Source organism: Medicago sativa, chromosome 7 (genome assembly GCF_051527215.1).
Source record: "Medicago sativa cultivar Bolivia chromosome 7, Bolivia_mono, whole genome shotgun sequence".
Classification (NCBI taxonomy): domain Eukaryota; kingdom Viridiplantae; phylum Streptophyta; class Magnoliopsida; order Fabales; family Fabaceae; genus Medicago; species Medicago sativa.
The window spans coordinates 8,097,107-8,169,195 of record NC_140755.1 but is presented as its reverse complement, the minus strand read 5'-3'; the positions used below and the strand labels follow the sequence as shown (position 1 = coordinate 8,169,195).

At 34.2% G+C, this 72,089-nt stretch overlaps 2 protein-coding genes and 1 pseudogene across 5 annotated transcripts; 1 reads left to right on the top strand and 2 right to left on the bottom strand.

Annotated features, from left to right (window-relative positions):
- Positions 1-23,715: 23,715 nt before the first annotated feature.
- Positions 23,716-27,144, bottom strand: LOC146903957 (uncharacterized; annotated as a pseudogene).
- A 1,603-nt stretch (positions 27,145-28,747) lies between these two features.
- TRX2 (thioredoxin 2) lies at positions 28,748-30,116 on the top strand. Its single transcript, XM_085726728.1, has 3 exons — positions 28,748-28,928; positions 29,030-29,152; positions 29,739-30,116. Exons 1-3 carry the CDS (start codon positions 28,788-28,790, stop codon positions 29,868-29,870), a joined length of 396 nt encoding a protein of 131 aa, XP_085582854.1. The 5' UTR covers positions 28,748-28,787; the 3' UTR covers positions 29,871-30,116.
- Positions 30,117-31,325: 1,209 nt separating this feature from the next.
- Positions 31,326-51,231, bottom strand: LOC146903955 (inositol hexakisphosphate and diphosphoinositol-pentakisphosphate kinase VIP2-like). Of its 4 annotated transcripts, none has more exons than XM_085726726.1 (31): positions 51,041-51,231; positions 50,463-50,522; positions 49,731-49,777; positions 49,428-49,496; positions 48,752-48,835; positions 47,428-47,491; positions 46,709-46,862; positions 45,282-45,352; positions 44,755-44,859; positions 44,521-44,613; positions 43,873-43,947; positions 41,798-41,883; positions 40,795-41,001; positions 40,623-40,722; positions 40,482-40,552; positions 39,825-39,903; positions 39,270-39,428; positions 39,089-39,131; positions 38,715-38,797; positions 38,475-38,537; positions 38,315-38,389; positions 38,110-38,235; positions 36,587-36,828; positions 36,041-36,085; positions 35,245-35,311; positions 34,969-35,040; positions 34,060-34,313; positions 33,907-33,964; positions 33,432-33,599; positions 32,392-32,466; positions 31,326-31,705 (listed from the first exon to the last, which is right to left on the bottom strand). In XM_085726726.1, exons 7-31 carry the CDS (start codon positions 46,851-46,853, stop codon positions 31,448-31,450), a joined length of 2,820 nt encoding a protein of 939 aa, XP_085582852.1. In that variant the 5' UTR covers positions 46,854-46,862; positions 47,428-47,491; positions 48,752-48,835; positions 49,428-49,496; positions 49,731-49,777; positions 50,463-50,522; positions 51,041-51,231; the 3' UTR covers positions 31,326-31,447. The 4 variants fall into 4 exon arrangements, with proteins under 4 accessions (XP_085582852.1, XP_085582851.1, XP_085582849.1 ...); XM_085726725.1 differs by having other exon boundaries at positions 51,059-51,231; XM_085726723.1 differs by lacking the exon at positions 49,428-49,496.
- Between the last annotated feature and the right edge of the window lie 20,858 nt (positions 51,232-72,089).

The following is a 72,089-nucleotide window of genomic DNA, read 5'->3' as shown; positions in this document are numbered from 1 at the left end:
TAATAAACCCATAAACCTGCGTCTCTTTACTAATTGCAGATCCTTAAAGTTTTGTCTTTTGCAGTTTTACTTTTACCTCACTTCCATTTGCAATTTATATACTATTGAAACAAAAATTAAAGATTCAATCTACCCCCTTTTGAAAATCTAAACCTTGAAGCATTCATTACAATTATTGAAAATCTAAACCTTGAAGCATTCATTACAATTAGTACCAACACAAACATAAGATTATATTTTCAGAAAAGAGATCAATGTGTTGGACAGTAAGCAACCAACTCATCTACTGTTTCTTGTTCAAGATTGTTATGCCTACTGTTGTTGGTAATAGAAAGAGAAGACAAAAATATTGCTTGAAATGACAAAAAAACATTGTCAATATGTTTTAAATTGTTAAGATCTATCTGTGATTTACAAATAGCTATTTGGGTAGCTAGAAAACTTATATATGCCAGTTGAGATTCCTAAGGATGGGTTTTAAACTTCTGTAAAATAAAAAAATTCATGGGTGTCAAGTGTTTACCGTTCAAAAAAACAAATTGTGTTCAAACATGGGTGTAATGGGTTGTTTGTGGAGGAGTTTTAGAACCTGAGAGAGAGAGAGTATTGTACCAGAAGGACTACACAGCCAGCAGGCCCCACAAAGTTATAATGGTAAGGGTGACACTTTGGTGACATAATGTCACCATGACATTAAATCTGGGCCACACAACACACACATTTATGTGGCCCAGATTTAATGTCACCCATACAACACATCTGCGCCACACAACACAACCCTTTGTGTGGCCCAGATTTAATGTCACGGTGACATTATGTCACCAAAGTATTATCCTAATGGTAATCGGGTATAACAAGTAATTGATTGAGGTCCATGGGTGGTCCTTTTAAAATGAGGTCCATATTAATTGTCTCCATAAGTAAATAGTTCCTATAAATATTTGCTAATTTTTTTTCCATTTTTTTAAAACTTTCTAATCCTTGGAGGCATATAGGAAAACTTAAAAAACAATGTAGAACCTGAAATTTGTCAACATTCAACGTCCAATATATAACAAAATTAGCAAATATATTTTTCAACATTCAACCCATGTTGCATGGTCTATTAAGGCCGTTATTATGAAATTGGAGGTTCCGTTCACATTGTAAAATAGGCCTCAGTAAAATAAAAATGCAATTTTTTTAAAACTTTCTAACCCTTTGCCTTCTGTGGTAAATATTGCTAAAGACAATAGAGTGCTGAGAAATGGGTGTGTCATCCCTGTAGTGTTCCCAAGAAAGGTTAGCACTCTGGTAACTGAAGAGATTCAAACTAAAGATTCCGGTACAGTCAAAGATGTGGGTCAGTCTAGCGGGACCAATGCAAGTTCTGATTTTGATGAGATTCTCAAGCTGATAAAGAAGAGTGAGTACAAGGTGGTTGATCAACTAATGCAAACTCCGTAAAAAATATCCATAATGTCTTTATTGTTTAATTCTGAGGCTCATAAGGGAGCTTTGATGAAGGTCTTGGAACAGGCTTTTGTAGACTATGATGTAACTGTTGGTCAGTTCGAAGGAATAGTGGGGACTATTACTACATGCAACTAATGCAAACTCCGTAAAAAATATCCATAATGTCTTTATTGTTTAATTCTGAGGCTCATAAGGGAGCTTTGATGAAGGTCTTGGAACAGGCTTTTGTAGACTATGATGTAACTGTTGGTCAGTTCGAAGGAATAGTGGGGACTATTACTACATGCAACAATTTGAGTTTCAGTGATGAAGAGCTCCCAAAAGAAGGAAGGAACCACAATTTGGCATTACATATATCTGTGAATTGCAAGACCGGTGCTTTGTCGAATGTGTTGATAGATACCGGTTCATCCCTAAATGTGATGGCCAAGACAACTCACGACCAGCTTTCCTACCAGGGTACACCTTTAAGACGAAGTGAAGTGATGGTGAAGGCTTTTGATGGTTCAAGGAAGACTGTTCATGGGGAGGTGGATCTGCCTATTACAATTGGGCCGCATGTTTTCCATTTCAAGTGATGGACATCCAAGCATCATACAGTTGTCTACTGGGCCAACCTTGAATTCATGAAGCTGGGGCAGTAACATCTACATTGCATCAGAAGCTAAAGTTTTTGAAGAATGGGAAGCTGGTAACCGTGAATGGAGAAGAAACTTTGTTAGTGAGCCAATTATCATCCTTTTCTTTCATCGGGGCTGACAGTGTTGAGGGGACATCGTTTCAAGGACTTGCCACGGAAGAAGAAAATACCAAGAAGAATGGGGCATCTATTTCTTCTCTGAAAGATGCTCAGAAAATAATACAAGCCGGAGGGTCTACAAGCTGGTGAAAATTGATAGAACTACCATATAACAAGCTTCGAGAAGGGCTGGGTTTCTTCCCATCAGCTGATTTGCCCAAGGCCAAGACCGTCGTCGAGCCTATGAAAGATACTTTCCACAATTCTGGGTTCATTCATGCCCCATTAGAAACCAATGCTATCATCGAAGACGATCTTGAAGCAGTGCCACAAAGTTTCTTGACACAAGGAGGGTTTAGCCACAATTGGGTTGCTATAAATGTTCCTTTTGTTGCTCACTTGTCCAAGTAATGCATTTGTTTGTTTTTTATACTTTTTCAAAAAATATCCTTTCGCCCCGCCCCAAGCGAAAGTGAATCTATCTAGGGCTTTTTGCTTCAAGAAATTTTCATCAATCAAATAAAAATGTCATTTTGTTCTTGACTTTTGCTTTATTTTCCTCTTGTGCATTTTTCTGAAAAAATGGTAATACAAAAAAAACCAAAAAAATATAATCACCTTCGAAAAATCTGCATTTTACTTATTTTCTAAAAAATCATCATATGTGCAGATTAAACATTTATGAACCCTTTGAACAACATAACCCTATGATCTCTCCCAACTTTGAATCCCTGTGTATGAGGCAGAAGAAGAAGAGAATGAAGAGATTCCCGACGAGATCTCTCGGCTGCTTGAACGAGAAAGAAAGACCATTCAGCCTTATGGGGAATCCACAGAGGTAATCAACTTAGGTACTGAAGAGGACAAGAAAGAGATCAAGATTGGGGTAGCACTTGAAGCAAGTGTCAAAAAGCGAGTGATAGAACTTCTCAAAGAATATGTTGATGTGTTTGCTTGGTCGTACCGAGATATGCTGGGTCTAGATACTGATATTGTGGTGCATCGCTTGCCTTTGAAGCCGGAATGCCCGTCGGTCAAGCAGAAGTTAAGAAAATCCCGCCCTGATATGGCCCTCAAGATTAAAGAAGAAGTACAGAAACGGATTGATGCAAGTTTTCTTGTCACATCAGAATACCCTCAATGGCTTGCCAACATAGTGCATGTTCCAAAGAAGGAGGGTAAAGTCAGAATGTGTGTTGATTACCGTGACTTGAACAAATCTAGTCCCAAAGACTATTTTCCGCTACCTCATATTGATGTGTTGGTTGACAGTACTGCCAAATCAAAAGTTTTCTCCTTCACGGATGGCTTCTCCGATTACAATCAGATCAAGATGGCACCTGAAGATAGATAAAAGACGTCTTTCATCACACCTTGGGGCACTTTCTGTTACAGAGTAATGCCATTTGGGTTAATAAATGCAGGTGCTACTTATCAGAGAGGTATCACTACTCTATTCCACGACATGATACACAAAGAAATAGAGGTTTATGTGGATGATATGATCGTCAAATCAGTTACTGAAGAGGAGCATGTCGAGTATTTGCTAAAGATGCTCCAACGACTGAGGAAGTATCTACTCCGTCTGAATCCTAACAGGTGCACCTTTGGTGTCAGATTCGGAAAGCTTTTGGGTTTCATTGTCAGTCAGAAAGGTATTGAAGTGGATCCCGACAAAGTCAGAGCTATCAGAGAGATGCCCTCTCCACAAACAGAAAAACAAGTAAGAGGGATTCTCGGACGACTGAACTACATCTCCAGGTTCATTTCTCAGATGGCTGCAACATGTGGGCCAATATTCAAGCTACTCCACAAAGAAAAAAGTATTGTATGGACAGAAGATTGCCAAAAAGCCTTTGACAGCATCAAAGAGCACTTGCTAGAACCTCTGATCCTCATCCCCCCAGTTGAAGGAAGACCACTGATCATGTACCTAACTGTGCTAGAAGATTCCATGGGTTGTGTGTTGGAACAACAAGATGAAACCGAAAGAAAGGAGCACACACCATCTATTATTTGAGCAAGAAGTTCACTGATTGCGAGTCTCGATATTCCATGCTTGAGAAGACTTGTTGTGCTCTAGCCTGGGCTGCCAAACGCCTCCGTCACTATATGATTAGTCTTACTACTTGGTTGATATCTAATCATATAGTGACGAATCATATAGTGATGGAATCATATATGATTAGTTCATTGATGTTTAATCTCGTCGGGAATCTCTTCATTCTCTTCTTCTTCCGCCTCATACACAGGGATTCAAAGTTGGGAGAGATCATAGGGTTATGTTGTTCAAAGGGTTCACTGTTGTTTAGTCTGCACATATGATGATTTTTTTAGAAAATAAGTAAAATGCAGATTTTTCGAAGGTGATTATATTTTTTTGGTTTTTTTTTCTATTACCATTTTATCATAAAAATGTACAAGAGGAAAATAAAGCAAAAGTCGGGAACAAAACGACATTTTTATTTGATTGATGATAATTTCTTGAAGCAAAAAGCCCTAGATAGATTCACTTTCGCTTGGGGCGGGGCGAAAGGATATTTTTTGAAAAAGTATAAAAAACAAACAAATGCATTACTTGGACAAGTGAGCAACAAAATGAACATATATAGCAACCCAATTGTGGCTAAACCCTCCTTGTGTCAAGAAACTTTGTGGCACTGCTTCAAGATCGTCTTCGATGATAGCATTGGTTTCTGATGGGGCATGAATGAACCCATAATTGTGGAAAGTATCTTTCATAGGCTCGACGACGGTCTTGGCCTTGGGCAAATCAGCTGATGGGAAGAAACCCAGCCCTTCTCGAAGCTTGTTATCTGGCAGTTCTATCAGTTTTCCCCAGCTTGTAGACCTTCCGGCTTGTATTATTTTCTGAGCATCTTTCAGAGAAGAAATAGATGCCCCATTCTTCTTGGTATTTTCTTCTTCCATGGCAAGACCTTGAAACGATGTCCCCTCAACACTGTCAGCCCCGATGAAAGAAAAAGATGATAAATGGCTCACTAACAAAGCCTCTTCACCATTCACGGTTACCAGCTTCCCATTCTTCACAAACTTTAGCTTCTGATGCAATGTAGATGTTAATGCCCCAACTTCATGAATCCAAGGTCGGCCCAGTAGGCAACTGTATGATGCTTGGATGTCCATCACTTGAAAGGTAATCTGGAAAACCAGCGGCCCAATTGTAATGGGCAGATCCACCTCCTCATGAACAGTCTTCCTTGAACCATCAAAAGCATTCACCATCACTTCAATTCGTCTTAAAGGTGTACCCTGGTAGGAAAGCTGGTCGTGAGTTGTTTTGGCCATCGCATTTAGGGATGAACTAGTATCTATCAACACATTCGACAAAGCATCGGTCTTGCAATTCACAGATATATGTAATGCCAAATTGTGCTCTTCATCACTGAAACTCAAAGTGTTGCATGCAGTAATATTCCCCAATATTCCTCCGAACTGACCAACAACTACATCATAGTCTACAAAAGCTTGTTCCAAGACCTTCATCAAAGCTTCCTTATGAGCCTCAGAATTCAACAATAAAGACATTATGGATATTTTTGACGGAGTTTGCATTAGTTGATCAACCACCTTGTACTCACTATTCTTTATCAGCTTGAGAATCTCATCAAAATCCGAACTTGCATTGGTCCCGCTAGACTAACCCACATCTTTGACTGTACCGGAATCTTTAGTTTGAGTCTCTTCAGTTACCAGAGTGCTAACCTTTCTTGGGAACACTACAGGGATGACACGCCTATTTCTCAGCACTCTACTGTCTTCAGCAATATTTCCCACAGAAGGCAAGGGCGGTATTGGAACTTCGCAACCATCTTCTATCATAATGGCATTGTACTTGTAAGGAATGACCTTCTCGGAAGCATAAGGTATTGGACCAGGCAAACATATCACTTAAGGAGCAGCAACAGACTTCTGACTGTCGTAAAATATCTCCAAAGGCTCTTCAGGAGTTATAACACATACATCATCATATTTTTTTTCAACAACAAGTTCTCATTGGTCCAAAAGTCCTTGAATGTCATCTTTTACCTTCGGACAACCCCAGGGATTTAGGAGGCACACTTTGCAGTCATTATCATGTTCAAAGAGGTTCACTTCGCATAACTTGGCATGTAGTGGGACCAAAGGTGTTCGGATGTGTTGAACGTCAAGAATGAGGTAAGTCTTCTGGTAATCTTCAACCATGTTGACCGCTGCAGCACCATGATTTAGCAATGGATTGGTTTGAACATTTGGAGCTGAGTCTGTAAAAGTTATTTTCTTGTCATTGATCAGCCTCTGGACTGCATTCTTAAAGCCATAACAGTATTCAATATCATGACCTCGGCCCCCCTGATGAAAGGCACAAGTCTGGTCAAGTCTATACCATGTTGGCAGTTTTTCTGGTACTGGAGAAGGTGCTCTGGTTTGGACCAAATTCTTTCTCGGTAACCGTGAAAGTAACTCTGCATAGGTGACAGGGATCGGGTCAATTTGCATTCTTTGTTGTCGAGGTTGTTGTTGTTGTTGGTAGGGTTGTGGGGGATTTTGTCGATATGGTTGTTGGTATGGTTGTTGGAGATATTGTTGAGGGTATTGTTGTTGAGGATATTGTTGCTGGGGATATTGTGGGAATTGAGGCTGGTTATTTGGTGGTTGAATAGTATTGGTAGTAGGTGTGATGGCAACAACGTGTTGATAGGTTGGATAAGTTTGCTGAGGTCTCCCATGGGCCACCATACTGATTTCTTGTTCTTCTTTCCTCGGGAAGTGGTTCCCAAATTTCTTGGTCCCACTGGCAGATGCTCCATCTTTTACTAAACGTCATTCTCAGACTCCTTCTTCCAATTGTACACCAATACCAACCATCTCAGCAAAGTTCTTAGGCGTACTTCCGACCATCTTCTCGTAGTAGAACTAATTGAGAGTTTTTAAGAAGAGCTTGGTCATCTCCTTCTATTCTATACGTGGGCTGACTTGGGCATCAGTCTCCCTCCATCACTGGGCATACTCTTTGAATGTTTCCTATTTCTCTTGAGTGTAGCATGAAGATCACTTCGGTCTGGAGCCATATCCACATTATAACTGTGTTGTTCCACGAAAGCTTTACACATATCATTGAAAGTTCGGATCTTCGTTTTGTCTAGATTCATGTACCACTTCGAGACAGGGCTAGCCAAACTTTCTTGAAAGTAATATATAAGGACCTGATAGTCCTCGGCATATGCGGACATCCTTCTTACATACATTGTTAGATGTTCCTCAGGGCAGGAGTTCCCTTTATACTTCTCGAAATCTGGGACTTTGAACTTGCGGGGTATCTGGACATTCGGTACCAAACAGAGATCGTAAGTAGTCTTTCCAAATTTTTCTTTGCCACGGGTAGTTCTCATTTCTCGTTGCATTTCATCATATTTTTCCTGCAAGTCATTCATTCTATCATAGGCCTCCATATTCCCTGAATGGAAGTTCTTCATTTTGCGGAATAGTATGCATCACAGGTGGTGAGTAGGTCATAGCGACTAGAGGAGCTCTTACAAAAGGTGGAAAAACATGAGTTGCATACTGATGAGTAGGCATCTGAGCTTCACAAGCAACATGACGGAGTATTTCGCCGGCAGTAAGAGGCGGGAACCAGGGCACTGAGCGCTGAGGAGCAGAGTGCTTCAGAGTGTCGGCACAAAACGTCCACTCAGGGACAGAAGAGGTAGATGTTTCAGCTCGAGTTTTGGCAGGAGGAGGAGGTGTTTGTGCTTGAGCATGTGCGGCTTCCATTGTCTTCATTGCTTCAGTCATTTCGTCCATCTTAGTTTGCATGGTTGTCATTGTCTTCATCGCTTCAGCCATTTCGTCCATCTTAGTTTGCATGGCTGCCACTTCTTCACGAAGCACTTGGTTTTCTTGTTCGAGATATTCCATCTTCTTCTTTACGACTGCCCAAGTGTAGTGAGTACGAGTAGACTGGTGGAGAATACGTCGGACCACTTTTGTAACGAGCTGACCTTTTATGGAAAAGAAAAATTTGTGTGAGACTTTGGATTTGAGACTATGAAATGCAAAATGATGTATGATGTTATGCAAAAATATACACTTTTTTTTATCGAAGGACTTATAAAAGCAGTTTTGTAAACATTATAACCGAAAGCTACATTGAATAATTAAAGTTCTACAAGATAATTCCCTTTCTAAGAGCAAAGCCAAGGGATAGACTCCAAAGTACATGACAGAGAGCTAGAAAGTAACATAAAAGATAGAACAAATGGGAAACTCTTAAGCCCCTGAAGTAAGCTAATCCTCGAAATCTGAATGCGGACCGTCAAACAAATCCATGGAATCCATGCGCTGCTTCTAGTGGTATGCTTTTTAAGCAGCCTGTCCTTCTCCTGGAGTAGATCATCTCTCTCGATCATTTGTTATCCTAATTTAAGAATCTCACTTTTCTGCTTTTTTATTTCTTTATCTCTATCTTCCACCATAAGCATAGCCTCATCATATTTCTTTTTCTAAGTGGCAACTGCTCGGTCTTTATCAGCCAATCGTTCCTTGTGCTCTCCCATAGTCTTATAGGGTAAGGATAAAGATGATGATGGTGGAGTTGTTGCGGATACAAGCCTCGGTACAGTGTAAGGCATCTGATTCTGGATAGCTTTACTGATGACCCACTGAATATAAAATCCATGCAGAAGATCATCCCTTTTTCCCAGTTGGTTCATGTTAAGTCTGTGAATACTACGCCAAGCTTGCACAAATTTCCCTCTTTTGCCCAGGTGATCATTATCATTGTAGTAAAACTCATTGATTAAAGCAAGGTTACTTGGTTTGGTTTTCATTGGGTATCCCAATTGATGTCAGGCGAGGACAGAGTTGTAGCTAATTACTCCCTCCATACCAATGAGAGGCACGTTGGGGTATTCACCACACATGATAATGGCCGTCCCGTCATCCCATATTGGATGGTACCAAACTATATCAGATGGTGTTAGGACCATGATTTTTTTAGACCAGGGGATACCTTCAAGGTTGGCTATGAAAGAACGGGGTTGAGGTATATGAGAAACGAACCATTTATAGAGTAAAGGTGCACAACAAAGGATAGCTCCACGACCCGCAAGCGTTCGATCATGGATGAGGAATGGTAAGTGTTAGCTAAAAGAGGTAGGGTTTGTGGTAAGAAAAACTTGGATGGAACGTATGTAGATAAAGTCAGGAATGTTCGGGAAAAGAATAAGACCATAGATGATCAGGGCTACGACAGAGTAAAAGGCATAATTGGCGTCTGCTTCCTCAAAAATGGAGGCTTGATCGTAAAGGAAATCGGTAGAGAAGCCTGAGAGACTCCCTTTGACTTTGACAATAAGATTATCTTTAACGATGGAGGCTCTAAGATGGAGGGCTTCAGCAATAGTTGAGTATTTAGGAGTAGGCTTAAGGCCACTAAAGGGTACTTCGTCAAACACGGGTAGACCAACCAAATAAGAGTACTCTTCCAAAGTATGGACAAGCTGATAGTCTGGAAAAGTAAAACAGTAACAATGACGATCATAAAATTGAACCAAAGTCTCCAAGACTCCTTTTGTAGCGCCTATGTTGAGGATATCAAGCAATTTCCCATAACGTTCGTGAAAATCGTCCTGACTAGCTACCTTTCTTCTAGCTCCCTTAATTTGGACACATCTAGTCTCTGGAAAGTATAACTCCTAGTGTTTCTCATAGGAATTTCCATCTACGATGTTTACAAAAAAAATTCTACAAGTCCTTTAACATTTAATGATGAAAAGAAAGTTTTATGAATGAATGCATGTATGCATGATTATGCTAAAATACAGAGAATACATGGTGAGGTTAGGTCCATAATGTTGGAGTCAATGGTAACGACGCCATTTGGTAAGGACTATGGTTTCATATGTACCTATATTTCGGGTTCTTCAAAGTCCTCAAAGTCTTTAACCGCTTCCGAATGTCATCGGGTTGCGGAAATACTTCCGGTCTAACAACGTTCGTAAGAAAGTCTCGTCTGAGTGTAGTATCGCGTATCAACTAAACCAAGATTACTCATGATTAGCCACCGCACTACGTCCTAAAAGGTCAAGAGGGGTTAAAGGTAACTAAAGTTTCTCAACTTTTAGCGGTCACTTGAAAATAACATGCCAAGTATATTTCGGGTTCTTCAAAGTCCTCAAAGTCTTTAACCGCTTCCGAATGTCATCGGGTTGCGGAAATACTTCCGGTCTAACAACGTTCGTAAGAAAGTCTCGTCTGAGTGTAGTATCGCGTATCAACTAAACCAAGATTACTCATGATTAGCCACCGCACTACGTCCTAAAAAGGTCAAGAGGGGTTAAAGGTAACTAAAGTTTCTCAACTTTTAGCGGTCACTTGAAAATAACATGCCAAACATGAATACTCATGCCAACATAGTATGTTTCCAAGATCCCTGAGTTGAGTGGGGTTATCACATGTGCCACAACCAAAATTCACTCTTGGCAAGGCACTATGATTATGCCACCGTCCTATCCTATTGTTTCTCTTAAGTTTGGGTAATGGACTTATCTCACCACTCACGTTAGAAAGAAGAAAGAAAGAAGGAAGAACATATATACACGTATTTCCATCTTTTATTCTTGATTTTATTTTTAAGTAAGTTATAGCACAAAATTTAAATAAAGCCAAGTTAGGCTCAACCCTCTTAGGGGGATGTCCCCAGTGAAGTCGCCATTTCTGTCGCGTCTTTTTTCGGAGGTCCAGGCTATTTGATTAGCGTTGACTCATTAATTTATTTCACGACTGAACTTTTATAATTTGTTCAAAAGAAAGTGGAAAAAGGTTCAAATACCACATTTTTAGAGATTAAGGGTTCAGGGGTTGGTTATATTTAGGGAAGGTGTTAGCACCTTAAATATTCGTAGTACTCTACGAAGAACCTCTTGATTTTATTTAACTTTGTGCTTAAACTTGCTTGTTTTTTAAAAGAAGGAATTAAAGTGATAAAAATAAAAGGAACATTTTTTATTTACATTTTTTATTGATTTGGAAGGACAAAGTTCTTTGCCTACATACCCGTGAGGGATCAAAACCTCGTAGTTCGGGGTAGAAATTGACGTTTGATTGGTTTTGTATTTTTTATTAGTTTTGAAAAAAAGTTTAAAATAAAAAACCCAAGTGGCAAATAAGAATTGGTTTGTATTTTTTATATTGAAAGAAAATAGATTCAAGGTAGAATTGAAATTGATTTGAAATTTGATTAAGAAAATAAAATGAACGATCACTCGATTGAAAATCAAGGTTTATTATGAAAATATTTTTGTGATTTTTGTTATTATTTGCATGTTTTTGTTGTTTTGAGAATAGTAAATTAAAACGTAAAATAAACTAAACGTGACAATAAAAATAAACTCTCGTGGATTTGTAGTGACGTTGGACCACCACATAATCCCTATCCTATTTTATTTTGTATTTTTATGATATATATATATATATATATATATATATATATATATATATATATATATATATAAAGTGGCAAGAAATAAAAGACACACACTCTCTCTCACACGCACACACACGTTTTCATTTATATTGTACATTGGCCCTAAATACATTCTATGCAATAAAAATAAATGACGGAAAATAAATATTCATGAATAAATAATATAAGTGTAGAATAACAAATCTAAACTAATAAAAATGCATGAGGAAAGAAAAAAATAAAAAAAATGAAAGAGAGCACGAGAAAGAAATAAAATTAGATAATGGGGGTGCAATAATGAAAAAAAAAAAAGCAAACTGGGCCACAGAGAGAGCAAGGGCGCGTTGGGCCTTGATGGAGTTTAGGGTGTAACGGGCTCAGACCGGTTCGGTTCAAGAGAACCAAACCGGTTCAGTGAGTATATAAAGAGTGTGAGGCCGGTTTTTTTTTCATTTGTTCATTTCCCTTCTCTCTCTTCCCTATTTTATCTCAAAACTGCTCTCTCCTCTCTCTTAGTTTCTTTGTCTTTTTCGATGGGAGAGACGGTGGCCGGAGGAAGTCCGGCGCAGTGGTCGGGTAGTTATCGCGGCGGCGCCACCGAGTCGGAGTTAAAAAACTACTTTTTTAAAAAAAAAAATTTACTAAAAGATTACTCTTTGCCTTCTCCTTTCTTTTTTCTCGTGACTGACTTCTTCACCCTCAACCTCTTCTTTATTTGATTTTTTTTTAAATATATAAAAAAAACTTAGATCTTGAAAGAACCATACCCTTGGATCCGGTTGTGAAAAGGTTTGTGAAGGGTCTAATATTGATTTCAGATTGGTTTTTGTGGGTACGGTGGCTGGATTTGTGTATTGTGGGATCGGTCTTGGTTTGGGTCTGTAACGAGACCGGTTTGGGTTTTGTGTCTGACAGTTAAATGATATTCGGGCTGCGGTTTGGTGTATGGTGATGATGTTGGAGGCCGATTGGGATTTATGGGTGTGTTGGATTGATTTGTGATTGTTGTTGTGATAAATCGATGGTGAATCGGTTTGATTTATTGCTGGGTTTAAGTGTGTGTTATAGGTTACGGCTGTGGTTGTTTTGACAGTGATATGAGTTGCTGGTTCTGGATGTTTGAAAAATTTGTGTGCTTTCTGACTTGAATTGAGACTGTTTGTTTTTTGTGTGTGAAATTTTGTTACTGGATTTGTGATTGAATTGAGTTTTTTTTGTGTGTTTTTGTGATGAATTTCGGCTCCCTTTTGTGCCTTTTGCTGCCTGGTTTTTATAGTACTAGGTTATGTTGGAATTATGAACAATGCCTTGCTTGAATTGGGGAGGAAAAAACCGATTTTGAGTAACTTGTTCCTGAGTCCGCGACACAGCTTGCATTTTCGGATTGCGACCATTTGGGATATGGATAAATTTTGGATATGAACAAATTTTGGACTTATCATAGTCATTTACACGTTTTGGACAATAACACAAAAAAAGTAATCAAAATAAAAATAAAAAGAGATAATAACCAAATAGAATAAAATTAAAAATAATGATTAAAAAACAAAGTTAAAAATTAATTAAAACATTTAAATAAAAGATGGAAATAAATATTAAAAATAAAAATTAAAAATAAAGAGAGAAGAGGGCCTGACTCGGAACCAAATAATGAGGTATTTTAAAATACCTCTCTGCCGCATTTTTCACTGAATAGTCAGAGACTGATCAGGATTGCTTTATGTTAAATCTATTTATTGTTTTGAATTGTATGAAAGCATGGAAAGGATCAATGCACTTTTTGAAATTGAGTTAACCAACTTGACCACATAAAGCCTACCCGTGAGAAGAGCGAGTATTTGATACCCCAATCTAAGCCAAATGAATCAAGTCCTCAAATATGAATTGTCAATATTCATAAGCACAATGCTCATTGAAATTGCCTGAAATTTTTCAAAAATCCAGTTCATGTTTGATTCACTTTAGGACTTTGATATTTTTACTTTGTTGAACCCTTAACCTTTTTGTACTTTCTCCCTTGCCTTAGGATTGGGGAACATTCAATTAGAGTTGTTGTGTTTAAGTTGGGGAGAAAGGGAGTTTTATTATGTCAAGTATCACGGTGAATCTTAAAGTAACCCGACAACATTGAAGTGTACATAAGGTAGAAAGTTACAAAATCTTGTACCTTTGAAAAAGAAAAATAAAAACAAAAAGAACAAAAAGAAGAAAAATAAAAAATAGAATAAGTTGTCAAGGCTATTGGTTAGTTTTTTTATCACCAAAGGTTTGTAATGATTGGTAGGGAAGTTTGTGGTAGGTTTGTAATGATTGGTAGGGAAGTTTGTGGTTTGATTGTTGATATAAAGAAAATTCCTCTATGCTCAGTCTCTTGATTTCAATTACCCCACATATGACATTTCTTTTGTAGCCCGGACAAGTTATAACCCTAGAAAGACCTTTTAATCAAGAACAGACGGGACCACTTTGACTTGAGCTTGCCCGGAAATAACCTCAATCTTGAGTTAAATAGTAACACCATTTGACCGGGCACAAAGTTCCTTTTCACAATCCGCTTGTCGTGATAGCTCTTCACCTTTTCCTTGTACAACTTTGAGGACTCATAGGCTTGATTCATCATTTCCTCTAGTTCATGCATTTGAATTTTCCACTTCTCTCCCGCTTGCTCTTGGTCAAAATTCAAAATCTTTAGCGCCCAAGACGCTTTATGCTCCAATTAAACCGGAAGGTGGCATGCCTTCCCATACACCAATTGGAATGGTGTGAAACCCGTAGGTGCTTTAAAAGCGGTCCTATAAGCCCACAACACTTCATAAAGCTTTAATGCCCAATCCTTCCATGATGATGACACGGTCTTCTCTAAGATTCTTTTGATTTCACGATTGGACACCTCGGCTTGACCATTGGTTTGTGGTAAGGTGAGGCAACCTTATGCTTGACTCCAAAGTGCTCAAGAGCTTTGGCTAATTGCGAATTGCAAAAGTGAGATCTGCCATCACTAATAAGCACCATAGGAGTTCCAAAGCGGGTGAAGATGTTCTTCTTATGAAATTTAATCACAGTCTTGCTATTGGCCTTTGGAGATGTGATAGCTTCAACCCACTTGGATACATAATCAACGGCCACTAAGATGTACTCATTGGCAAAAGAGGATGGAAGCGGGCCAACAAAGTCAATTCCCCAACAATCAAACACTTCCACCTCAAGAAGGCATTGTAACGGCATCTCATTCTTTCTTGAAATTGCACCGGTTCTTTGGCAATTATCACATTGTTGACAATGTGCATAAGCATCTTTGAAGAGTGTAGGCCAATAAAACCTGGATTGAAGAACTTTTGCCGCCATTCTTTGTCTATTGAAGTGTCCACCATTGGGTGAATTATGACAATGCCAGAAAATTTTCCTTGCTTCATCTTAAGCAACACATCTTCTCAAAAGATTATCCGCTCCGATTTTGAACAAATAAGGATCATCATAAACATAGTGAGTGGAATCATGGAGGAACTTCTTCTTTTGTTGCTAAGTGAAATCTTCCGGAATGATACCCGTCTCTTTATGGTTCGCCATGTCAGCAAACCATGGCCTTTCTTGCACCATTAGCAACTTTTCATCTAGGAACTCTTCTAGCACCTCATTCTCCTTCTTTGTCACCTCATTATTCACCAACCTTGAAGATGATCCGCTACCAAGTTCTCGGTCCATTTTTTGTCTTTAATCTCCAAATCAAACTCTTGGAGTAAGAGCATCCATCTAATGAGCCTTGGCTTGGAGTCAGACTTGGTGAGCAAGTACTTTATGATTGCATGGTCAGTGTATATAACAATTTTGAAACCAACAAGGTAAGAACAAAATTTTTCTAATGCGTATACAATTGCAAGCAACTCTTTTTTCGTTGTTGCATAATTGATTTGAGCATCATTTAAGACCTTCCTCGCATAATGTATAGCATGAAATATTTTGTCCTTCCTTTGACCTTAAACAATCATTGTCAAATTCAAAGGACTTATCTTTGTTGAGAAAATTGCTTAATGGCTTTGCAACTTTGGAGAAGTCCTTGATGAAATGCCGATAGAATCCGGCATGACCAAGAAAATTTCTAACACCTTTTACATTGACGGGTGGTGGAAGCTTTCCAATAACATTAACCTTAGCTTGGTCTACCTCGATACCCCTTGAAGAAATCTTATAACCAAGGACAATACCCTTGGTAACCATGAAGTGACATTTCTCCCAATTGAGCACCAAGTTAGTCTCTTTACACTGCTTCAGTACGATGTCCAAGCTCTTCAAACACAAGTCATACGATGATCCAAAAACCGAGAAATCATCCATGAACACCTCCATGAATTTACCAATCAAATCGGAGAAGATGGCTTGAACACACCTTTGGAAAGTTGCGGGTGCATTACACAAGCCAAAAGGCATTCTTCTATAAGAAAAAATACCAAAGGGGCAAGTGAAAGCCGTCTTCTCGTGATCATCCTAGTTCATGGTGATTTGATTATAACCGGAGTAACCATCAAGAAAGCAATAAAAGGATTAATCGAAGAGTTTCTCAAGAATTTTATCCATACAGGGCAACGAGAAGTGTTCCTTCCTTGTAGGTTGATTGAGTCTTCTATAGTCAATGCATATTCTCCATTCGGTGACGGTCCTAGTTGGGATCAACTCATTCTTCTCATTTGTGATCACTGTCATCACTCCTTTCTTGGGAACCACTTGAACTGGGCTAACCCAAGCATTATCCGAGATTGGATAAATTATGCCGGCTTCAAGTAACTTCACTACTTCCTTGCGCAACACTTCTTTCATAGTTGGGTTCAAGCGGCGTTGCGGTTGTGCTACCGGATTAAGGTTCTCTTCCATCCTTATCTTGTTCATGCAATAAGAGGGACTTATCCCTTTAAAATCGGATAATTTCCACCCATCGCTTCTTTGTTGGACTTGAGGATTTCCACCAACTTTGCTTCTTCATTGACGGACAAGAAGCTGCTAATGATCACCGGTTTGGTACCATCATTTTCAAGGAATATATATTTCAAATGTGATGGCAAGACTTTTAGTTCAACCTTGGCATCATCTTCTTTGGGTTCTTCCTTGGATTCCTCTCTTAGCTCCTCTAGTTCAGTTTCATGAGGAGGAATCTCCTTCAAGGAATCTAACTCCTTTAAGCACTCTTCAATCACTCTTGTTTCTTTGTCACCTATGGTATTGAGTGCATCCGTCAAAGCACTTTCAAGGGGTGTTCGGTTATGAAATTGCTTCTGAGTGGTCATGATGAATTCTTCGGTTGCATCCATTTTAAAGCATACGCCCTTGTCTTTTGAGTGCTTTATGGATTCACGAATGTTGAAAGCAACCTCTTCATCATCAACTTTAACCTTCATGATATTATCATCGAGGTCAACCATCATCCGGGCCGTTTGCATGAAGTTCCTTCCCATAAGTAGAGGCACATCCTCATCCTCCTCGATATCCATCACCACAAAGTCCGTCGGAAATACAAATTTATCAACTTTAACTCGCACATCTTTGGGCATTCCCAATGGTTTTGGGAAGGATTTATCGGCCAATTGCAAGGTCATCCTAGTCTGCTTGATACATAAGTCACCAACTCTTTTGGCAACGGACAAAGGCATGAGATTAATGCTTGAACCAAGATCAAGTAGTGTTTTACCAACATTGGTAGTGCCTATAGCTACCGGTAGAGTGACTCTTCCCGGATCTTGTTCTTTCTTTGGCAACCTCCGTTGAATGATAGCACTACAATTAGCATCGAGTTGGATGGTTTCTTCAACATTAATTCTCCTCTTCTAGGAAAGAATATCTTTCATGAATTTTGCATAAGCCAGCATTTGCTCCAAGGCTTCCGAGAATGGAATGTCAATTTGCAACTTCTTGAAGAGTTCAAGAAACCTTGAGTATTGCCGCTCTTTGTCTTTCTCAACTTCTTTCTTCTTTCCTTTCTCTCTCACCACATCTTTCTTCTTTCTCTCCATCTCATCTTTTTCAACTACTTCTTTTTTATCAGTTTTTCATTTTCAATTAAATCTCCTTTATTTTCTAACTCCACTTCCTTCTCTAGCTCTGCCATATCATCCTCATCTTCAAGTTTTTCAACAACCTTCCTCTCAACCTCAATATCATCACCTACCGCCTCACCAATCACTTTACCGCTCCTTGTTGTTATAGCTTTGCAATGTTCTTTTGGATTTGGTTGTGTATCGGCGTTGAATGCTCCTCCTTGTTGAGTAGCTTGAGCCAATTGTTAAGCCATTTGACCCATTTGTGTCTCAAGACCTTTGATAGAAGCATCGGTGTTCTTCTGGTTGGCCATAGACATTTGCATGAATTGGTTCAAGGTTTCATCCATGCTTTGAGGGAGATTTTGTTGTTGTGGGTTATTTTGTGGTGGATATTGGTATTGGTTGTTGTATGGTTGTTGGTAGTAGTTTGGTGGTGGTGGATAGTAGTAGTTGGGTGGTGCTTTCCATGGTTGGCCATATTGGTTCCCTCTTGGAAAGTTGTTGTTACCCGGATATCTCCCTTGATTGGAACTACCCAGATATTGGCATTGACTTGAACTACCGGCTTGTTGCCCTTGTTGTTGGTTTGTCCTTTCTTGGTTTCCCACAAAGTTTACCTCTTCTTCAAATGGTGGTGGACAATATCCGATGGGATGGTCGTCGGAACACAACTCACAAGCGTTTACTTGTGACAAACCTCCTTATTTTTGGAATTGGTCTAGGATTTGCTTGGGCTTGGCTCTCATATCTTTTTGCATTGCTTCCATTTGTTGAGTGAGGATTTTGTTTTATGCCAACACCGCATCACTAGAATCCAATTCAAGAATGTGGAGAAGAGTGTGGAGATACCCTAGAATATTCCCTAGGAGTAGAACCAGAGTGAGTATGAGTTGAACTAGAAGTTCCTGAATGTTGAGCCAGTCTGGCTAATCTCTTTTCTTCCCTTGTTTTAGCGTTGTTTCTACGAGCTGTTTTCTTGATTTCTGGATCAAACTGTTGTTGCTCTTTGGAAACGGTACCTCGCATAAACAAAGTTCAAAAAAGACTATACCACGTGGTTAGAAATAAAAAGGATAATGAATGATATATGTGTATATATGTACAAGAAAGAATTTTGTGCAAAATTGCTTAAAATGACAAAATTGTTTCGATATATTATTCCGCTACTCCCCGGCAATAGTGCCATTTTGATGTAGGATTTTTACATCTCATAAAATAATTTACACGTGAGTATAATATAGGATCGTTTCCAAAGGGAGTTGCGTATTTCATAAGCATTTTCACAATATTTATCACATTAAGTGGTTGGGTATAAATTGTTTGTTTGAGTAAAACTATTTTTTCTATTTGACATAAAAGTAAAACGAGAAGAGATAGGGCTATTTCGCTTGGGGTCAGAGATACTAACCAAGTGTAACAGCTGCAATCTCTCGATCAATTAACGGATTCTAGCTTTTTAAACGATATTATCACAATCACTCGACAATAACATTCGTGTCCAAATGATATCGTTATTTCTAAGGGATTGTTTAAATATAGATTTCCCAAACATTAAAACAATCACAAAGTCAATTGGATCGTTTAATCAACGATTTCCCAACCGATTAAATGACCCAAAAGCATTAAGTTCTAAATTAAAAGTGATTATCAAATATTAACATCTATGTCTAGAGTGAGAACTTAAGATAGATTGTTATTCTATTTCTTAAATCCAAAAGTATTTGTCAATATCATTTTGAATCTCAATAAAACATTAAACACAAGAATAACAACAATATTGAATAAATCTATATATACATGTATTCTAAACTACACTTTGCTTATGTGTCACCTCACCAAAACTCTCCCTTTCTAACAAATCTCTCATACTTATGCCATGTGGCTCTCTTTTTCAATTTTTTCCCTTTTTCTTTCACTATTATTATTTTGTGGTAGAATCATTCATCTATTTACTACACATTTATTTGTATATAATATTGATACATATTCACTAAGTTCTTTATTATGTTACTGTCAATTGTTCCACCGTACATCTTCTATTTTCTTCAATTGCATGTGTCTTTTTTCTTCATATACTTGCTACATGATCTATATATTTATTGACTTCTTTATCATGTAACTTCCAATTAATTTTTGTAACTCCTTACACTACTCATTGTTTTTTATTTATAACCTAAAAATTGGAAAAATAAAGTGCATCATTATTCACATTCACTCTCACCTTTTATAACCACGAATCCACCACTAACCTCACATTCATTTTCTACTCACTTTGACAATTATACTAAATCTTAGAGTGTTCACACAAGTTTACTACAAAGCTCCTCATTTTGTTTTCTTAGCTTAAAAATATATATATTTGTTTCTTATGTTATCCTTTCCATTTTAGTTTTGATGGTATTTTCATTTTTTTTCAAGCGTCGTATATATTTCTTTCTACTAATATTTTGTATTCTCTAATGGATATCCTTTGTTTGAATGCACATATGCAGGATTTGAAAAAGGAAGGGTTTTGTTGAATTTTTCATTGAAATTGAAGTATTGTCATTATTATTTTTTAATTTAACATTGTAATCAGACCAAGAATTAGCTAAACATGGGAGAATACATATAAACAATGAATATATTTTTTATTCTTTCTAATTCCAGTCGAGCATGTTATGTTTTTAATTAAACAATTTCTTCTACGAATTATTAACTACGAGGTCCGAGTAACTTATGGTAAAAACACACATCTACTCCGAAATCTAATGAAGTGCTCTTGATTTTCTTGAAATTGGAATGTCACATTTTGATAATTTAAAATGAAAAACATGCTAAATTTGGGTGCAGCTCATGGAATTGTTTGCCTACTCACATTCCTTTACACAAATTTCGGTATTATCTTATTTTAAGTAATAAATGTAAGACTTATTTCTCATTTAGTTGTTTTATTTTAATTAAGGTGTAAATTTCATTAGGAATATTTTGAGATTTGATTTAATGAAATCTATATTGATTTGATATATTTCATAAATATGAGGTAAAGGTGAAACGAAGAAGAGTTGCACACATCTACTTCTGGGAATTGGAGAGGCAAAATCACGTTTTGATAATTTGAAAGCAACAACATGGTAAATTTGGGTGTAGCTCATGAAATTGTTTGCCTACTCACATTTCTTTAGGGAAATTTCATTATTACTTTAGCTCATTAAATTGTAAGACTTATATATATCATTTAGTTGTTTTCTTTTAATTAAGGTGTAAATTTCATTAGGAATATTTTGAGATTTGATTTAATGAAATTTATATTGATTTTATATATTTCTTTTTTTTGTTTTGAAGAAGATTTTATATATTTCATTAATATGAGTAAAGATTGAATGTAGAAGAGTTTCTATCAATATATATAGCTATGTATGCATTGAGTACTCTAAATTTAAATGTTGTTTATGTGTCCCGTCTAAAAAACTTCTTTCACTCTTTCTTAAAAAATTTTGTCATGTTTATTCACTTCTCACTCTTTTTTCTCAGTTATTCATTTTTTTCAAGTCATATTACATATGTATATATATTTTCTCATTTATGAAAAGTTCCTAAGAATATTTGAAAAGTTACGTTATCATTAAAAAACACTTTGATTCAAGTTTATTATTAAAAAATAAAATATTGAGATTTGATTCTTAAAAAAAAATGTTGAGAGATTTTAGAGAGATATAATAGTGCCTCTAAAAATATATATAGATAAGAGTGAAAGATACGATTCAAGTTACACATTATAGTTTGCTTGATTAGGAAAAACACTAACTAAATTTATTAAGCAAAATTTAAATTTATTGTAGATAATGGTTAAACAAAATATATTGAAACCATTGTCTACAATATAAATAAATTTCTCTTTAATATGTTAGTATAATTTATTTTAAATTGGTTCATATTACTTAATTATTATAAGTTAAATATTAGATGTGCATTTGAAGACTCACAAGACAGTTACGAAATAACTACTTCTAGATTTGAATGTGACCAACTTTTAATGTAAAGAAAGGTGAAAGGATGCACCATTTTTAGTGTTTTATTGTGGATTTATTTTGAGTTCAACCATTTAAATATCTTCTTAGCGTTTCAGTTTCATACTACCTAATAACGACAGCATGAATTGATTATAAATATGCGTTATGAATAACTACTTAGTACAAATGAGTGTACGGAATTTCAATTTGAGAGGGTACGTAAAAGTTGTAGAAGAAGAAGAATTTTTAAAACTTATGTGATCTCATTGTGTATTTTTTCTTCTTCTCTGGAGTCAACGTGGGAGGATATTGCGGTGCATATAGTTTGTCTTTTTAACTGTAGCACACCATGTCCGTAAGAAAATTTAATTTGTCGTCAAACATATTTCATATGCTTCGTAAATACACCAATTTTATTCTAATAAGAAAGTTATTTTATACTTATCACTAAACATGCTAAAAATAATGTACATTATTTGTATATGTTGAAGATTAAATAGTGAAACTACATATAATCAAATTAAATTTTAATACAAATTATTTATGCCACAAAGGATTAAGATAAATAGTTATTAATTTTTTTCATTAAGAACCGTGATGTCATAAAGTGTTTGCGTGATACTTATGAAAAAGAAGTCATTTGATTTTTTAAAAAAATTAAGTTATTTTAATATTCTTTTATATAAAATAATATCATTGACTCAAGTTAGGTTGAAATTTGATAATATCTAATTATAATTTATATTTTTTTCTTTCCAAAATCTAAAAAATATATTAAAAGAAAGGGAAAATGAAAAAAAATATGATTCGATATAAACCAAAATCCAAAAAAATAAGAATCTTTTTAATAAAAAAGAATATTTGTTATAATTTACTGATTACCTGTATTTTTTTACTAATAAAGGTGAATGACACATCATCTATGTTAAAGTAATTTCTATATACTCTTTATATTCTTTATTCAACATTCACTTGACAAAGGAAAATGTTTAAAAATATTTTAATAGTTCTTCAAAGAAAGGTATTTTTAAACTCATTTTTTAAATCAAAGAATAGTCCAATAGACGATAATGTGATATTCCAAATTTCTTATTTTCAATACATCCAGAAAAACATTATAATCAAACTCGTCCAACGCACGGGTGATATACCTAGTAAGCTATAACCATATATTAAAAGATCAAAAGATTACATAATAGCTTGTTTGAATACCTCAAAACCACAAGAGTAGATGTAGCTACATATGTCTATGATAGCTTTGCAAAGGATGAATAAAAGATGAAGATTCCATGCCTAGATCCATGATGTCTCAACAAATCTTTGGTTGAATCTACTCTTAACTACCTTGCTTTGTGTTTCTCTCTCTAGAAAAGCCTTAGTTCTCTCTCTAAAAACCAGAAAAATGCAATAAAACAGTAATGGTATGGTTGGAAAGAGAAGAGAAAACTATTTATATGGGCTGAATTACGCTTAAGTGTGCACTGGTCGCTTAAGCGTGCCAGCAAAATATCTTCCTTTGACCATTGATGAGTTGCCACGTGTGCCTTATCTTCTGGAGATGAAGGGACTTCGCTTAAGTGTTCAAGAAGCGTGTAGGAAGTGTGCAAAAGAGTTGCTCTCTGGAACTTGCACGCTTAAGCATTCTGAGGTCGCTTAAGCGTGCTGCTTGAACTTTGGGGGAGCGTACCAAAAGTGTCCTGATAGCGTGTTGAATGGTTGGTTACTGGAACTTGCACGCTTAAGCGAGCTGAGGTCGCTTAAGCGTGCTGCTTGAATCTTGGAAGCGTGCTGGAAGTGTACCAATAGGGTACATTAACTTGCTCTCGACATTTTGTACGCTTAAGCGTGCTGAGGACGCTTAAGCGTGCTAACTTTGGTTCCTTGCTTGTCATTTTCTGCATAAGAGGGATGAAATTAGGCATATAAAACATAAATGGTGAAATTACAACAAATGATTGCTTTTCCTTAGATAACTTGCAGAACAAGTCACTAAAATGTCTATTTTAACACATGAATTATAATACTTTTGAGCACTTATCAGGCATATGCTTTGAAGGATTCTTTATCATTTTGGGTCATGGCCTGCAGTTCGTCTCTGTCTGGGTCCAAGTACGAGTTGTAGTTGTATTGCTGGACGAAAACCTCGCTCAAATCATTGAAAGTTCTGATATCAGCCTTGTTTAAACCCATATACCACAATAGTGCGGCACCAATCAAGCTGTCTTGGAAATAGGGGATAAGGAGCTCATCATTATTAGCTTGAGCAAACATTTTTCTTACGTACATCACCAGATGAATCTTAGGGCGAGTGTTCCCTTTGAACTTCTCAAAATCAGGGACTTTGAATTTGGGTGGTATCACAACATTGGAAACCAAGCAAAGATCGTAAGCATTTTTTCTGAACAGTTCTCTCCCATGGAGAGCTTTCATCTCTCGCTGTATCTCATTATATTTGTCTTGCAAGTCATCCACTCTATCATGTGCTTTCACACTTTCGGCATGGAAGATAGGTCCATGGTTTTGTTGAGTAGTGTGAATCAAAGGTGATGAGTAAGTCATAGCAGCTTGTGGGAATGGAAGACCGGTTTTAGGGATAGGCGTCGTCTGTTGCACAAAAGGAGCTTGAACCTTAGAGACTACGGGATAGAATACTTCACCAGAACTTAAAGGTGTGCTCTAGAGATAACCCTTAAGCATAACATGTTGAAGAATACTGGCGAACATTGTTGGAATCGGGGTAGTGGAAGCAACCGTCTGAGCTTGAGTGCTGACAATAGGAAGAGATAATGACAGCAAAGATATTAAGTTCCTTTTTCTTTTAGAACTTTTTCATATCTTTTTGAAAATCATAAACAACAGGTACATTTTCTTTGAACTTCTGAGTAAGAGAAGCATACATCAACATCCGTCTCAAGAACGTTTAAACTCTGCAAGATAAACATGATCATCTAACGTGGGAAGACCTCTGTCGAAAAAAAGACCTCGCTAAGTCGAAAACCTGAAATTGAGGCTTAGGCAAAAATGAGCGTCCCGATGGACTGAAAACCCGAAAGGGCGTTCCAGGCAAAAATTAGGGACATACAAAAATAAAAAAGAAGAAATAATATATTCCCGGTGGACTGAAAACCCGAAAGGGCGGTCCAGGCAAAAATTAGGGGAATACACAAAAATACATATTCCTGGTGGACTGAAAACCCAAAAGGGCGGTCCACGCAAATATTAGGGATTCAAAAAATAAAGAGAAAGAAAAAAAAACAAAGACATAGACATCACAATTCAAGTGGGTCAAATGGAAGAATACACCTTATGTTGGTTTATAAATTGTGACTTCTGCCAAACTCTTGATTGATGGGCTTTATCCCAATGTTTTACAAATCGAGAGTTTACCTCAACTCGTTTTACCTAGGTAAACTCGACTCGTAACTACAATAATTTTACATACAGGTTCATAACTACAATAAAAATAAATAACAATGAACTATGACATAAAATTTATCAAACAATACCAACTTAAACTATCACAAATATAATAATAAAAGTTTAAACAAGACAAATTACGTAAACTTAACTTACCATTTTTGAACATTGTTGAAGTTGTTTTGAATTTGTTTTTTGCAAGCATCCATCGCCTCATAAATGTAACCCATGGCGGGTTTTTCTTCCGAATCCACTAAATGAAGCACATTCATTAGAGGAGCTGCAGTTTTGAGGCATACACCAATATTCTTCCAAAAACGTTGATCCAAGATACCAGATGCCATTTTTTTTCCCCTCTTCTGTAGTTGCAAACCTGCTAGATTTCCAATCATTCGAGTCAAACATATTAATCAACGATGCTTTGAGATCATTGAGACATCCAATAGTCAAATATGCAGTGGCAAATCTTGTCAAAGCAGGCCTAATCAAATCCCTCCCATTTGTGAACTTCCTCACCATGGTAATTAGCATGGTTCTATTGTAGATATAAGTAGTGAACTTTCTTGCATTCTTTATAGTGACATTGTGAATTATTATCTCTTTTTCAAAATCCTCAAGTATCAAATCGATACAATGGGCAACACAAGGAGTCCAGAACAACTTTGTTCGCTTCAGCATCAACAATTCCCCACCAGCTTTGAAATTTGCAGCATTATCGGTGACAACTTGGATCACATTATCCTCTCCAACAGCATCAACAGCATCATGTAACATCTTAAAAACTTTATCAGCTGTTTTGGAAATATCAGAAGTGTCCAATGAATATAGAAAAACTGTCCCCTTAGGACTGTTCACCATAAAGTTGCAAATTGAACGTCTTTTCCTATCTGTCCACCCATCAGACATGATTGAACAACCAGTTGTCTTCCACTCTTCCTTATATGTGTCAACAATTTCATTAGTTTTATCCACTGCTCTTACCAATATAAGAAGGAGGTTTGTAGTCAGGTCCATATTTTCCAATTGCCACACACATTTTTGCAAATGCTGGATTTTTTATACAGTTAAATGCAATCGCACTTGTGTAGAAAAACTCTGCAACAGCATCATCTGCCTCCACCTTTAAGGGTTTTTTAGCAATAGCATCAATTTTGGTTTGAGTCCCGGAAGCGGTAGCTTTCCCCTTTCCTTTTTGCTGAGGCTGAGAGACTTCAAATGCCAGATTTTCAGTTACATTACCCTGAGCAATTTCAGCCATTTTTCGTTTCTTCTCTGCTGCCTCTTCAAGAGCTGCAACCCATTTCAACATTTCCATTTTCGCTTCATCTGACACTAGTGCACAAGGTCCAGAATCATCACTAGTTCCCGCAAGATGATGCTTGAATCTATAAATTCCACCAGAGATGACTTTTGCGCAAAAACTACATTTAACTTTCCTAGCATCACCATGAACATCTGTTCCATATTTCCACCCAATATCAGTCCTATTACCCCTAATATTTTTCCTCCCTCTTCCTCTAAATGAAGAAGATGATCCACATGCACTTATGTTCCTTTCAAGTCCACCACCATTACCATTCTCAGAAGAAGCCATAGTTGTGAACCTAGAAACCAAACATAACCTAATTTAAATAACAAACTTTAACAAGCTTCTGAATATTAACAAACAACAATCATTTATTTAGAAAAACACTACAAGCAGTAATAACACCGTTATTTAGAAAAAATGCACATTCACCAATTCACGAGATGCCTAAACCAGTAACAGTGTAAAACCGCTATTTAGAAAAAAATGCAATCTATGATTCTATGTTAATACTTAATAGAAATAGAAACAGAAATAGAAACCTGATGATTAAAACCCTAACAACTATTTACAAAAGATGCCTTTTGAAGCTTTGATGAGAAAAGAAACAATAAAGGAAAGGAAAAAGAGAGTCTAAATTTGAAGTACCTTTTGAAGTTTGAAGCTCTGTTTTTTCGTTCAAACTTCAAACAAACAAGATTATATGCCTTCTAATCTTAACGTTCTCTACAACAGCTGACAACTAACACCACCACGGCACCACCACAACCTAACGTTTCGGCCGTCGGAATCGGAGTTTCGACCGTCGGAATCAGAATTTCTTGTTTTCCATCGGAAACCTAACGTTTCATTGCTCGCCTGTTCTTGAGGACTCAGAGAAAATGAGATGAAAAGTTTCACTTCAGTAAGTTGAAACGTGTTGTAAAACTAGAAAGTAGAAATGTTTCATTTGGGCTTGAAAATAATGGGCCAAAAAAATGGGCCATCTTTAAAAAAAAAGTAGGATTAAACTCGTAAAAACGGTAAACTCGCCCGAGTTTACACGAGTTTACTACGTGTTAACTCGGTCAAACTCGTCAAACTTTACGATTTTACCAGAAATCGAGTTTACCTCCGAGTTAACACGTTTTTGGCACCTAAACACGTAAACTCGGTAAACTCGCCGAGTTGACACGCGATTTGTAAAACATTGCTTTATCCCCAAGAAATGGCGACCTCTGCCAGACTCCTGATTGTGGGGCTTCATCCCCAAGAATTGCTTTACTTCACCATCAACTGATACATCATACTAGGATTTACCCCATCAGTGGTTTGATTCTTCTCCAATGGTATCATCCCCAATGAAGATTGCTGAGTGTTTGTACTACGATGTCGGTCCATTTCCCATCTTACGTATCCAGTCTTGTCACGTCAAGTTCACCAGTTATATATAGTCATACAGTCGTACAAGTTGTACAAGTTGTACATTCGTCTAGAGAAAGACCGGTCGCGTCTGTTTGGCGCGTGTAGTGCACTCTCCCAGCAAACCACTTCTTTTGCGCCATATCATCTTCAGCTTGGCCCACCATTGTCCCATTCAACATGTTGAAAGCTTTCACCATCTCTCTCTTCCACCTCACTTGCATTCAACTTTCAACACAACATTGCAATGGTTTCAACTGTTGAAAAGCTGCTTCAATACCACCATTGTAAGTGGTCTTATGTTTATTGTACCGACATATATTTGCAAATTGATATCTAATAAAATACTATTACATGTTCCATCAGGAAAAAAAACATTGATAGTTAAAAACCATGCACAACTGAAGATGGTCTGACATGTGTTTATAAGTGGAGGCAATCTTCACATCACAAGCTAGTTTTGTGGGGTTGTGTTAGGTCCAACCACGATTTCTAAGATGATATCCTAACCTCCGTTAAGATACATTGAGTCACCTGCTATCAGGTTTCCGCTATCGGCTACCCACCATTTATGTCTACGAACCAAGTCCAGTAGTGCTGGTCATGAAGGGGTGTATTAAAGAGTCAATGTAGCTTTAACATGTGTTTATAAGTGGGGGCAATCACCTCATAAGCCGGTTTTGTGAGGTTGTGTTAGGTCCACCATACCCACCCATTGTTTATTGTTTATGTCCACAACCAAGTCCAGCAGTGTTGGTCGTGAGGGATGTTTTAAAGAATCTCACATCAGACAAAACATAACATTAACATATGTTAGTCTCAATCACGATTTCTAAGAGCTATGGTATGAGTTGTATATGTATACATACAAATTAAATTAAAGATATATTTAACCTCATTATAAAGATACATGTCATAAGGTGTAGTAACCAAGCAAGTAAAGTCAACCACAAGAACAACTCCAACATTCAGCACAAAGACAGCAATGGGATCATTTTTCTCCTCCTTAGTCGGCAGTGGCCCCGTACAGTCATCAGAATCATCAGAGAGTTCTTCCGTCAAGACCTTCCACTCATCTGCTCGCTGGCAACTTCACTTCAACGAACTCAAAGATTCTCCTCGTCTCGTAAAACCCATATCTCTTTAGATCTCAATAATTTTAACCATTTTATTTTTCTATTTTTTGGATCTGAAATTCTGAATCCTTTTGATTTTCTGTTTGTGAAGGTGGTGATTGATTTCTCTGCTACATGGTGTGGACCTTGTAAAATGATGGAACCGATTCTTCAAGCCATGGCTAATGAATTCACTGATGTTGAATTCATCAAAATCGATGTTGATGAATTATCGGTAATAATCTTATCCCCAATTTGATGAACTGTTGTGTTTTTAATTTCTGTAAAAAATTTCGCACCCACACTTCGGAGAGAAGGCTTATCACACTCGTGAGCATCTCATACAACACTTACACATGTGATCACATTCAATTCTGTTATTTGTTGCAATGGATGGAAACTAGTACATTTCTTTAGATGTTTTTCGTGTGGTTCTTAACTAAAAAATACATTTTTGCCTGCTATAATAAACTTTGAGAAAATCATGAGTAGTTTAATTCAGAATTATACAAAAAGCATTTAAGGAAATCCACCTAACCTTTTTCCTTTTAAAATTTACTATTATCATGTCTTGTCCATGTTAGACCGTATGGTCAAAAATTGATTCACTCGGAGTCGATGTGTCATTATTTGCATCAATGCTTTGTAGCATATTTATTACGTGTTTGTATTGTATCATAGTACAATACTAACACATGATTACATTCAATTATGTCATTTTTACAAATTATTATCGGTGTAGATGTGTTAATATGTGTTATTGCTTCTTAGCATATTTATAATGTTTTAATTTTTGTGTGGTTTTTTGGTGGGAATTATAGGATGTGGCACAAGAGTTTAAGGTGCAGGCTATGCCAACGTTTGTGTTGTTGAAGAATGGGAAAGAGGTTGATAAGGTTGTTGGAGCAAAGAAGGATGAACTTAAAAACAAGGTTCAAAAGCACAAAGCTTAGATATGTATTTATCTATCTTTTATTTTATTTTTCAATGATAAAGAAAAACTGAGTATAATCTTATCACCATGGTGATGATGATAAAGTTGTATAATTTGAATTTGTTGGGTTGACTCACCAATATGATGTTGTTCATTGGATAGTTTAGCAAAATTGATGTATTGAGTAAAAAAACAGAAGCAAAATTGATGTATTTGGCATGTTTAATCATATGATGATACTGTGAATGTGATCTGGAATTGTCAATTGCAACTGTTTTGGAGTGTTTAGGCTGAAACCCTCTGTCCTGTTTTGGAGTCTTCTTGTCACTTGTTTCGCGGAAATTTCTCCATATAACTTAACTTTCTACATGTTTCCAACAATTGATTCATAGGTCAAAAGTGAGTGACCCACATCATATCTGCTCAAAGTTTTGTTTTAATTTTGTAACAAATATGTTAGTATGGTTAGTTTTAAACTATTACTTTTCTCACCTTATCCATTTCTCATTTTTTTACGAAAATGCTCATGTCATTTTCAGATTTTATAATCCGAATTGAGTTTTCTTTCCCTTTGTTTTGGGGTGGAAAATTGAGTTTTTCACCAATTCGGATTTTATAACTTGAATACCAAAATAATAAAATAGGTGTGTTTCTTGCTTTTTTCGGATTATAGAATCCGAACACCCTCTAAACACCATTGTTTAGAGAAAAAAAAAGTAGTTTCTCGATCACAAAAGGAAAAACAATTCGGATTATACCTAACTCTCAACTCTCAACTCTCATCCGTCTATTTTAGGTCATTGTTAGCTGTCTCTGGTGAAAATTTTGGTTTTCTGGCTACTTAATATGGGAACTCCACCCTCAAAAGCTAAATTCTTTCGTTTAGACCGATATTCTTTTTCTTTTTTAAATTTTCATATTAAAAATAAAATCCGAAATTTAGTTTTATTTGATTTTTATAATTTTTTTGTTTGTATTCTTATATTTTTTTTATTTTATTTGACATGTTTTTATTATTTTTTACTTTTTTTTTTTGTTTTTAAAAGCAAAATTCATAACTACCGAAATGAAAGAGATTCTGATTGCTATTTATGTATAAGCATTTTTTGGATTATATAGTCCTAACACATCCAATCTACGTTTGGCTTATATAATCCATAACTCTGGACATTTTTGTAAAAACAAAAATAAGACGCATGAGAAGGTAATATGGTGAGAAAATAATCGTCAAATGTGGCGCACACTTTTTATAACATGAACATTTTCTTAAAAAACATCTAAAAAAAAACCTGTCAAAAAAACATTTCTCCACATCAAAAGAATATTTCAGTTAAAAACCAAAATAAAACATTTACAATTATTTTCCAGCTATTCTCACATTCATAAACACTTTTGATTAGCGATTATGATTTATCGTTATATTATCCGTCACTCCAGTATTTGCTTAAATGCCAAAATTACCAAAGGAGAAAAATTTAAATGTGAGAAGCAAGTTTAACCACACGTCTATAAAACCACATGATTTTGAGTACATATTCCATGTACATCAAGAATATGAAGAGCAGAGGGAGGAATGAAGAGCATTTTACAAGTTTACTATTTCCCATTAGAATGGGCATGCTTATGAAAAGGCCAAAGATTTACTAGACGCTCGAGTACGCTTTTTGAGAAATAGCCGGAGAAACCCGCGGGTGTTGCTGGTGGAGGGAAGTCTTCTGCAGGCATAGCAAATGGACGAAACATCATCTCCATTTTTTCTAACGTGAGACATGAACCTATTTCTTGTAGCCTTTCAGGACCCATAATAGGAAGTGTGTGTTCCTGATGTAACGAAGCAGCTTCACTGTCATTCTTCTGCAAACCATAAAACAGAACAGAAATAAGTTAATGAAAAAAAATTCAATACATAATCTGCATACTGATACATTCTTCACATGAAAAGTTGTCAAGAGAATGAAGTTATGTCAAGAGCATGAACTAAAATCCATTGCACATTGATATGTCCTATGAGCAGCATGTTTATGGCTTGAAAACATCTGATTTAGATCCCTTTGTTACAAATTATACAAAAGGGATTTTGATATTCAATAATCTAGAGATTGATTTTGTAGAAAATAGAAGCTATTTTGTACTTGTTTACCATGATGAAAATCACTTTAATCAATCAACAATGATTTTCAAGAGAATCTACTCAAAACATCTCATTTGAAACAGTTTTTAATTTTTATTTTATTTTATTTTCAGATTCTCATTTTCTAAAAAATATGTTACAAACAGATGAATACTATTAAAAGTAATTAATTTTTAAATTGGTGATATTATATTTTTTTGAACAAGAAATTGGTGATATTTTTAACAACAAAAGTTGCAACATAAGTATCCTTTTAAACCTAGGAAGGATAATGAATGAATTTCACTCTCTTATTTTACACACCAGATATTGTAATGGCAAATGAAGAGAGTTCAAATCCACCAATCTAGATCTCTTATTAGGCAAACCAAATAAACTGTATATCATAGTTAAGTATTTTTAGACTTACCTCCAGTGGTGATAAATCAGCCCCACGACTGAAGGTCAGCTCAATGCGGAACCTTTTCGGATCTTCTAAAGCCACCTATAATTTGAAAGTCAAAAGTCATTTTTTTAATTAAAACTGCGTACTAACATACACTACAATATTCAGTAAAAAAAAAAAAAAAAAAAAAAGCATACATTACAATAACACCTGACAATTCATTATGCCTTTGAAAATATTATAATCATTCACACTTAAAAGATTATTGCTTTCAATTGGAAAAAATAATTAAAGTCATCAGAAGTCATGAAGCATGAATTTATCTGCATTTCTTTCCAGATAAAAAAAAAAAAGAATAGATCTGCTCAAATCGTGATCCAAATAAATCTCTTTCTATAAATCTTGCCCGCATAATTGCAGAATCATCTTTCTCCTCAAATTCTTTGTTTTTGATCCCTTTTCTTATGTGTTGGGTTTGGCCTGCTTACTACAAAACTGACTTGTAAGGTGGAAGACTAGAAGCATTTTCTAGGCCATATCACATTTATAGGGTTTTAAATACAGAGAGAAAAAAGAGAATAAATAATTTGAGTTAGGAATATGGTTCCATACACTAAATTGTTGTGAATTATACATACTATATGATACGAATTAAAGTGGCTGTGGGTTCTCCTAATTACTAATAGCATCACTCCTATACCCCTTGTCGCCAGCACAGTTCACCTAAACTGAAACACTACATTTCACGTAAAGAACTTGATTGTCCAACCTTTGGGAAAAAAATCATCAAGCTATCAATCCCAGCCACTAAAAGGCCTAAAATAACCAGCAAAAACACACCCCACCACACTAAGTCCTCTGTAAGGCTTCAGACATACTCTGCCTCCTCTCCAACTAAACTTATTCAATCAAAAGAATAAACGGAATTAAAAGAACTAATATAGTGTTGAGCAGCAAGTAATCACAACAGGTAATTTACTAATGCCCAACTAGTGTTTAAATGTTGAATATTGCATTAAATAATTAGATATGTCGATTGGGCAAAATTGTAAAAAATACACCACCTCTGTGTTTTCAAACATCCTCAGCACAATGTAACTCATGTAGTCAAGCTCTTTTGTTTTGAACAGGCGCTCTAGAGCATTGTAGCAAACAAGACTATCTTCTTCTTGAAGAGATTCATCCATATTACAATAACGAAGAACATTCATGAGTGAATGAATATGTGATTCCTGACAACAAAAATAGTAAGTTAAAGAAATGCAAGCCTTTTCTGCCAATAACAAGAAAATTATTTATCTCTCTACAGTAAGGCCCAGCAAAGAATAAAAATTTGGGAAAATCAGAAGATATGATATTCATGTAAAACATTTTAGTTTGGTAAAAATAAACCACAAAACGTGTATATGTAATGAAAATCATTTCGTGATTATTGAATGAGCCAAATAGGAAATAGTTTTGCCAACAATTCACTAGGGAGAGAGGGGTTTACAAGTAAATTTCTTTCGAGGGTTTATAACATAGCAACACAGCACTCACCGATGTGAAGTATAGGCGTGTTCGCACGTGGCGGTCAGGTGTCTTTACATTTGCATACCTGGGAGAGAATAACAATATTAGAATACAACATAATGTTCTACCCAAAAAAGAATACAACATATGGACAGCAAAAACTGAAGACAGGATACTTACTTTGGATCCAAACGATATTTGGTCTCTTTATCATCATCATCATCTTGGTCCATTGATATATCGTTCAAAGTGATGGATTTTCTTAATTCATCATTCTTATTTAGATGTTTTGGCTTGGCATCTGTATTTTCGTTTTCAGTTTTTGGGAATGATGAATCGTGGTCTTGGTTACTCTTTAACTCAGCAACACTAATGGCTTCCTCACGGGTATTCCTCAGATCAATCAAAAGTTTGCCTAATAATCGACGTGCGATCTGGATTGAAAAGGCACAAACAATTAAAACAAAGCATCAAATCGGAGTAAAAGTGTGTTCATCAAACAATATCAACTGAAAGAAACTTAAAAATATGGTTAAAAATTTGAACTTACATAATATACAGGTATTAAGTTCTTGTTTCTTACTTATGTTATGTCATGTTTGGTGTAGGGAATGACAATTTCATTCCTTGCTTTATTAAATGGGATGTGTATTCTCATGATATTAGCAAATAAAAAGCTTCATTCTACAGAATGAAGAATAATGACTGTTCCCTCATACGGAGGTAAGAACGATGATATACTTTATTAGATGGAATGGGTATTCTCATGTTTGTTTAATAAGTGTTAGTGCTTAGTCTTATGTATCAAACCATGATCACAATTCAAAGGTTTTACTTTTTATATTCTCTCCTTTCATATCTATGAACCTAGGAAGAAGTGGTCATGTCATCTAGTAATTTTCATTTTCATTTTCATTATATGAGGTAAAATTAACCAACCATTTATCAATGGAAGATATTCTTACTATTAATCAGGGGTTCACTTTTAAAGAAGACTGAACGTGAAATTATGCAGACACAGTAAGGGAACTCTTTAAAGATTTGTAATATTGAAGGCAATTTGCAATACTCCTTACAGCTGGAAGTTACCTTTGAGCCAATCTTCAGCTTCTGACTGGGATTAATTCCATATTCATTTGGTATTACACCATCAGCAAGTGCCTGCAAATATGGAGGCGGTGCCACAGAGAACGTGGACAAATAGAATTCATCAGTAAAGGTTATGTAATATATAGACAAATATCATACTTTTCTGTTTTATTTCAAAATACTTATAGCAAACACTTCATAATTTTATAAGAAATGTTTGTCTTGAACTGGTTCAATCAATTCTAGTTGAGCATGGATTTTCCAAACGTAACATACCTGAGCAACTTTAAAAAGTTCATCCAATCCTTCTAGTTTAAGATGTGCATTGTGCAAGACGTCATACCTGTAATGTGCAAGGAAATGTGAAATTCTCATAAGGTAATAAGAGAAGCTACAGATTTAAATGAAGCTGACAATTTTTTTTTTAAATTTGTAAAACGAAGACTGATTTAGACTAATAAATCTTAAATGCCCAGTCACAACTCAAATACTAAATATTGGCTTGAGGCTCGTATAAAGCTGGACAGAGGGCCAATGTAAAAAGAATAGACCTGGAGCAGAAAAAATATACAGCAAAGTAGGATAAAAATTTTAAAGAGACCGAGAGAGGAGGAGGAGGAGGGGGGGGGGGGGGGGCAGTGATCGAACACTATGAGAACTGGGGCTATCACTCAATATTTAATCATCATTAATTAAAGCTGAGATGTTGCAAAGTGCAAAAACCCTATTTTAAATGAAATTCAGAAATTAAATATGCAAAAAATTAGCCTTGTAGAACAGTCCAGTTGTTAACTTGCTCTTGGTTTTTTCTTCCCAACAATGTGATGCTAAAAATAAAATTAATTAACAGCTTCATCTTAAATTTGAATCTGAAAAATGATAAGCATACATTTTCCTTTTACTAGAACTTTTCAAATACTTTTGCAAAATCTTTCAAACGAGCTGAACTCTTGGTTCTCTAATATAACAGAAAGAAACAAAAGACATAGCATCACATTACATCCCCTTGAAATCTAAAAACAGGTTCCCAGAAGCTGACATTCATTAAAACCTAATAAAAGAAATAACTTACTTGCATGAATCATAGACGTCGGGAATTTGGGTGATGTCAAAGCGCCTGTGCAAGTAACACACCATTTAAGTGTCATCCACCACATTACACACACTCGCAAAATGAAAAATGAAGGCATAATGACTATTACATGTATGGCATAGGAATAGTATTCATAATAGTTTTGTTAATAAATTGTCACTGGAAAAAGTTAATATGAAATTGAAACTAGAAATAATTGAAAGCATTGTAATTAATGGATGAAAGTTAGAATGGTTTCGTGAAAACATACTACAAGGTGAAAACTAAAGCATGCACTACAAGGTGTCCATATGCAAATCAAAAGGGTTTGTAATAAGTTTCGTCTTCACAATGTAACTAGTTTTAAAAAAAATCCCAATGTGAAAGCTTTCCATCATGTATGTAAGTTAAGTTACTTCGCATAATGTAACTAACCCCTTGGCCCTTTCTATTGTACTAATGGTACTTGAAGTAGCCTTTTGTCTCCTAATGTCCAAAATAGAATAAAACCAAACAAGACCAAATCAACAATTGGTAAATACTTACTCCTTCCGTTCATTATACAGGTCTCTTTCAAGCTTTTTCCACCGAGCATACATTAAGAGAAACCCTTCACTTCCACAAGGTAAGCCAGAAGCTATACGATCAACATCAATATTTGTCTTCCCAAGTGCTCTTGCTTGGTCATAAGGAGGAATAACATCATATAAGCTAGTTTCTGTCAGTTTTTCATTTTCATCCTTGGCAAGAAGTCTTACTTGTTCAGTAACCTTCTTAATCAAACTTACCTATTTGTGAGAGACACAGGGGAAATTGGATTTAAAAAGAAAAAGATTTAGTTGCATATTTACAAAAATGGTTTCATATTATATTAATAGTAAAAGCCTAGAATTATAATGGGTTAATTATGTTTCTAGTCCCTATAAAATAGCGACCTTGTAAGTTTAGTCCTTACTTAATTTTAATAGCATTTTTAGTCCCTAATTTTGTTTTTTTGCCCTGAGTATTAGTCCCTACTCAATTCAAATTTGTTTAATTTATGCTTAAACTCTTAAATTTTTGAACAATTTTTTGCAGACATGTTTAGAACATTACTAAAAGTTCCTCCGCAAAAAATTATCGCAAAATTTGATTTCTACATCCAGATTTTATTATTTTTTATCTTTAACTTTTGTCGTTTTAAAAAATTCATATTTAATTCATTTCATGTCTGAAAATTCTAAATTTTAGTAAACGAACCTTTCATAGTGTTCTAATCTTGTCTCAAAAAAATCGTTCAAAATTTTAAGAGTTCAAGGATAATTAATCAAACTTTGTTTTAGCAGGGACTAAAATTATAAGTAAATTTTTTTTTATAGGGACTAAAAATGCTATTAAAATTAAGTAAGGACTAAACTTACAAGGTCGCTATTTTATAGGGACTAGAAACATAATTAACCCAATTATAATTTATTGCAATTATAGTTTATTGTTGTGCCACTTTATCAGCATTATGGGAACGGATATCTTATTTTGCAAAAATGTATGCCATTAAGTTCTTGCCCATTATTTGAAGTTACATTATTCAACAGCTTTCCACCTTTGCTCTATGAAGTGGCTATTTTGTGATAGGAAGGGATTAGTAAACTACTTTAAAGTTAAGTTTTCTTGCTTATAAAATGTTGCTAGGATCACAAAGTAAATTAAAAATAACATCTCAAGAACGAAAATTATTAATGTTAAGATAGGATCAAAGTAAATTAAAAATAACATTTCAAGAACAAAAAATATTAATGTTAAGATATGATGTAACCAATAGAATATTTGATTCAGATGTTATCTCAACAATAGGAATTAAGACTTTCATGTTCTCATCAATGTTGTTAAATCAACACAACACAAAAGCTAAAATGAAGTTAAATACTCGAATCACCATAAAGAATCAGACATCGGTCAACATATACCAAGTATATATCATAAGAGAGCCAGATTAATTTTTTCAATTCAAAAAAGAGCATTTTAGCATCCCCTCTGAATCATGAAGAAGGAGGTCACAGACATGATGCATATCAATATTTACGAAACATTACCAATTTGGGAAGCAATTCTGATGCATTGGGTGGCAATCCAGCTCCATCAACCATCCAAGAAAATTCAGGTAATTCATCACTATGAATAGTCTTTGAACTAGAAGTAATGATTTCATTCAGCCGAGCCTGCAGAGTATTTGAGCATAAACCACTTCAATTTACCATCACAATTGAAACTAAATTATCGAAACATAACATCACAAACCTTGGCTTCTTTCATTTCAATACTGGCATTGTCAAGCCCATCCAACATAGAGGAGTCCTTGCTAACAAGGGAAACCTGAGATCAAATTTCAGTTAAACTAAATCCAAAACAGAAAACAAGGTCAAATATATTATTCAGGGAAAAAAAGAAAAAAACAAACCAGAATTGGAGTTAGCTGCCCTTCAAGATCAAGAAGACCTTTGGCGAATGCGGCCGCAGACATCTGTCAACACATACCAAGGCATTGTCAGGAAGACCTTACAGATGACGCTCTTTAAGACAGATTGTGCCAAGTGCAAGTAGAAACAAATCTAGGTATCAAACAAATAAACTGCAAATAAACAACTTAGGCCTTATTTTGATAGTGGGAATGGGATGGTTAGAGAAATGTTGCCCATACCTGCACACGACCCTCATCAGAGCTGTAAATCTTAAGATCATGACGATATGTACTATGGAGGCGAAGCAGGCCTGTACCTTCTCCTGCAATGAGAGATGTGTTAGGAATGAAGACGACAACAACAACACATCTAACATCAACTCTACTGAAAGGTTTAACAAACCCATAGTTAGATATCTTTGTAAGTATGCATTCACGTATCCAGCATGCAGACTTGAAAGAAGGGTCTCAGAAATAATCAAATATTATATTAGAAAACGTGAGATCACATGACGAAAATCTGATGTAATATGATGCAATCCTTTTTTGATTTAAAATACAACCATTACAGTAAAATTTAGACTTACGCCTAAATGAAATTTTTCTTGAGTTACCTGGATACATATTATTCCGAAAATATCTTCCAAGTTCTTCGGCCTGCAAAGAAAAACACATAATCAACACAACTGAAAGAAGGCTATAAATAAGAACATAAATTTATCTTCAGCAACGATAGCAACAATACAATCAAACTCAAGCTGAGCAGAATTATTCTTTATTGTTGCTAATCCTTACCTGCTTTCTGCCAGCATGTGTAAGAACGCCACCATATTTAAGAACCATCAAAGCTTCAACAGGTCGTTCTTCTTCACCTTCACCATTGCTTTTGGCCACTTTGATCCACTTTAGTGGCTTTAGCTGTACTTTTCTATATATGCCAGAGAAATGTCCTCCCTGATATTCAGAAGGGAAAAAAACCTATGAAACATCTCCAAAAAACTTGTGATAAAAATTACTAGGAAAATAAAAAACATGAATAATGGCTATAATTATTTATGATTTGAAAGTACAAGCAGGAGCATTATCTTCCTCTTTCGGAATCAATCTTCCCGACATGTCATGGCCTTTTCCTAAAATTTTTTGTTTACCAGAGCAACTTTTCTATTATCTAGATAAATGCACAGTAGAAACAAAACAAATCTTTTTATCACCAAGTGGGATCGGTGTATGGAAAAAACAATGCCATAGTGTTCTATTAAAAATCAAGTATATAAAGAGGTCAATATTTAAAACCAGGTAATTAGTACTAAATAAACTAATGGGAAAAAAATAGTCAACAGAATTAAAAACCTCTTCGAGAACAGCTTTAACTTGACGGAGCTTTTCACCGTGCTCTCCTTCAGCTTCACTATCACTTTCTCGATCAGGTCTAAATAATACATACAGCTATAGTTAATTAAAAAACTCTTTGCGAACCAAAATAGCAACGCTACAGGAACATCAAATCTAACTACGTGAACATTTCATAATCCTTTATATATATGGAAGGAAGCTGATAACTGAAAGAATCCGCATAAGTGCTGTAAATTCATGCCTGCTACCCCATTTATTAGATCAGGTCTCTTTTCTTTTCATCATTTTCATGTCCTGTTATAAGTGCTGTAAATTCATGCCTGCTACCCCATTTAATATCAGTAAAAAAAATTGCAACTCAATGCAATGAAATTTAGCTCTAATTTGGAACCTCCTTGTGGGGTCTTTCTTTTCTGTCTCCATTTATGATAGAGCATATATTCACTGTAGATGTATTTCTCTTCTCGAATAAACAATTCTTTTTTCATTGGGAAATGTAATTTCTGATTTTTTTATTTTTTTTATGTGAAATATTTTCCCCTAAAGCCAGACCAATTATAATATTGTGAAACTTGATTAATCTTTGGTGTGAAATTGAAAGTGGATTCTATGTCAAGTTAATGTATAATTTGAAGTTTATGAAGGGTCAATCACCTAGTACGTGGAACCAGCATGCGTGTGGCATCTAACAGATCTTGCAGTTGAACAGCACTCTTAAGTTTTGTCTGCAAACAAAAACATCACTAGATCATGCAGAAAACGTAAAAAAATATAGCACCTCAAATAAAATGTTACCTCTGCTCTAGGTCGGCCTCCATTGTATTTTAACATTAGATTCAGAAGCTTTTCCTCAGTAACTTTTAGCTTCACCTTTTGTTTGGGAGTTCTATCACCACTGCCAAAACACAAGAGTAAATAGGAAAGAACATAGCATTTATCAAATCAATGATAAGGGAATAGAACATACTGACGAATAACAGCAATTACACAACGTAGTTCCTCCGATTGTCCAAAAGTTCCAATAATACCACTACCCTGACGCGTAAGTCCCTCAGTGGGTTGGACCGGTTCATTTACTTTCCACGGTAAAATTGGCGGAATCGCTGAAGAAAGATGGGGTGCTTTTGCATCTAAGAACATCTTCCGCAGCACACAGGCAGCATCATCATAATACCTTCAGAAACATCAAGCAGAAAAAGAGACTTTCAGAAAAAGAAGCAAGTATTACGTGATAATTACGATATAAATAATTAGTATATCCAAAAATATATACATAAATATTGCATGTCAAGCGACAAGTAAAGTTGTCATAATGTTTCTTTCTTACTTTACATTATGCGGTATGATAAAATGTATAAAACTCACAAGTATTACAATCCGTCGTATAAAATAATAGGGAAATTGGGGGAGGGAGGGGTGAGGGGATGATGGGGTATTTCAATCAAGGTAGATAAATAAAATGAAGCAAATCAGTACCAATTGTACTTGCAGAGATTTTTACATTAAATTACCAACTACTATCCACAAAAATATCAAACACAAGCCGATCCAAAAAACTCCAATTTACATTGACATTTCATAATATATCAGGAGAAAATCTTTGCAAATTATTTATTCAGAAAAAGATAATACACAATTTAGGCACAAGTCTAACTGCAAGAAATGTTAAATTTAACAAATTAGGGTGAGGTAGTATTGTTCATAAAATTCAACACCAAATGCACACTGGTTTTCATGGAACATTTTTCATTGTTTAAATAGCATGCCATACAGTCTGTTGTCTTTTCCAACATATGTTATAGATAGGAATTAAGAATCAAATTAAATCCCCAACTCATGGGAAAAGAGTTTTAATTTTTAAACGAAATGTGCTAATCAGCAGAAACAAACTGAATAACTATTTGCATAAGTGGAATCATATTTCTAGTATTAAAATAAACACTTCAAACAAATTAATTATAGAATGTTACTTGTGTGAATTTTTCACGAAGCTCCATCCGTTCACATCACAAACATAGGAGCGTCCCTCACATCTCAAGAGATCAAACCCACAAACCTGCGAGAAACGATAATGGTCTAAGAAGAACATACCTTGTTGTCTTTTCACCAAAAAAACACAACCATTTTTCAACCTCATTTAGTTTTTTGTACAAGATTTCAATCTCATTTACTTTAGTGTTATGACACACATATGAAGTTGCATGTGTGAAACAGTGTGCAGATTGCAATGACGGATACCGATGCCATGGAAGTCGAAGGAAATAGGGCATTTTAATGCCTTAAGATAAGAGCCTTACACTAGAAAGGAATTAACATTACAAAAAGAAAATGGAACAGTATTTAGGACATCTTTGATTGTGTTTAGTTTTAGTTTTTAAAAACCATTTTCTAAAATAGTCCTGAAAAATTGTTCTTTAAATTATCAGTTTTGGTTTTTTAAATTTAAAAATAATAACAAATTCATAGAACAGTTTTACAAAATAACCTAATCAAACTAGTTTTCATATTTTAATTTTTTTAAAACTTTAAACAGCTTTTGAAAAGAGAATTCAAGCAGTCCCTTAATGTTTTGTAGTATTTTTATTTTCTCCATGTAGATTAGCTACTCAAATATCATATATAAATATATGGAGAGAAGTAACAGTGGAAAAGAGAGTGAGAGAAAAACTGGGAAAGTGAGCGAAAAATTGAGAATGTGAATGTTGAGTTCCTTATTTCAATATAACCCATTCAACTACATTGATATGTTTATAGTGACTATGTAAATAACATAAATTCTAGAATATTTTAACTCCATAATCTTCTATGGTTGGTTAACTGCCACATATTCAATTAAGCTGAGCCAGCAAATCTAACTAACATCCTATTTCTATTTGGTTAGGCTGAGTGGAAGTTGCGGTGACAGGCACAATAACACTATCTAACTACCCAAGATTGCCCATATGTGAATCAATATACACAACAAACACACACACGTTTGCAATCAAAAGAGAAAGCTGTGATGTTCAATTAATAAAACCGTAAGCTATTTTGTACATTCTTGATTCTTGCCATTTTCCCATCTCAAGGTTCGCAAGTTGGGTGACTTAGGCTTTTGGTTTTTTACAAATATCAAAAAGAATAAAAAGCAAGCCTTTCCTATGCCAGAAAAGATGCACCAAAGGTGCCAAAGGCACGCACCACACTGAAGGGGCCGTTCCTACACCAGCTTTTGGTACCTTGCCTTAGCACCTTATTGTTGACTATACTGCCTCTAACTTATTGCAACAGTTGGTTTACAATCGCTTAATCCCAGGACCATGAAATGAGAATAAAGAACATTAAAAGCCCACTAGTTTGTTGGGGAAAAAAAGGGCTGCAGCATTTTCACCAAAAAAGAAAAAACAGAACAATAATAAAGCAAAATCATTTTATAAAAATAATATGAAAAGTTCAATAAATAGAATTTTGTTGAGATGGCTAATTGTCCGTAAAAGGATTATAAAGCATATTTTTAAAAACCCAATGAACAGAACTTCGTTGAGATGGCTAATTGTCAGCAAAAGGATATAAAGCATATGTTTAATAACTTCAACAAATGTCAATTAGAAATGAAATAAGCTAAGAAATGAAAAAAGAATCGAGGCAATCACAGCAAGATGCATCAGTGACATTAGAAACAGAAATACAACTCTTAGAATTTAGAATTTGGGTTAGGCCTAACTCAACCTTACAAAACTGGCTTGTAAGGTTAGGACTGCCCCATTGTAAACTTATGTTCAGGTCTTATCTCATCCAATGTGGGACTCTTAATAACGACAATAGCATTTGCACAATAACAAACATCAATATTTGATTGTCTAACAACTCTGATGCTATTTTCTTTTTGAAAGGAACTCTAACTCTATTATTCAGTGCATGCTACAAAAGTTTAATGCATATCACCTAAATCTACAGACCAAGACAAGACAACCAGTTACGTGATTGTTTCAAAAAATAATCACACAGAACATAAAAATGTCACTATCTTATAAGAGTGCTCAATTATCACATTAACATAACATACCGATTGCCTGAATGCAATGCAAACCTCTCTTGCCATTTGTTTTTCAGCAGGAGTAAGTAACACTGGATACCTAACCTGCAAAATGTACAATAGTCAGTAATTCCAGCCTGCTTTAGAATGGTATATGTCCATTCCTTCCCTAATTCATACAATATCTATAACTATGATAACCATTAGATGTTCACATGATTATGGAAATATTTATTAAAGCCTAAAGATATGGAATATTTAGGCAACCAAAAAAATAGGTTAGCAAACCTTCAGGTTAGCAGGAGCGACATGCGAGAGATAACAAAGAGATAATTTTGAAGAGAAGTAATCCAAGAATAGCGACTCTATACAAGGGGCTACTTGAAAGTAATCCCAAACCTTCATGTCTTATGGTAACTTAAAATAGAAAAGTTAGATCGAAATTTAAAAGGAAGCCTAAAGGTTGAATAACAACAAGAACCAAGGATTTTTCCCAATAGGTGGAGTCTGCCAAATTCAACTTGTATGGTGACTCAAATTCCAATTGCAAATTCTGTACTCAATGTACAAGCATCTTGGTAGTAATCCATTTAGTCAATAGCAAGGACAAAACATAGATCATAAGAACTGAAACGAGTATATCGGGGAAGAGACTAAACAGTTTAGCATATTACTTACTTCCTTCCCGTCAGGATTTCTCATAACAACACCATCAACCACAGGTGATTTCCTTGCCTCAGCATGAGCATATTCAGGGCCTACTGTATACACCTACAATCATTGGTTGAACTTTTTTAAAACAATTTGTGATGTCAAAATTTTTGGACAAACATGAAAAGTGTCAGAAAACACAGATATATAATCATCAACACAAAAAAAAAAAAAAAAAACATAAATCTCAAACTGCCAAACCTTAACATCTGTTCCTCCAGTTGGCATGAACTCCTCATAAATATAAGAACCTTCGCGCCTCACCCTTCTCACATCTGGATGGAACTCACTAGACCTGTTGCCAACCTAAGATCATACAGTACCCAAAATAAACCAGATTGCTTAAATATTCAAACTCTAAAAGAAAGGATAACATCAACTTAGCCAGAAACTTAATGTAAATTTTGTTACACAAAAATGATAGTTTCATGGATGTGATTCTTCGAAAATAAGATAATATCCTGATGTTATTCTAGAATATTTTGGTTTATCCCTTAGGATCAGTGTTCAATCTTACTGCATCTTATACTACCTTATAGGATTACCTCATATCTGACGTTTTCCTATCCATAATGTTTGAAGTTCTTATTAAATTTTCTCTGCCTTTTTATCTGACGTTCTTACTATCCATTTATTACATAGGAAAGGGATGTCAAGATCGTTAGATATTACCCATACCAAATTATATCCACCAAATTGGGGAAGTGACATGTCACTGGAAAATTTACCTTCCTAAATAGTTCCTTCATGCCTCCACCAGCTGAACTGGGATAGTATATCATTATACTATGGTTATCACCTTCAAAAAACAAAATAAGGGTTACCCCATATTCAAGAAATTATCTTTGCAACTGGTTATTATATATCAAGGGAACTAAAAAATAGATAATCATGAAACTGAAAACCTTCATTCAGTCAAAAAAAAAAAAAAACTGAAAACCATCATTACATAGTACAAATAGATCAATAACAATTAAGATAGTATTCTGCTTACAGTCCGAGGACATTTGCGTGATAAGGGCATCTTGAAGGGTAAAACTTTCATCATTTGATATATGGCTGACATGGACAAGCATGTTCAATAACTTAACTTCACAAAAGCCACAAAGTCACAAAAGTTTATGGTTGTCAAGCTATTGTGTTGACTCGTTAAGTCACAAAAGTTTATGACTATAGGAATAAATTCAAATAACTAGCTTATAAAACACATTTCTGCGCAAACTCTCGTTGACTCAGATTTACAAGTCTGGGAACGAATGAGCAAGTCTACAACATAAGTTCTATTATCCCCTAGACAATCCAAAAATGGCAGTGGATATGGTTCAGCGTTTTTAAAATAAAAGATCCAAACTGAAATAGCTAAACGGAAAGCTTTCATAGAATTACAAATCTGGGTTCGAATGAATGAATCTAAAACGTAAGTTTTCATATCCCCTGGACATGCCCAAAAGAGACAAGTGACCATCTATCTACCTTTTCTATTTGTATAATATATGTTTTAATTTAATTTTCTTATTTCAGTTTTATACGATCTATATTATCTAAACTTTCTAAATTTCAATTTATATATTCAAGTTGTATTTTGTAAATTCAAATTTGAATTTCGAAAAGATTGTTTTATTCGGGGAAATATTACGGAAAAAGAGACTAAATTTGTAGCTAATTTTTAAATTATGATGTATATATAAATTTTGAAAAAGAATTGGATTTAAAGATAAGTTTATCCACAGAGAAGTCAACAAAAGTTAGTTAATGTAATAGTAGTTAACTTCGGAGATGTATAGATTCATATTGAAACATATAAAATTATGTTCAGATACTATAACAATGTTTTAATATTGCTTTTATATCAAGTAAACTCGTAAAATTAAAAAGTTGAGTATTGAAGGTTCCACAAGTTTACGTAGAATCTAGAGTGTGACAAACTTGAGTATAATATTTAGAGCTATACATAATATATTTAATGGAAATTTAAAGATTCGAATGGAATTCTTGTGCTAAAGCAACCAATATAATGTCCATTTCATAAATCAATTGTTTTTAATGCAGATTATCAGATCACACCAAACCGTATTGTCATTGCTGACTGAATCAAATCAAAGGGACGGGGTAAATAGTTCTAATCATAAAGATGAGAAAGAAAGAAAAAACTCACCATCAATAGGCTTCTCCACAAATGGCTTCCAGAAACGCATACCGTGAACCTCAACGAAATCTTCTTCCTCAATGAAGTAATCCAGCTGTTGGTATGGTACTTCTCTATTTACAAGGGCGTATCTTGGAACATGGATTCCAAACATTTCAAGACGCTTGAAACAAAAAATTGAAAATTATTAGAACATATATTATGTGTCAGAAAAGAATAGCATAAAGCATTTTGGCTGTAAATTGGTCATACATCACCAACCAACCAAACATACATATATATCATTCACAACACCAGCAGAATAAGTCTAGTGTATTGTCTTCCTCAAAAAGCAAAATGTGCAAGCCCATGATAGTGTGATGCCAAGTTAAAGTCAAATGCTCCCAAATGCCTAAGCTATAAGGCAAAGATCCAAGATTGGCTTTATACCTCTAACAACTATTTGATTACATCGTCTTTTTTATTTTAAAACTTTTAAGTTGTATGAGTAAATTTAGAAACGAACAAGCCATCTCCTACTATATGGTTGCAGGAAAAAAAATAATCATCTAGCCAAGTGAAGCTAATTAAACGAAAACTCAAGACTTCAAACAAATGAAAGAGACAATGTTTATTCATTAAACAAAAGCCCAAGATTAACTTAATGCAGATGACACAGTGAAATCTCATGAAAACTGAAAAAACGTAAGTATCTAATTAAAAGAAAAGGATGATCTGATCCTTCCTACCTCATAGACTTTCCTTCGGTCATGAAGAAGGTGTTGCGGCTCCAGTTCATTTACTAGAAAAGGTCTGTATCACAATGAACATGTTTCAGATTGATAGTCACTCTCATCCAAAAATTGAAAGGAAGATACAATGGAAAAAATGAACAAAACAGCATATAGTAATACAAATACAGATTATAAAAAGAAAATACTTTTATGCATGTTCATAATTAAGTAAACATCATCAGTGTCTGCAAGGAAGAGTTAAATATACACAAAATTTCAATATACATTATAGGTCATGTCCCCTACTACTATAAGTAAAAATTACAAGGCCTGCCTACAACTACAAGAGATTAAAACCCTGATCCAAAAACATCCAACGCTCTCCGTGAAAGACTATGTGTCTAAGTATGAACAAACAACAAAGTTTATGAAATATAACTCCTTTCCTTCCCCCTCCATGCCTTGCTTCTAACCTAACCATTACTCCCTTACTTTTAAGCCTTTTTGCCACCTGGGTAAGATTGTTACATCCCAAATCCCCATTCTATTCCTTACATTATGTTCCAAATCCTCCTAACATGCTTCAATAACTGCAGGTGGCCTAACAACAGAAACACTTCACAAGATTTATTTTAGGAGGCGGTGGATGAGAAACCACGCTGGAGTGAAAGGATGGGAAGACTAAAAAGAACATTCGGCCAAAATAAAAATACCCCACCAAAGAAGTCCAATCATGTACTCACACTATGACCAAAGCACAAGCCGGAAGCCAAAAACAAAACCTTATCTCTTAAAAATTAGTCAAGCCACCATAAAAAATAGGGATATTCTCTTCAGTCAAATACAGCAGGGGACAGTATAATCTTAATACTTCAATCAAATAATAGCCTCTTTATTCTTGCCACATCTATTAAAATTAAGGATATTCCCCTCAATCAAATACAGAAGAGAACAGCATAAACTGCATACTTCCAAAAGTCCAGAACCGTGAAGAACATATCACAAGAAACGGCTCCAAGATGAACAGAGTACAGAATATGGACCTTTTCATCAACACATTGTACCAAACTCCTTTTATATACCAAGTATTCTTCATACCAAACTTGTTACAGATGTTGCTTCTAAGACTAGAAGTTGATTATCAAGAAGCTATAAAACAAGTATCCTCATATTCGTTAGCATTTTACCATCCTACGTGTAACTAGCCATGACCCTAATAGTAATCCCAGAACGTCTAATAGTTGCATAATCCAACACTTTGACGAGAATAGATGGTACATAAGGTTTATAAAATTTATGACATACAAATAAATTAAAATTTGTATGTAAACAAGCTTACTTTCTCAAAGCAGCATAAGCTTCCGCCTTTTCGAGGGGATATCCAGAGGAATGGAAAGCAATCAAACAATCAACTATTGGCCAGCTGAAAGTAAATGTTATTTGAACTTAGTATGCAAACAGGGTGACTCTAAACACCAAAATGATGACAGAAACAAATATTTCAACTATAACATACATGTCTTAAACAAAAATATGATTCAGGCAACATATTTGAAAATAAAATAAAAAATCGGTTTGATCCCTCGTAATGATGCATTATGAAAAAAGAAGATACAGTCAGGAAGAAATTGTTACCCAAAAAAACCATATTTTCTTTATCTTCATTCCCTCCAAAAGTGCACAGATAGCAAAATGAAAGTCAAGTATTCAATTAAGTTATATGAACTTCCAAATTTATACTTTTGCAATAACAAAAAAAAAATATACTTTTGCATTGTCATTTCCTTTTCTTTCCCTTCCAGTGTCTCCTAGTTATAGATATGTGAATTTCTCAAATTCCCATAAGTAAATATGTTGAACAAAGTAATTATTATCAGCATAGTTACCGTTCTCTTATTTTCCATCTATCCTGTTAAGGATCTTTCTGATCACTTAAAAATAGCTACTAATAATGGGATGATAAAAAACCAGCACAGAAGAAATAAATCCTTCGACTTCGAATTTTAACTTCTCACATGACATATAGACATTTCCTTTGCTTAAAGCAACCAAATCCTTAGTGCCACCAAGTATGTAAATATGTCCTGAAAGTCATGAGAATAACCAATATCTATCTATTGAAAGAGCTTGAGTACAGTCTACTATTTCAATCAATTCCTCAATGAAGAGAGCTAATAATTAACTATTACAAAACACTAAGCAGATTGTTGAAAGTTGAAACAGATGTAGCTTTAAAAAAATAAACTAGAAACAGACCAATATATGTCTTTAAAATGCAAAGTCCAAACAAGTTCCAACTAACGATATCAACTATATACCTCTCTATTGGTTCTTCAAGTATAACCTTGTCCCCGAAATGTGTAACCTGCATACAATACGAAGTTCAGATGACAATATTGCCAGAAGCATAAGCATAACAAGTAACAACTATGTCAGCTACTAAACAACCAAATCAAAGGAAAAAGATATAAAAATTAACTAGGAGGGTGAGAAAAATAGCATAAACTACATTTTAATACATTATAATTTATTTATTTTTTTGAAAAATTCTTTGATACCGTACTTGAAGTTAAAATTAGTTCCAAATTTAAATATGTTTTACAATAATTAAATATAAAAAAAAAATTAAATGACATTAAATGATTGGATGATGGGTACATACCCAACCAAACTCCAAGATACCAAAAAATCATTTCCAAAAAAAAAAAAAGTTGTTATATGTAGATTAATGAACAAGGAGGTGTTTAGGATGTATTGGATTATTTAAGCTTGAGTTTAATTATTTAAACTTATCTACTTGACATAAGCAATTGTGAGACTATTTCAAAGCACTTATGAAAACAGTTTATAACATGCAACTTATTTTCATAAACTATATGGGATAGCTTATATGAAAACAACTTATAACCTTTTGTTATAGAAATAACTTATGCATAAGCACTTATACGATAAGCATTCATCCTATAACAACTAAACCAAACTCTTCATCCAAACAATGTACAAGTCAATTCCAAATCAATGATGATAAAACAAAGTAAACAAACACGTACCTCAAATTCACCAAATGCTTGTAACCTCTGAAGAATCTGCTCCATAGGAGCTGAAGAAACCTGCAATTCAAAAACAGAGCAACCGAATCATACACATTCACAACAACACTCTGTTTTCACATCAAATCTAAACCAGAAACTGAAGAAGAAGAAAACTGGATCCAGCACTAAAATCATAAGAAGCACTGACACAGACACGCACGGACACCACGACATTGACACCGGACACATTAATAATAATTAAAAAAAAAAGAATTAATTGAACTTAATCACATGCGTTGTTGCAAACTGACACATGTGAGATACCGGACACATCTTTGATCAGATGTGTCAGTGCTACAAAGCTAAAAAAGCTACGAAGCACTAAACCCGGTCACGACACTGACACCACATCGACAAGTAATTATTTGAGAAAATGAATGAACTAATGCAATCACATATATCAGTACATTCGTGTCAGTGTCAAATTACACGTTCCGGATATGACACTGACACGCCTTTGATCAGAGGTGTTAGTGCTACGGAGTAATTAAAAAACCAAAAACAAAGAAGAAAAAAATGAAAAAGAGAGATTGAACCTCGAAGCCACATTTCACCTTCTTTTCCATCACACAGACTCCAATCTTTACTTTCGTCGGCGCAGCAACATCTTCCTCCGCCGTCACCATATTCTCCGATGAAGAAAAACGGTTATTCGAGAAATGCGAAATGAGAAATCGCGAGAACGTGGAAAATGGAAGAAGAGTGAAAAGAGAAAAACGGAGAAAGTATGAATAATGAGTCGGCTAAAGTATTTATAGTGTGGAAAGAGAGTACACGGAGTTAAGAAAGGATAGTCACGACGAGAGTCACGCAGAAAGATAGAGAAACAAGTAGTACTTAGCCAAATTCATATCTATAGTGTTTGGTTTATAATCACTTTTTGGAATAAAAAATCTTCTTCTAAAAATAATTATTGTAAAATGAAATATTAAAAACCTTCTTCTCAAAATAATTATTATAAAATGAAACATTTTTGTTTTATTTAATATATGTTTGATACTGCGTTGGGTTTGTCGAATTCACGGTACATCACCATAATTTAGTAAAAATTAGAGTGTAGTTTGTGTAATCACAATGTAGTTTAACAAAATTATGGTGAATTACTTCTTGATTTCGGTAAATTGACCTTGATATCAAACTTGTAATTAGTTTAATCGAAATTTATGAGTTTGAATGTATAATTGAAAATGTAGAAGCAGAATTTCAAAAAAGAAGTTTATTAAATAAAACTCTTACCTTTATTCAAAGTAATTTATTTGAAGTTTAAATATCGATCCCTACAAATTACAATGTCTCTATCAACCGGATTAGTGGTATAAAAATTAAAAACTAAAGGCTCGATGAACTTGAAGATCAAATTCAATCGAAATCAATTAAATTGATTAAAAAATATTTATTTTTGACCAAACAATTTCAACATATTTATTAGCTGAGTTAGGACTTTTGTTTATTTTATTGTATATTATTCTTTTCTATTTAAAATCTTAAATCAAATCAAATATTTTTTGGTTACAAATGTTATTTGTTTTGTCAATTAATCATGCAATATTTATTTATACTTTTTAACTAACATATTTAAATATGTTTTGTAAAAAAATATATATTTAAATTTATTAATATTTTTTAAAATAATAATGATACTTGATTTTTTTTTAAATAGTTCAATTTTAAAAATATCAAAGTAATGGATAGTATTAAAAATAGATGGGATATGATAAACTTTTGACAAAGGGATAGGATAAATTATCATATCATTTTTGGTTAGTCAAGAAATATGTAATATTTTTAGTTATTTGAATTTATGATTGATGCATACGTCTCCAGACATAGGATTTGTTTGGGAGATTCTGGAATATGCAATGAAAAGTAGGAAGGTAAACTTTTAGTGGAAGAAGATTGGTGGGAAAAGGTTCACAAGTTGAACTTGTGAAATGGGATTTTGTAAATTATATGCCTAAAGAAGAATCCAAACGGAACCCACTTTAGATTGTTGGGTTGATGCTTTCTGTGTCACTATCATAATGTGACACATTCATGATAATGTATATTTCTACCATTATTATGAGGTGAATGACTTTTGGGTGATCTTGGAGCCAAAAGTATTTGCTTTTTAAGAGGAAAAAAATTTGGTATTTGAAAATCAAAATATAGATTCATTGTTCAAAATATAGATTCATTGTACGTGACATTATGCATATTTGTTATTTTATGGACAAATTCTAACTCACCCGATAAAAATGCTAAAATTAATAAGTTGGACGTTGTGACTGAGTTTTTAATCCTAAAATTATTTTATTGGCACCTGAATTATCCATTTTGTACTTGTGAGTTTTTAATGACCGTTTTTATTTTATCTATCTAAAAAAAAATGCATATATAAAAATCAAATGATGTCGTATTTGAAATCAAAATAGTCAAACTTTGATTTCAAGCCTGATGGTATTCACTTGAGACCTGAGAATGTGTTCATCATCAAAGTCTCAGGTTCGATTATCTTCAGTGCTAATTTGGGTGGGTTAATTTAACTTCTTCTACAAAAATATAGTCAAAACTTTGATTTCAAAATATATTTTATCTTAAGAAAAAATGGATAGAAAATGTTTTTTTGGACACAGATATTGACATCGAGCTTGTGCATAATTAATACATGGTTTGATTTTTTTTCCATAATTATGTTCTCTTACCTTACAAGAAAATTATACTAACATTTGAAAACATAATGAGATGTTTTTTTTTTAACAAATTAAAATGGATTATATTGCTCAACTGAATAGGTGATTCACCCTGCATAATGAGATGTTGATGTATTTTTTCAATTTAACTAGAGATTTTAGATTTGAATGCTTTTATAAAATGAAGCAAGATCAAAAATTTTGATATCTTTGTATTTAACATGTCGTATCCGACTCGAATGATTAATTTATTTGGTCTTTGAGTGTCAAAAAAAAATCTCTCAAAAAGATTAGCTTTTTACGAAAATTAATTGGACAAATGGAATGTGCTATGTTGGGCACCTAAAGTCAGATAACTTTGAGGTCCCCACGTGAAAAAGATATTGACCCAAGTGTCTGTGTGTTTCTGCTGGTTTCCTTTGTTTTTCTTGGTCATCTTAGATTCACCTATGTTGTTGTTAAGTATAATTAGAATCTTGTACTTATTATTTTATTGAGGTTGTAATAAACAAATCATCTAGGATTCTGTTAACTAGGATTTTATGAATTTAAAAATGGATATTCTTTTCGAAGTTTTGTCGATAATATTCGTAGAATCTTCAATATTTAATTTAGTTGTTGCACTGACATACTTAATCAACCTTATCTATTTTGCATCACTATAAAGAAGAGTTTTACTCAAAATTTAAACCATTTAAAATATTTGTATCCATCTCATAAGTGCGGCTGGTAAGATTGTTTCGGCATCTACAATGGTAGCAAACTAAAAAGAGTTTCTAAATAGTCTTATATTATTTATAATTTTTTAAAAGTATATAAGTATATATTAATGATTTAATGATTTCAATGATAATAAACTAAAAAAGAGTCTTGAAATAAGTTTATTAATATGTATTTTAATATGTACATTTAGAAAATAAATAAAAAGAAATTGAAAAGAGTAACAATCACATAAATTTTATATAGTAGGATCAACTTTTATCTACTTTCTTTCCTATTTTAATCATGAGACTGATGAAAAGATAGAAGATCATTATACAATTGCTCATAACTAATATGTACTTATTTTTTCTTTAGTCAATGAGAATCCTTAATAGGTTGGGGTTCTTATTAAGTAAATGACTCCTCATTAGAGATGGTGTGAGTTGAGTCTTGAAAAATAATTTTAGGCTTTTGTTTTTAGGCTAAACTGCACTTCTCGCTCCCTAAGCTTCAAAATGCTGCGATTTTGGCCCCTGTTAAAAAAATGAAAATTTGGCCCCTTCGTCTCAAAATTGCTGAGAAGATGCCACATGTCCAAAAAAAGGGGCCATAGTCGCATCTTTTTGTAAAGATAAGGGGTCAAAAAGCATATTTTCCATATGATAGGGGTCAAAACAGCATATTTCCCTAAACATGGGGATCACTTTTTTCATTTTTTTAATAGGGGACCAAAATTGCAATATTTTAAAACTTAGGTGGCGAAAAGTGCAATTTAGCCTAAAAACAATCTTACCATTTAGAATCTCTTTATAGTTTCATTTTTTTATTATGTATGAAATTTGAGTTTTTCTTGATAGAGTCTTTCACATCCGACTATTAGGTTTGATGTATGGTTATAAATGATGGATGACCATATTCAATAAGTTTTGATATCGTTTTACATTTTTATAATTTGATATACCTAATCTTTATAAAAAAAAAGAAGTTTATAATAGAAAGGATATCATTTTTTATAAACTTTTTTTTAAGAAGCTAATATGGATTAAAAAATCGAAAAGGTTAGTCTCTAAAATACAAGGAGTTTCAGAGGAGAACTAAGAGGAGAAGGTATATGTTACATCAAGTTTCCAAAAACAACGAAAAACTAACACTAAAGCTACAACTGGCTCGGGTAAGAACACCAAAAAAACTAAAACGAAAAGAAGCTAAGTAGCAACTCCTAAGCACAGAAGAGAATAAAGCCACCATGTGTGGTAATTAAAAGTAAAATTAGGATGGTTTGTCTTCAACCACCAGAAGGATTGTAGCTTAATTTTGTCTATAAGATGATGAATAGAATTTCCCTTTTGTTGGAAGACTCTAGGGTTAATGTCACGCCAAACAATTCAAATACAAGGGAGCCAAATCAAGTAAAAAGTAGAATTAACGATTTTTGAGAAGCCACCCAGCGAATGGAATTGAAGAATATGTTCAAGAACAGTAGCTGACTTAACTGAAGCCAATCCTAACCAAGTATAAATACCGTTCCAAATTTGGCCAAAAAAATCACATTGGAAAAAAAAAGATGATCAATGTTCTCTTCAAACCCACAACTGCCTAAACAAAGAGATGTATTTGGTTGTAGTAACCTTCTCTTGATTAAGTTGTCTATTGTTGGAAGTCCATTACGCCGTTACGCATTAAACGCCAGGCGAAAATGTCAACTTTTAGAGGAACCTCGTTGTGCCAAATGATTTAAGTAAGATCATTATTGAAAACTTGTTCTCTTCATGTTAGAAAGTTGTAAACACTAGCAATATTGTATCTTGAGGAGGCATGAAGTTGCCAAGTCCACCTGTCATTCACATTATCCTGCAAAACAATTGGTAATAAAAACGCACAACATTCACGCTCCAATTCTTCCTCCCAAGCCATTAACCCCAGCCTAAAGAAAACATGTATGCCACAGTTGCCAATTTATTATCTAAAAGATAAAAAAGACGACTAAATATATCCTCCAAAATACCTCCGTCTAACCAAGGATCCAACCAAAATAAAGTTCCTACACCATCAAGGATCCCACTTTTTATAAACTTATTTCATATCTTATTTATATTCTTTGTTCACGTTAAAAAAAAATTATATTCTTTGTGGGGCTTCATCAATTTTTTTTTCCTAAATAGTGTAAGTGAGCTTCAGACTTTTTTTATACCTAAAAATAATCTAAGTTGTTAGTCAGAAACGACCAACACTTGACTCAAGTTTAGTCGATGCCCAAATAGTCAAATAAGGTTAGTTAAAGTATGAATCTCTACAATGAAGTTAGGCAGCGAATCATTCACATTTTCACTAAAGAGGGTGTATTCAATTAGGATTTTAAAAGATTTTTTTATGATGACAAAGTCTTGTGATATTGAATCAAGACTTTTGTTAAATTTAAAAAAATTTAGTGTTATTCAATTAGGATTTTCTAGACTTTTAAAATTAAATACAGAAATTTTGTGGTATTCAATCAAGACTCTTTACAACTTATAAAAAGTCTTATGGTATTAAAAAAATAGTCTAATTTTAATGAATCGTGTTATAAAAAAAAAAAAATGATGGACTTTGATAACTTTTTAGTGAGTTTTTAGGCTTAGAAAGTCTTTCTTCAAATCGTGAGATTTTCAGGGATTCTAAATTTTTACATATATCTTCTCTTCTCTACTTCTCCCTTTTCTCATGTCTGTATTTCATTTGTGCACATTATGTAACCCAATTTGTCCTCATTAAAAATAAAACCACTTCATATTTCTACTAATTCTAATAATTCACAGGCGGGTATACCACACATCCTTCTTAAAAATAAAACTCAGAAGGTGATAACAAAACTCTTTAAACAATAACATTGTGATACTTTGATAATATATACTGGTTGCTTCATGCATTTCAATTTATGAAGGAATCAAAAACAAGGTCTTCACATGCTCCAGTAATGAGCTCCACAAAGCTTCAAATTGTAATGCTGTGAAAAAACTTACAATCCAAATCTCAAGCATAGAAAGGATTGATTTTCCATTAAGCTATTGACAATTAAAACCAAGTACTTTTGAACGAAGACATCCAAGACACTACATTTATCCTTTCATTTTGTTAGATAGTGTTTTTTTTTAGAGATTGTTAGATAGAGTGTTGTAAATATTTCTCTTTAATGATTCCTCAAAAGTTACTGAGTCCTTTGAAATCTTATGAAATCCATGAAGTCATTTCAAATCTTTTAAAATCTCAAAAGATATAAATTCTCTGAAATTCAAATTACAAATTTTAATAGTCTTTTAAAATCTTAAAAGTCGTTAGAATCTTGTATAGTCTTTAAAAATTCAAAAGACTTTTTTATGCAAAAATTGTCTTTCAAAATCTCAATCCAATACACGCCCTAAGTCTCAAAGATTTTAGAGTACCATTGATTCAATTTTACTCTTTTTAATTACATTTATAAGTAAAAACAACTTTTTAGATTTATTAATTAATGTATCTGCTTTTTAGATTTTAGTGAAATTTCAATGAATTTAAAAATTTTTTTTTTTTTTTTTTATAAATGTAATCGAATAAAGTAAAATTACATATTTCATTCTGTTTAGCTCCATGAAATGAAAACTACTATTTTTTCTAACCATATAATAAGTAGTGGAAAAGGACACTTACACGTGGATCATCCACTAAAATTTTATTTTATGATTACGAAATATAGTATAAGTAGATAATACCAAACCTCTTTCAAAAAAAAAAAAAAAAAACCAAACCAAGGACTAAAGGTTAACCACTAAAAAAAATCAGTAAAAAAAGATACCATCCACTGGTTTGCCTTTGGGTTCAATTTTTAAAAAAAAATAATGAAAGGAAAACGAAACAAAAGAAAGCACTAAAACAAAGAAATATTTCCTTCTTTTCAAAATAAAAGAAAAAATTGATCAACAAGGCTCAGTTGGTAGGGACAATGCATAATATATGCAAGGTTTGGAGTTCAAACCTCGGCCACCACCCAAAAAAAAAATTGTATCAGATACATTAACTTATGTTGATCAATTTTTACTTATAATTACTTCTCAACCACGTATGATTATCCACTTGTAGGTGGTTCCCCCAATAAATTGTAAATTATTTTGCCAGATTAATGGATAAATCTCTACCGTCAAACTAAGTTGAATGGACTTCTTCTTTAACCAAGCACTAGACAATTACTTGTGCTATTATAGATATCATTGTTTTTTTTTTTTGGTTGATGGCTTTCTGCTTGGCAGTCTGAGCATCCATTTTCATGTCCATATCATCATGCTTTGCTCTTGATAAAGGAAGCTTCTCATTCATGGCTTTCAATTGTATACTTTGCATGCCTTAGATACAAATCAATCATTTCCTCAACATATGTCTCCAAACTAAGGTTAACGATGCGAAATAACATAGAAACAACTGACTTCCGAGGCTCGATGACAAAATAGATGATTGTTTCTATGGCCTATGCTCGAAAAATTATACATGAATATATACATACTCGCGATCTCTCGGGAGATAGCACCTATACATAATCTAAACCATGTCCCTTAGATAGTCAGCCTTACTAGGGTCTGACTAAATAAAAGATCAACTGAGGCACACTACATTGGCGACAAATAATTGAGAAGATTGAGACTAAAATTCTAATGAGAACAAAAATCATATACAACCAGCCAAACTAAGAGTATTATACAGATTCCTAGCTATTTTACATCTAATCCCAACATAAGAGAGAGTTTAGTTACCAATGTGTCGCATGACTAACATCGTAGAGTTGTTGAATCTTGGAGTTCCAAGATTCCTTGGCCCTCCAATGGCTCCAGCCACTCTTTTTCCTCGTTCTCTCTATATTCTTGTATGAGTTTACAATTGATTACGTTTATAAATGACTTGAACTTCTATTTATAGAGTTTCTGAAGTTGCAGATTCTCTAAGCGCAAAAAGTGTGCTTAGAGAATCGAGGTTTCTTCAATGGAGGGAAAAACCAGTTATTCTTCAGATATTTTTGCTTAAATCGACCTTGCTCGCTAAGCACAACTTTTTAGCTTATCGAACCATCTTTGCTTTTCCTTCCAGGTGAAGTAAGAACCTTTGATCACAAAGCACAACTCATGTGCTTAACGAATCGATTTTGCCTTAGATCTTCTAGAATCCTCTATTTAGGGCTTTCACTTTGGCATGCATGCTTAGAGAATCGTGGTTGTCTCTACATGTCTTAAGGATGCTCTGGTATAACGCAGGCATGAGCACTCACCTTTGATTACTCCGCATTGGTACAATCATTGCTTAAACCTATAAAGTGTATGATAACTAGACGTAATAGCTTTCTTGAATACTATACTAATATAAGCAATAATTGTATCGAATTGGGGAATTTTATGATTGATTTCTTTCAAAACAAGTTGATAAGTGATATAGAAAATAACAATATTTTAGCACTTATCAACTCTTCTTAACTTAGAACTTTGTTTGTCGTCAACCAAATTTTTTCAAAAAGATACATTTGATTGAATGCAAATAAATAATTTATAAGAATTTATAGTGAATCAAATAAGTTTGAGATGCATGATTCAAATTGGATTGTACGAGCAAGTCTTATGACTACCACTAATCTGGAACAAAGTCATGAATATAAGATTTGTTTAAGACATAGAGTTCAGGTCATACATCCCAAGTTAATAACACAATAGATAATGAATCATGTCTAACACACTTCTTTGTAAGTAGATAAGCATTAAAACAATTTATATGGGGATTCGAACTCACATCCGACAATATTGCTAACATCTTGATCAAGTTATGTATTCATCGAAGCATACTATTTTGAAAATATTCAAGCATAGATCACTAAGGTCTTTTAAGGATTGTATTGTGGCTAGGCTAAAAAATATATGTATAATTGAAATAAAGTGGCCTTAGCCCAGATGAGCATTCATATATTTCTCTTTTTAACACAAAACACATCTCCTCTTTTGATTTTTAGGCTTAATTACCTTTTTCATCCCCTAACTATTTAATTAGTATCGGATTGGTCCTCTAACTAAAAATTGATTTAATTCGGTCCTCTAAGTTTCTCACTGTTACTACATTTAGTCCTTTCTGTTAATTTTATTCAAAAAAACGTTAAATTTGTGTTATGTGGGTCCTCTAACTTTATTTATTAGTATCATTTTGGTCCTATACTTGTTAAGGTATTATGATTAAATAGTGACTGATATTATTAGTTACTGTTATGGTTCATATGTATGTGTAAAACAGGAGGTCAGGTACCCACATAACACAAACCCTAACGTTTTTTTGAATAAAATTAACAGAAAGGACTAAATGTAGTAACGGTGAGAAACTTAGAGGACCGAATTAAATCAATTTTTAGTTAGAGGACCAATTCGATACTAATTAAATAGTTAGAGGACCAAAAAGGTAATTAAGCCTTTTACATACCCTTGGGTGATAAAAAGTTAATACAAACTATTCTTGACAACTTATTCATTTTTTTTTCCTTTTTTTTCTCTTTCCTTTTTCTTTTCAATTTCAAAGGTTGTCAAGCTAGTATGAAATTTTCACCTTGTTACTTGAAATACAAGCAAACCTCCTTATCTCTCTCTAACTTGAACAAAACCATATTTTAAATTATTTCTTTTATATCCCAAGACAAGGAACACAATATCATGAAGGTTTAAGGTTTTATATTCAAGAAAAATCATAATCTTCTTGATTGTTCAGCTCTGTAACTGTATTTGGAAATCAGGGCAATTTTGCTAAGCACATAATGTATGCTTAGCGAATCTGGCAGTACAGAACTGATGAAGATTCTGCAATTTTGGCTCAAAGGGGTTATCAAATACTCCCTCACTCACTATCTAACTCACAAGGTAGGCTATTTTTGGTTAGTAGGCATACTCAAGTTCAAAAATATTCCTTGATCCTTTCTATGCTTTCATAAAATCCAAAATAATTGCAAGATTAAACATAAAGCGAACGAGTTAAAACAAATCATTGTCGGTGTTCTTTGCATATAGTAAAAACAATTGAAAACTTCCGCATATTTTTTATTTGGTTATAAGTGATTCATGATCAAATAATGTCCTTGTGTAGCAGTGCATGTCTTGACTTTGCGTAATGTGCAAACCTCATATTCAATCTATCATTCTAGAAATAGAGGTAAACATGTACCTTGACTTTGCACAATCCTTTCAATTTTCTATCATCATCATCATGCATCTTCAGCTGATTTCATTTAGAATATGTGGGTACTTTGTGAAACATTGCATTCATTCACACATAATATAAAACATACAAATAAAACAACTAAACAAATATTATACAAACTTATTACACACTTAAAACATAGTGCTTAAGTGAAGTAAGTAACTTTGATTTCCTGAGCAATTACTCTAGATACGTCCACATTTTTTGTTGGTTAGGTTTAAGTAAAGTAAGTAACTCAATTCTAAAGTGATTGAGGATATATTTCCCTTTGATTTGATATTGTGGAGAATAAGTAACAAAAAAACTTGATAAATTTGAGAAAGTTCATAGGATTGCCTTGGTGTACATATTACTTGAGCTACTTCATTCTTGTTCCAGTTTCTCTGGTTCACCTTCCTTGAATATTCATATTATTGCTCACCTTATTGGGATTGGTAAGGATTTCCCAAGTACTTATTGATAGTCACACTATCAAAACACACATAATTTGCTCCTACGTTTGTAGTTTAGCGAAAGGGATAAAATATGTCGGATAGGAATTTCCATAAAATTTCCAAACAATATTGTAGCTTATCTCCTTTGGATGATTCACCAGAGTTCCCTATTTCCTTGAGTCAATGATTGCAGTGACTTGTCTCAATTTCTCCGTTTGGTTTGAAATCAAAAGTCTTTTCAAAGATTAGTCCTATAAATTCAAGCTTTTTGTATCTCAACTGATTCTCCGGACCCTTGAATCGCCTTGCATCAAAATTGCGCAAGTTGAATTGAGATTCCCCTTAACTTGTTGACTCTATTGGTTTTTTGTCTGCTGCATTATTTGTCCTTGGAGGCATTGTCTGCAATCAACATGAACTCACATCGAATTCATGATTTATCATCCCTAAATAATGTAAATAATCCATATAGAATGCAAAAATACATTGAAATAAGCAATTTCAACATTCCGGGTTCTGCTAGATTCACTATGCATGTGCAATTGTGCTTAGCGAATCACCCCAGAATTCAAAAAAATTATATATTTCAACTTACTATTACTAATATTATACTAGTCTATACTACATACAAATTTGAAAATTTAAAATATTAAGGGATAAGAGAATTGGGTTGCCTCCGAATAAACGCTTGTTTTACGTCAATTAGCTGGACGCATTGGTTTCTTGCTCGTCAATATGATTCAAATGAGGACTTCCATTTGTGTCCTCAATGTCTTGTTGAATGAGTTGCCTTGCTGAATATGTTGCAACAGATCTCAAGGTTGTCGATCTTCAATCGTGAAGGTATTGTCATCTACATCCAGTTTCATCCGAGCTTTGTGGATGAACGGTCGTCCAAGGATCAATGGTGCACTTTCACCATCCATCTTTTTCTTCAAATCTTACTTGTGAGATCCTCCTGCCTCTTAAAAGTTGTTCACTGATATGTTTGTGTTCCTTTTAAGGGTCACACAATTGGTTGGTTGAGATGGATACTTTATCTTCTTTGGATATGGCCAGATGTATGTTGAAACAAGCATGCTTAATTCATTTCAGAGAGAAGCAGACTCAACAAAAGCAGACATAACAGTTGCATAGGTATCCAACAAAGTTAAGAAAGAATAAAGTCCCAGAAGAAGTTTGAAGTGGTAAGAAATTTGCCAATCATCTAAGAGTTGTTTTGTTTAATATGTCATAAGCATGTTCCTAATGCTAAAAGTAAAAAAATGATATATGATGAAAGCGAAGTCATGAAACTTGTTGTCTATCACAAAAAAGGAGCGTATACATTATATAATTCAATTAGTGGGAAAAGTATGATCATTAGAGACGTAGTTATTGATGAGAAAGAATTATAGAACTGGACATCAAATAACACAACTAGCAAGACACTGATGAGTGATGAGTTTGGTACTAAACGAGTTAGACAATGAGGAATATGAAATTCCACTAGAAGATATAGTTGAGAGTGTTCAAAACGAAAGACCTCATAAATCAAGAATGATTCCGGCTTTATTGCAAGATTGTGAAGTGATAGCTGATAATGAAGCTACAGAAGATGGAGACTTGGTTCACTTTGCATTACTAGCATATGTTGAGCCTATTAATAAATCATGAAGCTCTACAGAATGAAGCATGGAAGGTTGGAATGACAGAAGAACCAGAAACTATTGAAATGAACAATACATGGAAACTTATCAAACTACATGCAAAGAAGGCAGCTAAAGTCAAGTCGGTGTATAAGTTGAAGCATAACACAGACATATTAACAATAACAATGGGTCTCAATTGGCCAATTAAGAAGGAAACAAAAGGACATATTTAGTAGATTTTGTTAAATACATGAATTGAGGAGAATTGGCCTCAATCTCGTTCCCAAAGGATGAAAAATGTCAATTTTAGCTGCTCTGGTCACACCTGTATTTAATACCTTCACTCTACTTTATCTTATTGCTTCCATAATATTAAAGTATGTCTTCTCTTGGATCAATCTCATGATCTATACCAAAAAATTACTAAAAATACCTATAAAGTTGGATGTCAGGGAAGAAAGTGACATACAAGTTACAGCTACTCAAAAGTAAAAAATTGCAATTCCTTTCACAAACTATGAGAAAATCACTATAAATCCTCTAGAAAATCCTGAAATAATCAAGAAAATGTTGAACAAGTGATACAACTCAACTATGTAATATAAAATAGTTCTAAAAAATAAATTAGTAAGTGTAAAAGTAATGACAGTGATGAAATAATAAGTTTTGACAATGTTTAAGTGCAAATATGAGTTGTGTAACAAAATGCCAAAGAGACATCATATTTATAGTGAAATATGAAAACAACATGTTGTTAAACAAATAGCGGTTGGTCAATTAATTTTTTTTTAACAAGCCGTTAAAAATAATAGACCAATGGATGCATGGATGCATAATCAATTGAAATTATCGCATGGTCAAAATTTCATTATGTGAATTCAATGCAAGCTAAACATATTTTTATGGTAAAAAGAATTATCAATTTTCATTAAAAATTATGTCTTTTCATACAAAAGATATTTTCATGTGAAATCACTGTATAAGAAAATTATTGTGAGTGTGTGACTTATTTTCATGAGAGCCTTTTAACCACTTACAAAAATGTCCTAATAAAAATAATAATCAAAACTCAAGACTTGAAACTTGAATCTTCTTTTCCGCTTTTTGCATTGTTGATCTTGTAGGACTTCTTTTGTCAATCATCAAAACCAAAGTTCCCTGGCTAGACATATATGCACATTCTCCCCAATTTTTTATGATGACAAACATCTTATGGAGGGATTTGCTCAATGAAGAGGTTAGAACAATATTAATCAAATAATAAAATATATGACAGAGATAAGCGCAGATTTAGTTCCTCCTCGCTGTATGCAAACAATGAAAACCACTTCCACTAAAACATGCAAATCACATAACTCCCCCCTTTTGACATTATTAAAAAGCGGGAAAGAAACAATCATGATAAGTCATATATTCAGGAAAATTCAAAGAAAAAATAAAAAGAATTAAGTAAAAAGAGTAAACCATTTTTGCTTTTCGTAATAATAAGGAGAACTACTTTTTCTCTCCTTTCTATGTGCTTTGAATAGCCTATATGATAATATCAATTTTTAGTTATTGGTCTTCAAGCTCACCTACAAAACAAAATCAAGTTTTCGCTTTTGGTACCCACTTCCTTTTCTTATTCATACCATTGTTCTTTCTTATATTACTAATAGAAGATGTATGACCTTCTCTTCCACAATAAAAACATTTAACAAAAGGGGTACTTGAGTTTTCATAGAGGGCGAAACAATTTTTCTAAGCTTATTTGACTCATCATTTAATTCTTTAGAAATAGTAAACAACTCATCATAAGTTAAGTCATATTAAGATTCAAGAGAGTTTACCTCATCTTCCTCATGGTTTGCCATGAAATATGAATCTGCTACTTCATTTTCTGATTCATCGGATGAGTTTGTGTCTCTGCCATCCCAAGCGATATAAGCCCTCTTTTCTTTTTCATATCCATTTTGACTTAGAGGTCAATTTGATTTTATGTAACCCTTTTTTATTACACTTGCAGCTATTTGAATTAAAGGAAGTTCTTTCATTGATTATAGCTTTGAGAGCAATGGAATGGTTACTAGCTTATCATGTTTGAAAGTTTGGTTAGTGAAAATCTCAAGGGGATGTTCCTTAGGGACTAGACGTAGGCCTTGGTGTTTTGGGCAGAACTAAGATAAATTTCTTGTGTCTTTTCTTTCATCCTTTTATCCCTTTTACTTTATTTGTTATTTATTTTACCTCACCATCTCTATCTAACATATTTATTTAAACTTTTATAAGCATTTTTTTTTCTTTTGGCTAAATTATTTTTAAGTGCTTATTTTTAAAGATCACAATTCACCCCCTCCTCTTGTGTGTTTTTTTTTTTTGGTTACATAAAGTTTAGGTGGGTTCGGCTCCGGTCACCCACCAACACTGCCCTCACATCGGCAGAGGGAATCAAACACACAACCTTCTGTAAGGAAGTGGCCCGTTCCTTACCAACTGAGCCAATGTGTGTTGGTCCTCCTCTTGTGTGTTTGTTTGAATTCACTTGTTACTACAATTGAATATATTCGTTAAAACTCTAAAACAACATCACACGACGAGGAGTCATCAAAACCCCATACTTAAATGTTACTTGTTCTGAAGTAACGAAATAACCATACATTCTAAATGCAATCAATAACATACATTTTAAAATAAGGTGCTTAGATCCCCATCATGTCCAACTTCCGACTTCTCACTAACTTACAACTTCCACGCTTAAGGAATTTATTCGAGGTAGACATAGAGAAGATATACCATGCTTTCAACCACACTCAATTCTTTGTTCATTTTCTCACCAATTCTCGCAACAATTAGTGCCGGTTAATTCACTCAATCAACTTATTCATTCCATGTTACCATAAGCTTGAAGAGATTCAAAATGGTCACTCAAAGTCAATATTGCAACAAATACTTCTCCAAATTAAGGTTCCATTGCAGTAAGACCTTTGTTTTTCATTGGCACATTCAAAATTTCAAAATTTGTAATGTATATATCATGACTATCGGAAAAAACTTCAAAATCTAATAATAGATTTTTTTTTACCTCATTATTTATAGGATTATATCACAACAAATAGAGTGTGTTTTCAAATTTTGGTTCCACTATAAGAATGCCTCAATTTTTCACCGGCACATGCAAAATTCCAAAATTTGTAGTATATATACTATCTATGAATATAATGTATTCATCAATTTTTAACTATTCATTTTTCTTAGTTTTAAATACCTATTATCAATTCTTCATTAGTTTGAAGAAAAACGATTTGATACAAAACTTACGGAAATTGTTTAAAATATTTTTTTATGTTTAATGCATATCAAAATGTGATTTGAAAAGTGTATTGTTTTTAGTTTCAGACAAAATGATTTTAATTTTAAAATAGTAAAAACAATTAAAACCCATTGTTTCTTGAGTTTTCAGTTCTTTCATTGTACATTATAATGATATCAAATCATATTATATTTGTTATATGTCTAAAGATCAAATCATACACTAAAAGTTCACAAAATATTCTATTTCAACTTTAACGATGTTGAATTTGTGTTGTTTTTAATGTACTCTACCAATTTAAATGTGTAAATATTATTTTTTTTGAAAAAATTAAGATACAAATTAATTTTCAACTTAACTATTACTTAAGTCTGTCCTGTCATCTCTGCCTGTTTATGCGCTTTCTTTCTTCAAAGCTCCCTCAGGTATCATCTCTTCTATAGAATCTATTTTAAATTTTTTTTTTTTTTTTGGGGGGGGGGGGGGGGGGGGGGGACCACAGGAAGATATCTTGGGTTGATTGGAACTCAGTTTGTAGTAGTAAGGAGGTTGGTGGTTTGGGGGTTAGGAGAATTAGGGAGTTTAATTTGGCGTTATTAGGGAAGTGGTGCTGGCGTATGTTAGTGGAGAGGGATAGTTTGTGGTTTAAGGTGTTGTCAGCTAGGTATGGCATGACAGAAGGGCGGATAGGGAGTGGGGGTCGATGTGCTTCTATTTGGTGGCGAGACATGGAGGTATTGAGCAGGGAGGAGTGGTTTTAAGATAGTGTTCACCGTGTGGTTGGTAATGGAGAAAACACTTTGTTTTGGTCGAATGTGTGGGTTGGTGATGTTTCTTTTCGAGTCAGGTACTCTAGATTATATGACTTATCATTGTTCAAGGAGGAGACTGTGGCGGATATGTGTCAGTTAGGTTGGGGGGTAGAGGGTCAGGCGTGGAGCTGGAGGAGGGGGCTATTTGTGTGGGAGGAGGAGATATTGGGGGAATTAATATTATTACTTCAAGGTGTGACTTTGCAGGTTGATAAAGCTGACAGGTGGCTATGGAATTTGGAAACTTCTCAGGTCTTCTCAGTCCGCAGTGCTTATAAGTTGCTCACTTTTCAACCTCAGTCTGTTTATTTGGAGGCGGTGCCTTCTCTTTGGAATAATGATGTTCCTCTAAAAGTCATTTTGTTTGTTTGGCGGTTGTTTCGAGATAGGCTGCCAACTAAAGACAACCTTTTTCGCCGTGGAGTAATTCAAAATGATTCTTTGATGTGTGTTGCGGGGTGTGGGTCAGAGGAATCATTGGCACTAGGGCTGGCAATGAACCGAACCAACTCGAAAAAAGTTCGAGATTCGATTCGATAATTGACCCGTTGAACTTGGTTCATGAACCAAATGAGCTGAACTTGAGCTAAAAATTAAGTTCGTTAACTCAATGAGTTGAACTTGAGCTATATATAGTTCGACTCGTTTGGTTCATGAGTTGACTCGATTAGCTTTATATATAATACTTAATTTTTTTCATTTTTGTAATTTATATAATTGACTTAATATATTTAAATTCTAGAATTCTAGTATTGATGTATGTTGATTTTAAAGGGATTGCTAGTATTAATTTAATTAACTTATTTAACATGTTTTTGGTACAACTATTTAACAATTATTTAAAACGAACAATTAAACAAGTAAAAAACCAATAAAAATAGCATCAACACTTGTGTGCTCTAGTTGAAGGATAGAATACCTAACGGAAAAAGAAGCAAAACGCATAATAGCACATTATGTCCCACATCGGTTGTTTGTAAACAATAGAGGAGGAGTTCATCTATAAAAGCAGAAGCCTAGGAGGGAGGTAAAGAAAAAATGTATTAGTTAAAAATGCATTTCCAATGTTGTGTAATGAGTGGCTATTAGTTAAAAATTTGAATATAAGTGCTGTTTTTGAATTTATATGATTTGAGTCCAGCAGTTATATTCAAGTGCATGCCACTGATTTGGTGTGGAGATGAACCTAATGAACCGAACCGAGTTGTTCGCGAACTTTAAACGAGTCGAACTCGAGCTGAAAAAAAGGTTCGTGTGGAACTCGAGTCGAGTTTCGAGCTGAACCAAACCTTATCGAGTCGAGTCGAGCTCAGATGAGTTCGGTTTGACTCGACTCATTTCCAGCCCTAATTGGCACATTTATTTTTACATTGTAATTTTTTTGGTTCGGTCTGGTACTATATTTCCAGGTGGGTGGGTTTGTTGACGGTAAATCCCTTATCAGTGAGGGACCATTTTACGCAATTCATTGGTGATGGTGGTGCCACAAAGGCACGTCGATCAATTTTACAGGTTCTTTGGTATGCAACAACTTGGGAAATTTGGAAAGAAAGAAATAATAGGTTATTCAATGGCAAATAGTGCTCAATTATACAGGTGCTTGATAGAATTAAGTTACTCACTTTCAGGTGGTTGAAGGCGAAATTTCCTTCTCTTCCCTTTAACTACCATGGTTGGTGGCTTAGCCCTTTCAATATCTTGGGCATAGGCTAATAGTTGTTTCTCTTTTTTGTTGCTGTTCTTGTTCTCTTTTTGTAAATATTTGTATTGACTCTGATGTCTATCCTTGGCATACCTTATGCTAGGGAGGACTTTTTGATGTGGTAATATATTTCATTTTGGCCTTTTCAAAAAAAAAAAACTATTAAATTGATTCTTATAGATGGTGCGGTTGGAAAAAAGTATTATATGTCTGGAATGCTGACCATGGTGATACCGCCAAATTTATGAGATAAGGAGACACTATAAATCAAACTATTTGATGCCTTATTTCATTTCATTGCCATCATCTTAGAGTACAAAATCATAATTTCAAGGTCCAGGACATTATGAAAAAAGAAAATAAAAAATAATACAATTATTTGGTGCATGCATAAAAACTAAATGAGAACTCCGCGAGTATTCTAACATAAAGTATATTGTACAATTCTTTATCTAGAGTATGAACTCCTAATTCTCTTCACACTCTGCATACAATAGCCTTTACGACACCTAGCCATATAACCTTTCACTTGTTTACAATCTTTATCTGTTTTACAAGGACCAGAATTAGGTACAAAAGCAGAATCGCATACTATTACGACAAGAAATATAAAAAGAAATAGAATAATAGCATAAATAAACTTCAAATTTTTAGCCATATTATCCAATCTTTGTATGTAAAAAATATGATATATTTGATCTATTTATAGTTCGTAAAGTTCATACTTTCATAAAAATAATTAAATAGTTTAAGCATTTATAAAAATTTTAAAACTTTTAATAAAAGTAAAATAGTTGCTAAATGCCTCATAAGTATATCAATGTGTTGTGTTGTCCCTTACACGCATGAAAATGAGTTCAAATAATAAAATTGATAATCATAAGAATTGAATATTATTTAACTTATAACTTTTCTTTGCTTTGTCCATCAAAAAGATTTAATTAATTTTTTACCTTTACGTGATAGTAAAGGAATTTTTGTTTTGTTTTGGACTATGGTAAATTTATCTACGAATATAATATACGATTGGGGGTGAGAACATGTTTATGTGCAATTAGAATGTATTGCAGGATCAATTTATTTTTTATTTAATCATTGGAAAAAAAAAAAAGAATGAAAGACATTTGCTAAACATGTGTGTCACAATTCGAAAGTTCTATTATACATGGGATTACAAAATTAATAGGATTAATTACATAAGGAATATGCTATGTGGTAGCACTAAAAACACTTATGTATTTTCAGATTCTAACTAGTGCAAGTATACATTGTCTCAAGTAATAGTATACAAAAATCAAATCCATATGGATTAAGGGTTTGCACGAAAATAAAATATTAAAATACTTAACACATTAAAAGAAGTCATATGACAAAACTGTGTTTAAGAACAATGAATCGGTTATGAATATTGGTTTGCAAAGATGTAGAGAGTTGCAACTTCGTATAGCTTCTTGGAGGCCAAGTGGCCTTAGGGCTTTTTCAACACAACAATCATTGTTAAGTTAGGGGTACTACTCTTTCGAGGTTTGCGAATTCCAAGTTAACCATGAACATTATTAAGGTTAGATCTCTACCATTTCCATATTGCATGGAAGGGTTCAGTCTTTCTATTAGGACAAGAAATCTAAATAGACATTCAATCATCCTTTCAAGGTCTTTGTATCTTCTTTGCATAAAAACATTTCTCATATTAAACAAGTAGTTCCATTCCTCTCCTCTATTGAGCTTAGGGAATTTGACAATAAAGATAAAAGTGATCAAGTTTTAATTTAAATATTAGTGTATCGGTATTTTACCAGACGATCGTGCTAGAGGATTAAAGTTTAAGGAAAGTAAGCGTAATGGGAAATATTTAATGTGAGATGTCACCTTATTATGGATTAAGTATCAGTATCGGATTTAACACGTTTAAAGGCAAGGGCATAATGGTAATTTCTCGAGAAAGGATATTTAAGTGTTTTTGGGCAAGATATTTTCATTATTCTTATCCTTTTCTCTCTCTAGGTTTGGGAAGCAACTCTCTCTTCCTTCTCTCTTCCTTCTCACGCCCCCTTTCCTCTTTCTCTCCATCAAATCTTCTTCCTCTCCATGGCAAGTGAAATAACATTGCTCCCTCATGGTCTCTTAAACTTGTAGAAGCTTGGTTAAGGTTTGATTTCTCTTTTCCACCTCTCATGAAGTTCATCCCATCTCTTTTCCTCTTCACCAATCTTTCAAGAAACTTCATCCTTCCATGATAAGTTTCCAAACTTGTTCCCTTGTGATCATTTAAGCTTAAGGAAGTATGAATTATGTTTGATTTCTTCTATTTATCCTCTTGAGGAAGTGTTTGGAAATTAGGGTTTTGGTGAAAGAAGCTTTGTAAAGGATTAGAGATGAGCTAGCAAAGATCATCATGCTAGGGTTTACAAGAAAACAACAAGATTGGTAAGGTTTGAGCCAAAGAAGCAAGTGGGGAAAAATAAGCTAGGGTTTTGGCTTGCTTGAGTTTGAAGCTTGGAGTTATTACAAGAACATGTTTAGGTGAGTTCCATAGTTAGTTTTCCCACCCTTTGGGATTATGTTTATGACTTGTTAGATTAATATGAAAACATGAATATTTCTAGGGTTTTCAAGTGAAGGTTTAATTGCCCTTTTCTTGCCATGCATGCAAAATATGTTTATACTTGCCGAATGAATGTTTTATAAGTTTCCAACGATCAATTATGTTTCAAAACACTTAGAGACACTTGGTTTGAGGTTTTTGGGTCAAAAATACCATTTTTAAGTGTTCTGGACTGTCCTAACTCGCCACGGCGAGCTATTACTCGCCACGGCGAGCTAGAACTCCGAAAGGGGGGTCTTACTTGCCCCCAACTCGCCACGGCGAGTTACCACTCGCCTCCCCTGCAAATCTACTCGCCTAGGTGAGTAAGACAGTGAGGGATCACATTGTTTTGCTCGCTTCGGCCGGCATGGGGATTCGCGATGCGGTTTTCTCCGTGGTGTCTTTTTACGAATGTAAACCCCTCAAATCAAGGTCATAAATGGTGATCATTGTAAGCAAGATTTCTATGATAAAGAAGCAAGTATTAAGCATTTTGGTAAGGCATGGTAAACGAGAGTATGTTGAGAATCGGGTA

Excerpts from the sequence above, each read along its gene's own strand:
- TRX2 (XM_085726728.1), top strand. The coding sequence starts at position 28,788 with ATGGGATCATTTTTCTCCTCCTTAGTCGGCAGTGGCCCCGTACAGTCA. Across the intron at positions 28,929-29,029 it reads TCAAAGATTCTCCTCGTCTC|GTGGTGATTGATTTCTCTGC; the intron begins GTAAAACCCATA and ends CTGTTTGTGAAG. Across the intron at positions 29,153-29,738 it reads TCGATGTTGATGAATTATCG|GATGTGGCACAAGAGTTTAA; the intron begins GTAATAATCTTA and ends TGGGAATTATAG.
- LOC146903955 (XM_085726723.1), bottom strand. The coding sequence starts at position 51,130 with ATGGTGACGGCGGAGGAAGATGTTGCTGCGCCGACGAAAGTAAAGATT. Across the intron at positions 48,836-49,730 it reads CTTGAAGAACCAATAGAGAG|CTGGCCAATAGTTGATTGTT; the intron begins GTATATAGTTGA and ends ATTTACTTTCAG. Across the intron at positions 39,132-39,269 it reads CACATGCTGGCAGAAAGCAG|GCCGAAGAACTTGGAAGATA; the intron begins GTAAGGATTAGC and ends TTTTCTTTGCAG.